Source organism: Bidens hawaiensis, unplaced genomic scaffold (assembly GCF_021521415.1).
Source record: "Bidens hawaiensis isolate Kalapana, Puna unplaced genomic scaffold, B.hawaiensis_p1.1 tig00006990_1, whole genome shotgun sequence".
Lineage (NCBI taxonomy): Eukaryota > Viridiplantae > Streptophyta > Magnoliopsida > Asterales > Asteraceae > Bidens > Bidens hawaiensis.
Genome location: NW_027491479.1, coordinates 1,223,672 through 1,295,760, shown reverse-complemented (window position 1 = coordinate 1,295,760; position 72,089 = coordinate 1,223,672). Strand labels below are relative to the sequence as shown.

Here is a 72,089-nt window from a genome sequence, read left to right as displayed (position 1 = left end):
CACGACTCATCCTCACCCAAATCATCACAATCGACTAAACCATTAGTTCCCACGAGATCCGTACCATAAATGTAATCAAAGCATTTATCCATACTTGCAATAAAAGAGTTAATAAAATAAACCGAATGGCATGGACCACTGAAATCATCTTGATCACCCGGATGCATCATCGACCTCGCGACATCATAAGTAACATTCTCATCACCAACCCGAAGCGTGATCTTCCCATGATACACATCGATAAGTGCCTTTGCAGTACGTAAGAACGGACGACCAAGAATAATGGGCACCTTCTCGTCAGCCTCCATATCAAGCACCACAAAATCAACCGAGAACACAAACTTATCCACCTTTACCAACAAATTCTCGATAATACCTCGCGGTAACTTAACCGAATGATCGGCCAACAATAAAGACATGCGAGTCGGTGTAAGCTTGCCCAACTCCAACTTCTCGTACAAGGAATACGGCATCAAATTTATACTTGCACCCAAACCCGCCAATGCTTGGCTCATCGCATCACTACCAAACAAACACGGAATCAAAAATAGACCTGGGTCCGACAACTTCTCGGGCACGCTGTTCAACACTACCACTGAACAATCTCCCATAAGGGGAATCGATGACACCTCCCCCAACCTATCTTTCCTCTTCAACAGGTCTTTCAAGAACTTCGCGTACTTTGGCATGTGTTGGAGGGCTTCAATGAACGGGAGGTTCATCTTCAACTGTCGGAACATATCAAGAAAATGCCCATACCCCCGCGTGTATTTCTGGGGTTTTGCGCGAACGGGATACGGGATGCGAGAGTGATCAATCAAAGGTGACGGTCGGACTTCAACCGGCTTCTTCTCTACTGGCGGTGCAACTAGTGCGGTGTTCTGCAGTTTACCCGGTACTTCCATCTCGATCTCTTCATCACCACCTCCTCATCTTCCAATTCAAGTTCATTTCTTCGCACCTCGGGACCCAAAACCCTTCCGCTACGAGTAGTAATTGCCTTTATTTGAGCGGCCAGATTCTGTTGAATAGAACCTGAAAACTGTCCCAGGGGTCTTTCATTCAATTGTCGAGCAATATCACCAATGGTTCGTTGCATGTCGAGCATAGCTGATTGTTGATTCTTGAATGGCTTGATCTCTAGTAACAGTTTGCTGCATCATCTCGTCCAACTTCTTACTCAGATCCGGCACATTATTCGAACTTTGACCATTAGAACCTTCATTGTTATATTGGCCTGGATTTCGGTTATAGGATGCTTGGAACCCAGGTGGCCCACCGGTCGGACGCCAATTCGAGTTATTTTGAACTTGATTTTGATTCTGATTCTTGTAGCTGTTCCAGTTCTGATTGTTGTTGTTGTAAGCATTAGGGAACCTGTTTTGACCAGCCACAAATCAACATCTTGAATATTCATCAACGGACACTCCAGCGTGCCATGACCCCCTCTACACATCTCACACTTATCCACCTTATCCTTTAACTCTTTCATCTCTAGGGTGAGATTCTCCAAAGCAGCAGCCATACCAGTATCCAGATTTACCTGGTGTACACCTCGAGTAGATGAGGATGTACTGGTGGCGGGATTGGAATTCCCGCCTCGTGGCTTCTTCGCTTACTCAGACTGCGCGAAACTTTCAAACATCTCGTTACACTCGGTCACATTCTTCTTGTCCATCAGATTACCCCCAGCAGCTGTATCAAACCTCGCTTGAGCCTCATAAGTAAGCCCATTGTAAAACTTCTCAACAAAGGCCCAAGGTGTGAGCCCATGTTGTGAACAACGGAAAAGCCGATTTTGAAAACGCTCCCAAGCTTGGTAGTATGGCTCATCCGGCTCCATGTGAAAGGAGTGGATCTGATCACGGAGGCGAGAAGCCTTAACAGGTGGAAAGTACTTCTTGATGAATGCATTGCGAAGCGCCTCCCATGTGGTGAATGCCCCAGCAGGTTGGGAGTCGAGCTAAGTGGCGGCACGACCCGAAAGTGTAAACGGGAACAAGTGAAGGAATATCTCATCCTCATTAGCACCTTGCAAATTGAATGTTTTGAACACACGAGCCAGACGGTTAATGTGTGCCGGTGCATCTTCATCTTCACGACCATGGAATTGGTGGTGTTGGGTGATGTTGGTCAAGACGTAGGATGGAATCTGCCATGAGTTAGGGTTATCAATCTCGGGGGCAACAATGGGTGAGTGATCTCCATGGAACCCTTTGAAAGCTTGCTGGTACACGGTGCGGTTATTTTCGGCCATTGGAATGGGTCTAGGACTTGGTGGTGGTGAATTTGCGGGTGATGATTTCGGTGAAGTCTCTATGGTGATCGGTTGCTTTTCTGACGAACTTGCCTCGGACTTCAACGGAGTAGGTCCAAAAACAATTTAACGGGGTCCTAGCGAACGAAGATGTGGCATATACCTACAAAACGCACAAGACCGAGTAAGTAGTTTCTAATACAACGAAAATAACGTAAAACAAACTAGACTTAATTAGACTTCTACGACTCAAACAAAATGTAAACAAGTAGCACGTATGTAGCAAGTAGGTCCAATCAAAGCTAATAACGCAATTGCCAAGAGTCCCCGGCAACGGCGCCAAAAACTTGATGTGCTAAAAGTAGTTATAAATTTATTACCTAAAATTACGCTAATCTAGACACTAAGTAATAATTCTAGACTCTTAACTTAACTAAAACTACTAACCGGTAAGTGAACCGATCGATTCTAGTACAGCTAAGTAAGTCCGGATATCGAACCCACGGGACACTCTAAATTACGTTTATTAGCTAATTAGACTCGACTATACACACGACTTATTAATTATATTTGTTTGGGGGGTTTTTATTTAAAATACTAATTTAATACTATAATTAAAACTAAGTAAGAAAACAAGTAAACTAAACGAAAACAAAAGTTTGTTAATTAAAATAATATGATGATAAGAAAACTACCTAGGCTAGAATCCCCTAAATTTCAGTAATGAATTAATCCGGGAAAATATTTAGTCATGGACTGGGATCGTAAAATAAACACTTAAAAGAAAACCCGAACAGGACCCCTGACCCTTCTTAAGAGACACCTATGAATTTCTAACAAGTTTTAACGCACACCAGTATTGAAAATCAAGTTCCCTTACGGTCACCTAATTATTTATAATTTAGTTCATTTATACGAAATCCTACCTTACAGCGCGGAAATCAAAGGCAATTTACTATATTTAATTAATTTGATAAACAATAATAAATAATCAACCCTAGAAGAACTCCTAACGAAGAACTAAATCTAGCAAGATTAAATAGTAAAGACTTATCAATAACCTAGCACTTTACAGATTTAAGTTAGCAGCACACTTAGGTTTATTTGACAATATTATTCCTATGACCTTATCATGACATCAATCATAAAATAATCAAAAACACGAAGTAATTGACCTAATAGCAATCCTATCATATGACAAACAACAATCAAGGAAAACTATGGAATAAAACTCATCAAACAATCCTAAGCATTCATACGCATCAATTTAATATAAGTAAATCTTTTACTAAATCATAAAAACCATAGCGTAAATAATCCCAAAGTCAAATCAAAACATCAAAATAGTTTCATCATAAGCCTAAATAGTTCATACAATTTAGCCTCGCATCTTAGGTTTAAGCAAAACAAACAAGAATTCATGGCGGTAAAATAATGAAAACAAAAGAAATAACAAATAGAACCCGTGTTCTTCGTCTACAACTAATACACGCAACACCAGCTGATTCTTCGACTCCAAAGCTGTTAAAATCTGATCTCGGACGCCTCGGAACTCACCAAATTCGGCTGGAACTTCAGGTTATGTTTAAGGGTGAGTTTAGGGGTCTTTAAATAGGCAACAAGCAGCTCAAAATACGAAAGTTGGTTGGAATATTCTGGAAATAGGCCTATAGTGCTGTGCGGTGGGCTTGGCCCTCCGCACCGCACGGCGCTCCGGCATTTTGAGGGGGGGTGGCCTAGCCGGTCCGGTCCGGTTCGTTTCTTGATCCTTGGGTTCTCCGGTTCGGCTTGTTTTTGCTCTTTTTTCGCGCTCTTTTCACCGAAATTAAAACCCGAAACCTAAAACATAAAACCATGTTAGTAGTATACAAATCATACTTAAAACCGAACAAAACTAATAAAATAATAAATAAAATTTACACGGGATTAATAAATATTAAACGTTATATCATACTCGTTGCGGTCTCCATTTATTCTTTTGAGCTTTCATTGGTTCATTAGAAACCCGTCGCTTCTGTTTTCACTTAACGAGGCTAGCAGCGAGGGTCGGGATTTTTGTTTTCACTTAACGAGGCATTCAGGGACCCATGAATTGATTAAGGATGTGATTCCCTCATTCTAGTCTTTTTTTACCCGTTGTGGTCTCCATTTGTTCGTTTGGGATTTCATTCGTTCGTTTGAAAACCGTCGCTTCTGTTTTCACTGAATGAGGCTAGCAAGAACTCCCGGGCTTTTGTATTAACTGAACGAGGCCATTAGATACTCTAAGGGTGGTTAAGGATGTGATTCACTCGTTCTAGTGTTCTTTTACTCGTAGCGGTTTCCATTTGTTCGTTTGGGTTTTCATTTGTTCATTTGAAAACTATTGCTTCTGTTTTCACTGAACAAGGCTAGCAGGGACTGTTAGGCTTTTGTTTTTTACCGAAAGGGACATTCAGGGACTCAAGGGATGATTAAGGAGGTGATTCCCTCATTCCAGTCTAATTTTACTCGTTGCGGTTTCCATTTGTTGTTTTCGGCTTTCATTGGTTCGTTTGAAAGCTGTCACTTCTGTTTTCACTGAACGAGGCTAGCAGCGACTGTCGGGCTTTTGGTTTTCACTGAACGAGGTATTCAGGTACTCGTGAGATGATTACGGATGTGATTCCCTCATTCTAGTCTTTTTTTATGGGTTATGGTCTCCATTTGTTCGTTTGGGATTTCATTTGTTCGTTTGAAAACCGTCGCTTCTGTTTTCACTGGATGAAGCTAGCAGCGACTGCCGGGCTTTTGTATTAACTGAACGGGGTGATTAGAGATTCATGGGATGATTAAGGATGTGATTCCGTCATTCTTGTCTTTTTTTACTTGTTGTGGTCTCCATTTGTTCGTTTGGGATTTCATTTGTTCGTTTGAAAATGTCGCTTATGTTTTCACTAAACGAGGCTAGCAACGACTGTCGGGCCTTCATATTAACTGAACGTAGTCATTAGAGACTCGTGGGGTGGTTAAGGATGTGTTTCCCTTATTGTAGTCTTATTTTACTCGTTGCGGTCTCCATTTGTTCTTTTGGGTTTTCATTGGTTCGTTTGAAAACTGTCGCTTCTATTCTCACTGAACGAGGCTAGCAGCGACTGTCGGGCATTTGATTTTTACTGAACAGGGCATTCAGGGTCTCGTGGGATTATTAAGGAGGTGAGTCCTTCCTTATAGACTTCTTTTTCTCTTTGTGATTTCTATTTGTTCGTTTGGGGTTCCTTTTGTTCATTTGAAAAATACCACTTTTGTTTTCACTGAACGGGGCTATCATTAACTAATGCGCCAATCATTTAAACCGACGCAGGTCTCCACAATCACAGCTTGTACGAAAGACCGTGAAGATGGAACTAAAGAAACAAGACAATAGTGATAACAAAAACATGATACCTATCAACGCATTGCCTGATCTTCTGAACCAGTTTGAGCCAAGAACTATAAAGAACAACATAAAAAGCTATTCTTCTGTTAGGCAGTCCTAGGGCCACACCTCGTCTTCGCTACGAGATTAGGTGGTGGGGGGTGCTTCATGTAAGTTAGCTACGTGCGAGGTACTTTCTTGTGTTGGGTTTACAGGCCTTGTTTGGTTCTGGTTTATTAATTGAAATCTAATGAAGAGAGTGATGGATGCGGGGTTGTTGAAGAGGAGGCAGAAGCCCCTCATTATGAGAGACAGTAAAATTTGTCGAACTCGATTTTCTTGTAAAATTTACATTGAAATGTGGGTAAAATAATATATCATAAAGACTGTTTTAATTCATAGAGTTAAGTGTCATATTAATACTTGTGGTTTGTCCAATTACACAGCTTTAGTACCGTTTTTGAATTTATTGCAAATGGCTACCCCACTCTTTTAAAACTTGCAATTTTAGTATTTTTTTTTTCTAATCACGTCTACTTTGTCCACTAAGTCATGGGCAAATTAGTAATTTTAATTATTTTATTAATTTTCTCTTTTGAGCTATATGACATTTTCATACCTGTGGTTTGTTCAATTATGCAACTTTAGTACCATTTTTTAATTTATTGCAACTTGATACTTTGATTAGTTTTAGATAGACAGGCAAACCAAGAGAGACATTACATATTATATATTACAATTAAAAAGTAACTAAAATACATGATAGAACAACCATGAAATGTATATCATATTTTTTAGCCTTTTGTTCTTGATTGATAATTTACTTCTAGTAGTTCAAGATCCGAGTTCATCTTAGCCATTTTTCTTGCATTTTCTTTATGTGCATTTTTTTTTTTTTTTTCAAAAGTTCGGGTATGATAATAGTTGCACTTTAACACATCGATTACAATCGCACAACTTCGCACCTCTTAGTATAACATCAATTGAACTTGTAGATGAACGACGGATGACGAATCATATGAGCAAAACACCGTATCGTAATTCATTGAACTTGAAGATGAACAATGGTTATGGTTTGAAGGATCAATGAGCACGAGAGGGGGGGGTCTGTTCATTTAGGATTAAAGATAATCTTTTAATTGTAATATGTAATGTCTCTCTTGGTTTGCCTATCTATCAAAAACTAATCAAAGTATTCAGTTGCAATAAATTCAAAAAAAGATACTAAAGTTGCGTAATTGAACAAACCAAAGGTATGAAACTGGCACTTTGCTCAAAAGAGAAAATAATTAAAATTACTAATTTGCCCCAGATTTGATAGACAAAATAGACGGGGTTAGAAAAAAATACTAAAATTGCAAGTTTTAGAAAAGTGAGGTAACTATTTGCAATAATTTAAAAGCGGTACCAAAGTTGCGTAATTGGACAAACCACAGGTAATAAAATAACACTTAACTCATTATAATTATAAATATAAGTGTTCGTGATTTTTTTGATAAAAACAAGATTAATAAAATCAAGAAAAAAACTTGCTTACTTCCATTTGCTTTCCTTTTATCCATGTGTTTACTAGATATTGATAATTTTTAAATTTAAATTAATTTAAGAAAAGCCGGATTTCAATAATTTTAATTATTGACTGTTGATAATAACAGTCCTAACTAATGAAATGCCTAACATATATGCTCCTAATAATCCACAACTAACAGAATCTTAACACCATTAATCATCGGTCTCTAAAAAATGTTTTTACCTGGTAAACCCAACCTTTTTGCTAGAATATAATTGATTAAGAGAGAAAGTTTTTATTCTTTTATGACACTACTTTAATTATAATTGATTATTGCAATATTTGGTGGAGTTTTCGTCCCTTTTTTTCAAATAGTTTAATCATTTAATGTTCAAAATAAAAGGTAAAACAAGAATGATGTTGTTATTAATTTCATTTAGCTATATTTGTTTCCTAAAAGTAAAGTTGGTTTCAGGGTATAAAGGTTTTTGTAAGGTAGAGGACAAAAGGTCGGACTTTGAGTGATGGCTCCATATCCCACTTATTATTAAATATTAATATAAGTCGCTTTTATGTAATAATATTATATAACTTGTGTATACGCTTTTAATAGAATACAATTTTAATAATATTGTTGTATGCATAGTGCTTGCATTTTAAAAACCATGTTTATCTTGTTTTTGTCTTCAAACATAAGGAAAAACTAAAATTTTAAAATAATACGTTTCTTATTATATATTTAAAAAAAAGTTATTTTCTATTGATTATATTTAGTAATGAGATTGCAAGCAAGTGAAGAGTCTTAAATACATCAAAGTTTGCCCATATATATCCGTGTGTAAAAAGGAAATCATCCATTGCCACACACTAGTACGTAATCGACAAAGTGAAGGTGCACATTCAAACCAATTCGGATATGAAGGTTTCTAATCTCAAACCAATTCGGATATGAAGGTTTCTAATCCGATATGAAATCAATTTTGAAACAGGTCTGAGTGAAATCGGTTTCATTCTGATCCAAATCTTCAGTTAGAAATCGGTTTGAAACCAGTTAAAACTGAATTGATCTGGATTTTTCCCACTTATAAACCGGTTTTAAAACATATATGTTTTTGACTAAACCAATTTTGACTTTGTTTAACTTGATCTGAACAACTAAACTGATTTAAAAAGTGACCTGGTTTGCCCCCAAGTAGAGTGTCTCGTGTTTGTATCTTATTTGCTATAATGTAACTTTAATTTATTTTTCAGTAAATTATATGATTCAATTTATAATTTTGTGAAAATTGTATGTTGTATATTCATCAATTTAATTAAAAAATTACATGCGTAGAAGCCAATATAATATGTTTTGGTGATCATAAACAAATATTCAATGAGGTTTGAAAGTAACCAATGGGGTGAGGTGTTTACCCTTGTTGATTCCTTTTTAGGTTTTCCTAATTTTTTAAACACAACCTTTTTAGACAATGTTATGCTTAAAATAAAAGGATGAACCACAAAATTGAGTAGTTTATTCTTTTTATTTGGCTATAGTTTTGCCATACTTTTTTTAACAATAAATTCGTGTTTTCCTAAACGTCAATATTATGCATATAACATACATTAACATAGATGTTGTGTAATTATTAACATGCGCATAATTTTTTTTATAAATTGCGTAATATTGTTGTGCAACTATTTATATATCGCGTATAATTAGTTCTATGTGTTGCATATTTTTTAACTTTATATGGGATTATGTCGCTACAAACATTATCCATCACTTGTCGTTTTCCGGTGCCTTTTGTATGCTTTATAGATTAACAATCACTTTTATATTAACTCACTCCATATATGTATAGTCTACGTATATAGACGTGTGATTTCATCTCTTTGCTTAACCTTATGTTTTCTTCCTTCAACCTCTATGTTTTCTCTTATAGTCTTATGCACATTATATCTTCCTTGTTGCATCCTATGACATACTCGGCTAATTACTATATCTTTTCTCACAAGATATAAATAAACTTCAATCGTCTTAAGTAAGATGGCATTAGCATAAGAGAGGATTTGAATTAAGGATTATGTATCCTATGTTGCATCCTTTGACATCTTTGCTTGTAACACGTTGTTTTGACAGGTTTTAACTTTAACCCTACAAAACATCAAAACAAAATACAACTAACATAATTCAAGATAACAATGATTCAATATTAAAATGATTAAGGTGATGACTGATGAGGTCTCCGGTAGCCTACCAACTCGTCTCTAAAGAGCACGAAGATTTCATTTACCTTTCGTATTTGATAATCGGTCACCTAGAAATATACATACAGCGTTAGCTAAAAGGATAAGTGAGTACACGGTTTACTACTAAAAGGTTTAAACTTTTGAAAATAACGCTCTAGAAAAGTTTTAGTTTGGAAGAGCATGGTTGACCATGGTCGAAACTTGATGATGCATTGACCATTTCCTTAACCGAAAAGGCATATCATATCTATTTGTGGATGGAACGTGTTTCAAAAATATGACTCTTCAAAACATGTAACATATATCGAGTTTCGATCATTTTGGTATGATACCACCTACATTTATAATAGGTATATCTCGTATTCATAATTTTACCAAACTTATATCCAAATATATTTTTGAAACAATGATGAAATCGGTACCGTACTCATATAAATTAAATAATAAATAGTAATACAATTCAAAATATATCGTATTACATATTTTGAAAATTCAGTGAGTAAACTCGCATTGCCAAACATCACCTAAATTCACTATACCGTCATTTCAACATGGACCTATGTTTAAATGGTTTGATAACATTTCTTACACCATTAATGCTTATTAGAGGTGTTATAACACAATTTCATCCAAATGCTCGAAAAACCAAAGATTCAATCTTCACAATAATTAGATTCTCCTTGCTTGGGCCTTGCTATTCGTCAACTCTCATCAAGAACACCCTCACACTAATTTCACATTTTAGTGGCCAAAGTTATAAATTATATATATATATATAGGCTAGTTATAAAATAAAAACTCACTTAAGTTGTGAAAACTATAGAAACACATTCTCAACCACATGTTTTTAATTAATGTTTAAATCTTGTAGTTCACAATTAAAGTGAATAAAAAATGTAAATATAAATATAACTTTTTATCTCTCCTGAAAACATATATAAAAATTAGTTAAAAAATGTTAAAAAATAGCAAAACATTTTTTTTTGATGTTTCGATGTTTTGTATTAAATGTTACAACATATATTACATGTAACAAAAAAAAACGATGTTACATAGGGTTTTCGCGGGTTTTCACAACTCAAATGGGTTTTCATTTTAACCTTACCCTATATATATATATATATATGATACAAATTAAATTAGCATGCTAACCGTGAGAATCACATAGTGTATTATATATATACAACATAGTGTAATTATGGTGTAGATACAATGTAATTACATAATTACACTACACTTGTATATATAATTACACTATTTGATTTTCATGTTTAGCACAATTTTTTAGTTTGTACGTTAACTTTCCCTTATATATATGTGTGTGTGTGTATTATTTTAATATTTTAAATGGATTTATGGAGATTTGTTATGAAAAAATTAGGTGGAAGTCCGCAACCACAAACCCCGCCCATGGACTTGTCCTACAAACCACATCCATAACAATGGGGTTTGCCACCACTTTGTTCGCTTGATGCCACATGGAACTTGTCCTTGAAATTTGTAGCCTATTATGGATGCTTTAACCTGGATTTAGGCTTCCTATCCTCAAAGTCTATATGGAGATGATTGAATTATATAATTACGTAAAAAAAAATAAGAATTTTAGGACCCCTCTAGAACATGGTCCATTTGAGATCGCCCGCCCCTAGTCCCCTACACACCCTTATGATAAGCAAATAAATGGATTAGATGGGACAATTCCTTAACACACAAAAATCGACAACAGATGACCCGTTTAACTAAACATTTTCAGTTGTTTGACTCAAGATTGATTAGGGCCCGCTTAAAATAAAGCCATACGAATTTATGTTAGGTCTTGTATCATACAAAAATTACAATTTTTGAAACACGTGTGGACCAAATATAAACCCAATATCCCCGAAACGTGTCTACACTTTCTTTCTACTTTTAGTCCTTAATATTCCAACTTTCAACAAACAACCCCAAACTTTCACCCTTCCAACTTCACCCACAAACCACTTATTTATTTTACATTATCTCCAACCCAAGATTGAATACTTCAATACCCTAGTATTAAAAGTTACACATGATTTGTTGGCTTGGATATTTTAGCCTTTGGTAAAGAAATCTGAGTGTGACGGATGTTTATTATTCTTTTAATAATAATAATAATAATAATAATAATAATAATATGACAATAATAATATAGTATATATTTCATCTTCCATCCCTATTCTTTTCACTGGTCCATCAACACACTGCCCATGCGGCTTCTGATTGCAACCAGATAACGAATCAAACTATAATCATAATCCTCGTGTATTCATAGATCCAATAGATCTATCTCTTTCTTGTTCCTTTAGTTATAGCTTCAATTTCACTTCTTATTATCCTCTGTTTTCCATGGGTTGAATTGCAAGATCAGATCTTCCGATCATCTGAAATCCATGAATTGAGGTGATGTTTGCGTGTAAATATGCTTGAATCGAATTGGGTTTTTGGTTTTCAGCTGTGAATTGATTGGAGACTGATCAATTTCAAGGTTAGATTTTTAATTTCAATTTTCTTGATTTCTTTGCTTCTATATAGGGTAATTTGATTTGTGAATCAATATATGTTTAGAATTAATCTGTTCCAAGGGTAAAATTGGGAATCTTGTTGAAATTGAACAATCTTGGATAAAAAAGATTGTTTTTTATGATTTCATGACTAATTTTTTGTTAATTGTTGTGAATTCTTGATCTTGATGAAACTAAAAGTCAATGATTTCAAGTTGACCTTCATGTCATTATCTTTATGTAGAAAAATGGCAACTCCAGTTGAGCCACCAAATGGGATTAAATCAGAAGGAAAACATTACTTTTCAATGTGGAAAGCGTTGTTCGAAATCGACACGAAATACGTGCCCATCAAGCCCATCGGTCGAGGCGCGTATGGGATTGTTTGTTCTTCGGTTAACCGAGAGACAAATGAAAAGGTAGCGATTAAAAAAATACACAACGCGTTTGATAACCGAATTGATGCTTTGAGAACCTTGCGTGAACTTAAGCTTCTTCGGTATTTGCGGCACGATAATGTTATCCGTTTGAAAGATGTCATGGTCCCGATCCATAGAAGAAGTTTTAAAGATGTTTATTTGGTTTATGAGCTTATGGATACTGATCTGCATCAGATTATTAAGTCGTCACAAGCTCTTACAAATGATCACTGCCAGTATTTCCTCTTCCAGGTATAATTGAATTGCATATACAGAATTAGGGGCGTTTGGATGTTTGTTTTACTAAAACATATTATAGAGTTTAGATATTTGAATTTGCTTCTACTGTTTGAAATTTACAGTATGATAATTAATCTGGTGTTTGGCAAATTCTAATTGTATGTTGAATTAGTAGTTGAAATGAGCAAACAGATTTTATCCTTTTGTGAAATGAGATTAAAAATATTCAAAATTGTAAGAAGGGATAAACAGAATTTGTGATCCAAACATCCCCTTAAGTCTTTTAACTTATATGTGTATCACTAGGGGTGCTAACTTCCGACACCACACGAAAAGATGACACGAACCTAACACGAAATTCACAGGTTCCGGTGAAACCCATGAACCCTTTTAGCTAAAAAGGACGTGTTCATGTCAACCCAATGGGTTCATGGTTAAGACTCGTTTAACCCATTTTTGTTTAATATGCATTTGTATTTCTGTTTTAAAAATGTAAATTTGAAGTATTAATATGTGAAAGCAATAAAGATATAATTTTTTTTGGGTCAAACGGGTCGTCTCCGTGAAGATGTGTGTCGTGTTTGGATTCCTGTTCTTTCTGGTTCATGTCGGGCTGGACTTGCCAATCCGCAAAAACGACCTGTTTAGCACCCCTATGTATCAATGTATGCACATTACGGGTCTATTTATACATGATGGTTTTTTTTTGTTAGCTGCTACGAGGCTTGAAGTATTTGCACTCAATAAACATCCTGCATCGTGACTTGAAGCCCGGAAATTTGCTTATCAATGCAAATTGCGACTTAAAAATATGTGATTTTGGGCTGGCCCGCACAAACACGGGTAAAGACCAGTTCATGACCGAGTACGTGGTGACCCGTTGGTACCGGGCCCCAGAACTCCTCTTATGCTGTGACAACTATGACACCTCAATCGACGTGTGGTCTGTCGGGTGCATCTTTGCTGAACTTCTTGGCAGAAAACCGCTCTTTCCAGGAACCGAATGTCTCAACCAACTGAAGCTGATAGTCAACATACTCGGAAGTCAAAGGGAAGAAAATATCGAGTTTATTGATAACCCGAAAGCAAGAAACTTTATAAAGTCGCTTCCTTATTCGCCCGGGACTTCGTTTTCAAGACTGTATCCGCATGCGCATCCGTTAGCGATTGATCTGCTGCAGAAGATGTTGGTTTTTGATCCTTCAAAGAGGATTAGTGTGTTTGATGCGCTTCGGCACCCGTATATGTCTCAACTTCATGACCCGAATATGGACCCACCGGGTCAAGTACCGGTGGATCTCGATATAGATGAAGATTGGGGGGAGGAGATGATAAGAGAGATGATGTGGAAGGAGATGGTTTATTATCATCCTGAAGCTGTTGCTGCTGCTAATGCTAATGCTAATGCTAATGCAGAGGTTCTGTTGTGAGTTGTTATGAATGTAATAACTAATAAGCATGGATGTAGTAATGCATTGTTAGTTTGTGCTGTTAAATGCATTATGAATCTGGACCGCTTTTATGTAAATATGTTATGTGTGTGTGTGGTTTTCTTTACCAAGATTTCTTCTTGGTTTAAAAGTTAAAACCAAATAGGGCCGTCTGGGATGGGGGACATGGACGACCGATTAGGCCCGATCATCCTGGAGGCCCGAAAATTAATTTATATATATATATTTAAAAAAAAAACTATATCAGGTCTAATCAAAAGTTTTGTTTAAACAATACAATAAGTCAGGCCCAAAATCCAAATCATATACAATACTCGATTATTTTTAATATGTGAGTTATCAGATTTATGTTTTGCTTAAGACCTGAATTTATACTTGTCTTCGGCCCGAAAATTTTTAGCGACTCTCGGAGCCAGCTCTGAAACCAAACTTTAATGGGCTTATTTATCAATGTCACTAGGTGGGCTCACTTGTTAGCATTGACCAGTTTCACACTAGCCCATGAACAGGCCCAAAGTGGCCGATGATTAATTAGTTGAATACTTGAGTTGAATCTATAAATGAGTTCCAAAACTAGAGTGATAAATCACAAAACTTGTCGTTTTTATTAAAAGAGTTTATAAAAGTTTTGATATAAATTCTTTTTCATATATACACAATAGTTTTAGCATGTCACTAAATCAATAACATATATAATTAATTATATATAATTGAAAATTTTTACCAACAATATAAAGTAAAATAGTTTTATATTGATAATACTATGAACATTACTAATAACTAGTAATTTACCCGCACGTTGTGCGGGTTTCGGGAGTTAAGGCGTTAACTCGACGTGAATTCGGTCAGTTTCGGTTACATTCATTACACTACCAGAACATAAAACAAAAACCAAAAAAAATATATAAAAATCGAAGATGACCAATGGGGTGATGTCGGTAAGTAAAACTCTGGCGTTGGTAGAACTCAAGCATTATCGGTCCCTTGCGTTGAAGCGGTGAGTCTATGCAAATTTGGTCGGTTTCCGTCATGTGCATTACGCTTTTGGTTACATTTGCTACAGTGACGGAACAAAAGCAAACAAAGAAACACAGACAATATAAATATTGAGGCAGGCCAATAAGGTGGTGTCAGTCAGTAAAATCAGGTGTTGGTAAAACCCGAGCAATGTCGGTCCCGGACGTTGAGACGGGTGAGTCGATTTCCATGATGTTCATTACGATACCATAACTAAAAAAAAGTTTGTTTGGTTACGTTCGTTACGATACCAAAAGTAAAAACAAAAATACATATATATAAATTGAGGTGAGCCAATGAGATGACATCGGTCGATAAAACCTAGACATTGGTCAAAGTCATGAGTTGAGGTAATGAGTCTATGCAAAGTTGGTCAGTTTCCAGCATATTCGTTACGCTTTTGGTTACATTTGTTACGGTGACTACACAAAAACAAACAATATAAATATTGATGCGGGCCTATAAGGTGGTGTCGGTCAGTAAAATCGGATGTTGGTAAAACCCGAGCAAGGCGGGTGAGTGTACGTGAATTTGGTCGATTTCCATGATGTTTGTTACGGTACCATAACTAAAAAAATAGATATAAATTGAGGTGGACCAATTTGGTGACGTTGGTCAAACTCAGGAGTTGAGGCGGTGAGTCTACGCAAATTCGGTCGGTTCCGTCACTCATTACGACACCGAAAGTTAAATAAAATAGTTCGGTCGATTAACGTTACGTTTCGGTCGGTTCCGTCACATTCATTACGGTACCAAAACTAAAACAAAAGAGTTCAGTCAGTTAGCGTTACGTAAAAAACAAAACAAAACAAAATGGCCTACCAAAATTAAAACAAAACAAAAAAAAAAAAAAAAAAAAAGGCTGGCGCCACATTAAAACAGTTTGATCATAACAAATGAAAAGACTAACTAAAGAAAAAGCTTTGTCTTAGCCAAGGGTCAAACCCGGGAGGAAGTCAAGGAAAGACCATTTAACAACCTAACCAAAGCCAATGGACCAAAAGTAGTTAGTTGTTATACTTTTACAAATATCTAATATATATAAAACTTCTGGAACCTACTTTGTGGCACCAAAAGTCTCTTTTACTATATATAGATAATAGTTAGTATCTAACTATACTATTAACGCAAAACAAGTTGTCCACATGTCATTTAACTAAGCACTCCACATAGGATGTCAAGTAGATGACATGTCACAATTTCCTATTATATCAATATCATAGCATATGACCCCTAAGGCTTTATAAAAGCACTCCATATAGGATGTCAAGTAGATACCATGTCACCATTTTCTATTATATCATACATGACCCCTAAGGCTTTATAAAATTTTGAAAAACAAATTATTGTATGATTCAGGTTTCGAGCCCAAGACCTCATGTTTCAAACCAAATGTGCTTACTAACCCTAATAAAGTGGTAATTGTGTTAGAATTTTTGACTTAACATATATAAATGTAACTTCTCTTCAAGTATAAAATCAAAATTATACTTAATTGTTAACATTTCCATAATATTCATAATATCACATTGTATTATCATATCTTTTTAACATAACCATTTAAGATTGTTCATCATTTCTCTTTTTATTTTAAAATATAATATATTTTTATTTATTTTCTTTTACAACCAAACCTTTGTATTTATAAATTTAGTTTTTGTGACAACATTTTGTTATAAATATCATCTTTAAATACACAATATTTAATATTACAATATCGGTATAAATATTTTATTTTTAAAATAAATTTAACACCAACGTTTTGATTTCACTTTAAAATTATATTTTTATCCGTGTGAAACATGGGCTCTAATCTAGTTATAAATGAAGAAAGATGCAGAGAAAGAATAAGGACCGACTTCAATATTTTTTATTTTTGGTCAAATAATGTAAGATTCCTTACTACTATTTTATTAAGAAAGACAGAATTACAAATTTTGTCCTTTAAAATAAGACGAATTACGGTTCGTGTCCTTTTCTAAGTTTCCTTGCAGGCGGTGTACTTTAAACTTTTTTTTCCTACAAGTTTTGTCCTTTACGCTAACTGGGTTAGAAAAAGTCAGTTAAATACCCTCACGTGAGACGCATGTGAGGGCATTTTTGTCATTTCGTATGTACCTGCAACTAAGCCCTCTGTATCACTCTTCCCCCTCCCTCTCAATCGAATCAATTCCCGGCGATTAAAAACCTTAAACCCTCGTGTCCGACGCGACTCAATTAGGGCTTCAATCAATTGCACATCATTCTCAGAACTTAAACACGTAAGATGGATGATCCTCCTCATCCTCGATTCTACATTCGTGAAGCTGATGAACAATCAAATGCTGATGCGTTTTATGGTAAGTTAAAACTTTAGGGTTTATAATTGGGTTTATTTAACTAACAGCTGTTTAATCTTGTTTGTATAGTAAATAATCCACATTTGTTCACGATCAAGATGCACCATGGTGGCAGTTTCACTAAATTTCCTGGACGGGTTTATAACAGAGCCGTTGTCCATTTTGTTGACATGCTAGATATTGACAAGTTTTCAGTTCACGAGCTTGATCGAATCTTGCTTGAATTATCCTATCCTACAGATAAGGTTAGATTCTACCATTATGTAGTACCGGGTTCAGAATTGGATTGGGGGCTTAGAGCTTTGGGAAGTGATGATGATGTTAGGGGATTTGCTAAGTATATTGGAGCTTTTAATCAGTTAATGAATGTGTATGTTGAGCATGAGTTCACCTCTGTACACACATACTTCTGCTCAACCTCAAAGTTTACCATTGAAGAGATAACAAATGAGGAGTTTCTTGCAAGCAAGGTCGTACTAGATAAAGCAAACTCAGTTAAGAAAATGTTGTTGTTGGAATGGCAAGATAGCACAAATGAGGTAGTTGTGGAACAAGACAAACAGGATGCAAATGTGAATGTTCAAGAAGAGAATAATGTTGGTGTTGTTGAACAACAAGACCAGATTGATATATGTCATGAGGATCCAGAATTTGACCCTATGTTTGGAGAGGATGCTTTTGGTGTGCAACCTACAAATGAGGTGGAGATTGATTACAATGGTGATGTAGATGGAGGTGGGGATGGAGGTGGATATGGTGTGCAGCCTACAAATGAGGTGGATATGGATTACAATGGAGGTGGGGATGGAGGTGGGGATGAAGATAGTGAAGATTCTTCAATTTCAGATGAAGAAAGTGGAGATGAGTCTTCAAGTTCAGATGAAAGTGGAACTGATGATAGTAGGGATTCTAACTATGAAAGGTGTCATCTTTGGGTATCATCTTTGGGTATCTAAGATCCCACCAGAAACATGGTCAATGTCACACTTCTCTGGTAAGTTTTTAATTTTGTATCCTTTATTCTCTCATAACTTTCAAGTTTTGTCCTTTATCTGTTGTGTTTTGTTATAATAGGTAGAGCAATGTCTGATGTGTTGACCAACAACATGTGTGAATGTTTCAATTCAAAGCTGGTAGATGGAAGGGACAAGCCTATTATCACATTGCTGGAATACATCAGAGAATATGTGATGAGGAAGATTGTTACTGTGTTGAAGGTAATTGATAGGTCATCAGGGTTACTAACACCATATGCTACACAAATTATGGAGTCAGTGAAGAAGGAAGCAAGCAGGTGAGTTGTATGTGAATATTTACTTGTCTTGTAAATGATGTGAATGGTTTACATATTTGGATGATAGGTACTCTGTGCATTGGAACGGTGAGGATCATTATCAGGTAACAGGTCCATATGGTGATCAGTGTGTAGTGAACATGAGCACAAGTACATGTGCATGTAGGAGATGGGAGATAACTGGGATACCTTGTAGACATGTGGTGGCATGTATTTGGGTGAAGGGTGCACATGACAGATCTGTTGGCAGGCCAGAAACATTTGTCAAACCAATTTACACAATGGATAGGTGGAAGGCAGTGTATAGCTACAAGGTGTATCCCATCAATGGTATGAGTATGTGGCCCACATCACAAGTCCCAATCCAGATCACAGCTCCTAAATTAAAAAAGCAAACTGGAAGGCCAAAGAAATCAAGGAAAAAGTCAGCAGTGGAAAGGGAAGATGGTGGTTCAAGGAAAAAGTCAAAGGTTGATGCAAAGGGTAAGGGAAAGGCTGTGGAGGGTGAAGGCCAGAAAGTGAAGGCAGTGAGAAAGACAAAGCCAAAAGGATCAAACACTTGTGGGACATGTGGTCAAAAGGGTCACAACAAGAGATCATGCATGAAAAATTTTGCAGATTAATGTGCCTACTGTTTGACTGTTTTTGTAGTTTTTATGACTTTATGGTATGGATATTTTTATGACTGTCTTTGCAGATTAAGTTGTTAGACTTTTTTTGAAGTTTTTCATGGTATGGATGTATTAAGTTGTTGTCTGGACTTATTTTAAGTTTTTCAAACACTTGTATGGATGTATTAAGTTGTTATGGATGTATTAAGTTTTTCATGTTTTTGAAGTTTTTCCTGGTATGGTAATGGTTGTGCATAACTGCAGATGGATGGATCAGATGTTACTTATTTTAAGGGTTTGGACATATTTGCCCTTGGATCAGATTTTACTTAATTTAATGGTTTGGCAGTTTTTACTTATTTGCCCTTGGATCAGATCAGATCATATTATGCAGTATTCATCTCTTGGTTTATGGATGTTGTAGATGGATGTGTAGATAGTGCACAATGTGCAGATTGTGCATGATGTGCAGATTCTGCATAATGTGTAGATTGTGCATAATGTGTAGATAGTGCACAATGTGCAGATTGTGCATCATGTGTAGATAGTGCACAATGTGCAGATTGTGTATACAATCCATCCAAAAGTCCAAAATAAACTAACCAAAGATCCAAATTAAATCCAAAATAAACTGATGATACATTGCTTAAAAGGGATCTAAAATTACATCCAAAATAAAGTCAAAATACATAATACTTAAACTGCATAAAGTCCTAAATTAACTAATAAAGTCAAAATACAAATAGTCAACAACTTCAAATTCAGTCAACTAGTTACATTTTCATTGCAATTACAATTGCAATGAAAATGATCCAACTAATGACCAATCTGTTCTTCATCTTCCTTGCTTGTTCTTTATAACTCTCTAAACTTTGTTCAACCATGTTTTTCGATTTCAATAAGCCCGGGATAATCTCCAATGCCCGTTCACACATTGGTGGGTCACGCCATCCAAGAAAGGGGCAATCCGATGTCTGGAAAAGAGGAGAAACATGAAGTATAAACAATTGACTGGAACTTAAATCGAATTACACACTTACCATGTCCGGACAAGAGAAAAACCGACGACCTGGATTTCTATCAGTCCATGAAGTTCGAACAACTGCTACCTTGCCACAAACACAGTAAGCCATCATCAATTGAGCCCTGGTATTTGAATTTCGCATCGAGCCCTAATTGATTGAAGCCCTAATTGAGTCGCGTCGGACACGAGCCCTAATTGAAGCCCTAATTGAGTCGCGTCGCCGGGGAATTGAATCGATTGAAGGTGGGGTTGGGTTAAAAAGAGGGGGAAGAGTGATACAGAGGGCTTAGTTGCAGGTACATACGAAATGACAAAAATGCCCTCACATGCGTCTCACGTGAGGGTATTTAACTGACTTTTTCTAACCCAGTTAGCGTAAAGGACAAAACTTGTAGGAAAAAAAAGTTTAAAGTACATCGCCTGCAAGGAAACTTAGAAAAGGACACGAACCGTAATTCGTCTTATTTTAAAGGACAAAATTTGTAATTCTGTCATTAAGAAATAATAGTTTTCCTTTTAGCGTGTAACTTTTGTAAGCTTAAAAAATAAGTTAGTATTATCCTGACACTAGAGTACGAAACACACTGTGTTAATTTATTTATTAGTAAATGATAAAATATATAACACTACAAGAAAATATGCAATGAACATTGGGACATTGGGAGCATAATATAATGGTAAATTTTTCATAAAGTTTACGTTTGCTCATATAAATTACGTTTTCTGTTTAAGTTTACAAGAACGACTGGTGAACCGAGGTCCGGATCAACACTTGTGAGTCGTCTATGTATGGGTCGACAACCAGTTTGGACTTTGGACTGCCTGCAGTTGAACTCGTAACCTGTTTTAATGTGTCTGTCCAAATATTTTGTTTTTTCTTTATTTTCTTGGTTTTTTGGATTCAGTGTTGGACAAAACGAATAGCTAATTTTTAATATTTTTATGAGAAGTGTGCAATTTGAATGCATGACCAAATAGATAAAGGTTTAAATACATTTTATTTCTATAAAGTTTCTTATTTTTGTTTTTTTTAAGAAAATAAAATATTTTTTTTGGAAGAAAAAAGGCTCACAACTAGTAATGACAAGTAATTGTATTAAAGCATTATGCGATACGGGCTAAATCCATTACGTGTACAAAAAGCTACCATGCATTGCGGCAAGTACACGACGGCAAGCTACCGGTTCGGTTAGATACGTTACGGTAAAATTTTTGTAGAAAAAGTTTGGTACCAAAGTCTAAGGAGCTAAAAAGTAAAGATGTAACTATGTAAGTAGTGATGTCAAAGTTTATTACCAAAGTTGAGGCCAAAAAATAAATGTGAAACAAAAGTTTAGAGACCAAAGATGTATATATGCAAAACTTAGGAAACAAAACTTAAGGGGCACAAAAGGATAAAGTGCCAAAATCATCAATGTGGTTTGTTTATTTTTGCGATTTTAGTCCAAAAAGTTTATATTTTGCAATTGGGCCATTGAGGTTTCTCAATTGTTGCCAATATCGTCCAAATCGTTGACTCCGTTACCTTTTAACGTTAGATGAGGGGAATGTTTGTATTTTTATGTAGTTATTTAAAAAATATAAAAATCAATAAAATACAGTAACAGTGAGTCAATTAGCATCCTCAAAATCCGGTACTGGTAGACGAGATCAAGTATCATGACAACCATTTTGAAACCTCCATTTTCAAAATCCATTCTCTTCCATCTCTACTCAACTATTTGAACCTAGGTCTGATTACCATCGATTTCGATTGGCAACTGTATTAGTGTGTATCGGTGTGGGTGCGGAGTATATTAGGGTTTAGTAGTTGAAGAAGATGAAGTTAGATGCTAGTTAATATCTATCCTTCATAATATTTGAAAGTAGAAATCTACTTGTACATCTTCATCCGTAATTCAATGGGACGTATTGATCCAATTATAATTTAGGTTTGATGGTTATTTGGAACACCTTCATAACTCAATAAGAAATGCATGTTGGTCTTAACTACCAGTTTTAATGGGAAAGAAGTTTCTAAGAAAAATACTGGGAGATGTTTGGGTTGACTTGTTAAATTTCTTGAGCAATCTGAGTACATTGGTCCAACACCAAACGAAATTGATGCCCTCTGTATTAACTGATGATTAGATAAAAAGAAGATCAGGAAAGACACTAGTGGCGAAGGAGCACATGAACCGAAGAACACCCAAATTTAAACAAGCGTTCCACTTTGAGTTCAGATAAAATTATGACTGAATTTCTTTATTTTTTTTTTGCCATTTATTTGGATTTAAGATATTTTTCTATGATCTTTACTTCTCTGCAAATCTAAGCAGGAAACGGTACCAGTTTTTTTGTTTGTCGTCACCAAGGGTTTTTCACAAGGAAAATACGGGCCACTGAATGATGTGCGGCTTGATATGGCCTAAAATATACATACTATAATATAAATATTTTCTATGCTTTTAAGTGCTTTGAACTAAGTTTTTATTGAACATTACTCTTAAGTGGCTCATATGTTTATTTTAAAGGTTTTATGAGACAACGGGCTAATATGGAGTATTTTTACTAAACTTGAGACAACGAGCTAAAACGATGTATTAAACAAATTTTGAGATCGACAAGTAGTATTGTAAACAAACTCTTTATACTCCTATTTTTCGTCAATATTAAATTTATATATTGTAGGGGTATGGTACTAAACCCGGCTTACGACCTTAATTTATTATGTCTGGCTTATTTTATTATATGGACTAATACAATATTATTGGGCTGAGGGGGTTTTGTGGAGGTAACCCTAACTGGGCTAGGCCCATTAGGATACCATGATGGTGGCCATGAGGCTCCCTATATAAGGAGGTCTCCACCTCCTTATTAAGGGTTGTTGTTCTCAATAAGAGCCACCACCATAACCATTTTTGTGTCTGTAAACAAGAGATCCTCGAGATTTCTTAGCAGTCACCTCCACACCCCCAAAAGCCATTGCAGATCTGAGCGGAGGAGAGCGAGATTTGGTTACATCATCCCGTAGAAGACGATCCGAACTATGCTTGGTACGTTTCGTGCTTCTTCATTGGCGCCATCCGTGGGACCGGCAACGAACCACGACTTGATTTTCGTCTCGGTTCTCAGATCTATCCGTGGGACCACATCGAAAACGAGCCGCATCTTCGACTCTCCTTTTTTGACTTCTAGATCTGCTTTTTGGAAGAACGAGATGGTGAAATAAATCTGAAAACCTTTTCAGATCTGATAATTTTTCAGAAAAAGCTACCAGATTCGGACAATAATGCTCCGGATCTGTGACGGTTTTAATTAGATCTGACCGTGACGACCAGATCTACTTTATTTCGGTGGCCAAAAATTCTCACGGTGCAAGATTTGCATTTTTTCCGGCAATACAGCCAAGATCCGGCGCAGAAATCTTCATATACGAGTTCGTAATGCAAAAAATGAGCTTTTAGATCTGCTACCTTACAAAAAAAAAAGGATGGTGCTGGCCAGCTTCAATTGTCTTGTCATCCAGGGATGTCTTGTACAAATCTCATCAGAACAGTGCTGGCCAGATAGACTCCGCCTCCTTCTTCTATTCAGCTCCGTCGGGGCTGTCTCCGCCATCAAGGCGCCATACATGTGCGCCGCCGCGGACCTGCACTGCGCGGCCATCCATGAGCCCTGGCGTGAATCAACACCGCGCGTCATTGCGGACCATATAAGCGCTCTGGCTTTCCAACACCACTAGTGACGTCCATTCCGCGCCCATAAGCAACAGTGCGCCATCATGCATGCGCACAGTCGAACACCCCGGTACAATATATGAGCGCCACCGCAGATTGTAATTTTACTTTAATTTTCTTTCTTAAAACAACTTGATTTTACAAGGGTCTTAAGTGTAAAATATTTAAAATAATATATAATATTTGTTTTTTTACCCAGCCTAAACCCACCCCGTCATCCCCGACCTCGCTTTTCCGGCAACAGCCGGAATCCGGCGACCATAAAAACGCCTTAAAACGTACGTTATAAATCTGTTAAATCTCGTAAAGCATTTAGACTATAACGGAGAAACATTAATCATCGTTCATTACGTGGTATAACAATGTGCGTTTCGATCCCGAACCAGTCGGAATTTTTATAAAATCGCAATAATGATTTTTAAACCTTATACGTTTCAATTAATTTTGTGTCCCTGAAAATTAAGTGCACCGGCCGGTCGTCCGCTTTGCCCTATGCCCCGGTCGGCCATGGACCTAAGTGTGCTGCTAATCTAAATAGCTGTAAGGTGATAAATTATATGATAAGTCTTGGTTGTTTAAGATTGCTAGATTTAGTTATTCGTAAGGAGTCCATCTAGGTTTGATTTTTCAGCCTTGTTTATCTAGTCGAGTGAATATTTTAAACTACCTTTGATTTCCGCGCTGTAAGGTAGGATTTCTTATAGAGGTACTTGTCATAAAATAAATTAGCGACCATAAGCGAGCCTAATTAAACTGGTGTTTTTAAGAACTTAATAGAAATCCATAGGTATCTTCTTGATAAGGGTCAGGGGTCCTGTTCGGGTTTTCTTTAAGTGAATAATTTAAGATCCCAGTTCCATAACGTAGCATTTTCCAACTATTTGATAATTGATACATGAGGGATTCTAGCCTAGGTAGCCTGTCATCATTTGAATTAAATCTAGGTTTAAGTCGTCTTTAAGTCTTAGTGATTAATTTAATATTAGTTTTTAGTTAAAAAAAACCCCCCAATAATAATAAATAAATAGTCATGTCTGTAGTTAAGTCTAAATTTAGCTAGTTAACGTAATTTGAAGAGTCTTGTGGGTTCGATATCCGGACTAACTTAGCTGTACTAGAGTCGACCGGTTCACTTGCCGGTTAATAGTTTAGTTAAGTTTAAGTGTTTAGAATTTATTACTTAGTATCTAGATTAGCGAGATTTTATATAACTACTTTTAGCATATCACGGCTGCTTCCGAAATCAAGAATTTGAGCAAGATGTTTGAATATTTAATATTAGTAGGACCAACCAACCATCCAACTTCATCTTCTTCAACTACTAAACCCTAATATACTCCGCACCCACACCGATACACACTAATACAGTTGCCACCACCAGAGATAAGGTTTTTCCCGGCGATCATTTCGGTCACCATCTCCCTATCAGCTGCAATCATTTCCAGCCACGCAACCATTTCCGGCCACCATCTTCATCTGCCAGCCACAACAACCATCGCGGGCCACCACCGCCACCTTTGTTAACTCTAGAAAATCGGAGATAAAGTAGATCTGAGCAAAGAGTGGCGGATCTGAGCAGGAAGACATAGATGATGACAATGAATAGGTGTTTTATCTCCGCCGCCGTAGGTTGGATATGTCGTCGGAAGGAGGGCTGGTAAGCTCCATTCCGGTGACCTGTTACGCAACCGCCAATCGAAATCGATGGTAATCAGACCTAGGTTCAAATAGTTGAGTAGAGATGGAAGAGAATGGATTTTGAAAATGGAGGTTTCAAAATGGTTGTCATGATACTTGATCTCGTCTACCAGTACCGGCTAATTGACTCACTGTTACTGTATTTTATTGATTTTTATATTTTTTAAATAACTATATAAAAAGACAAACATTCCCCTCATCTAACGTTAAAAGGTAACCGAGTCAACGATTTGGACGATATTGGCAACAATTGATAAACCTCAATGGCCCAATTGCAAAATATAAACTTTTTGGACTAAAATCGTAAAAATAAACAAACCACATTGATGATTTTGACACTTTACTCTTCTTTTTAATATTTGTTTAAAGCAATAAACTATATAAAAGGACAATTTTGCCATTAACTTAACGATTAAATTAAACGGAGTTAGTGATTTGGACGATTTTGACAACAATTGGGAAACCTCAATGGTTCCGTCGCAAAAATTAAACTTTTTGAACAAAATCGCAAAGCTGACCAAACCAAAATGACGATTTTGGCACTTTACTCGCACAAAACATACACATGCAAAACTTCAAGTTGAAGGGCAAAAAAAAAAAAAGAGCATACATGCAAAGCTTAAAAGTAGAGGGCCAAATATTTATATGTTCCAAACTATTGTGGCGAAACTCGTGGAAACCAAACCTCTGATATTGCATGTGTAATTATTTTTGTTTTATAAACTAACTCAACTTGAATTTAAGTGTAGCTGTAACGTTTTTAAAAAATTTAACAAGAGACATAAGGAATACATATGAATTTTGATTATTATTTTCTAATTTGCATTTTCTATTTGAAATTTAGCATTTGTTTAAATATTTACTAAATTTAATTATGACATTATAGGGTTATTTATAGCTACGAATCCAGAAATATTTTTCACAAGGGTCGAAGGTTTTGGGATTCGGTTTTCTGACCGTTTGGGCCAGATCAGGTCAAGTCAAATCAGGTCATAGAAGCAGCTAAATTAAATTATACTATGCACATGACAAAGTGTTTTGCATACATAAAGCACACCTTTTATATATTTATGAATTGGGTTGTATCTATAAAAATATTTAAAATGTGACAAAAAAGATATGTTTTAATATAGTCAATAAGTAAAGTCACGTTAAATAAAAAACTAAAATAAAATTCAATATATCCACTAAATAAAATAAGCATAAAGATAAAACAAAACAAGTATAATGCTAACTCATTTGATAAAAGCATTTTATTTTCGTTTTGGTCTTTTATAACGTGTAAGTGTGTAACAAATACAAATGTAATGCAATAAATTGCCTATCTTGTCCATTAGGCTCATTTTCCAATATAATTAAAAAATAAACAATGAAGAAAAACTCCGCACTTCATCTTCTTCTTTCTAATTTGTTTAATACCAGTCATAAGAACCAGGGGCGGTTCTTTTATTGGGCCAAACCGGGCCACGACCCCATCATCTTTTTCGTTTATTAGTGTATTTTTACCGAAAAATTCTAAAAAAATTATATTTATTAAGTCCGGCCAAACCATGTTATTTGAGTCCGGCCCATCCATGTTATTTGAGTCTGGCCCATCCATATTATTTGAGTTCGGGCCAGCCACGAAAGGTTAAAAAATAAAGGTCAATACAAAAAATAAGCCCAGATTTTGTTGGATGTAATTTCCATCTTAATAGGCCTGCCACGTGTAGATCACCGGATCGTACCTATTGAGCCCGTGAGATTCATTAATATGTAATGGGTTATTTGAGGTTGCAATTAGGGTTTTATTATATTTGGTAATGTCTTTGCAAGCAAGTTAGGTTAGTATATATAAACCGAGTTATTGTTAGACATTAGAAACACACATGAGATACAACCGAGTTAGGGTTCATCTAGAGAAACACGAGTTATGTGTAATAAGGGTTTTTGAGTTTTATTTCCTCTATATAATATTAAGAGTTATCCAATATTAGTTATTGTGTGTTTACGTTTTGGTGAGATATATCAATTCGTCCTTGAAATTTGAGTCCGGCCCATCCATATTATTTGCGTAAGAAATTGAATGATTGAATTTAAATTTAAATTATTGAATTGGTATTTGAGTTATTTGATTGAATATAGTAAGTTTTTATTGTTTGGCCCGACCCGAACCGGATTGCCGACTTGAAACATAGGAGTAGGTGAAAACAATTTTTTTGGCTCTCGTGAATTTCGGCCCATCCATACTACACGTTCAAGATCCGCCACTGATAAGAACCACATTGTGCTCTACAGGAATTATTTTCTGGTAATCCTTTTTCCTTCCTTTCTTTCTTTTTTGCTTTTTTTATGGGGGTCGATGTTCAAATTTCATAGGGGTCGGACGAAATTTTATCGTATATATAACACTGAAAAGAAGAAATTCACAGGGGTCGGCCGACCCCTGTAACCAAGGCATAGATTCGCCTCTGGTTATTAAGTATAACCCCTGAACGGTCAAACCAGTAAACCATATAATAGTTGGTTCGATAGCCACCTATAGTTAACTTGTAAAGAATATATGATCAAAAATAAGATTTTAGTTCCCTTGTAAAGAATTTATGATCACAAATAGTTGGTTCGATAGCCACCTATTGCCAAATTAGTACATGAAACCCCTATTAGAGCACATGAAAGCTTCAATCCAAGTATGAATTACCACATAAGAAAATTTTGTTGACTCTTTTTAATTGTTTAGTTTCGTTTAGTTTCAAACTTTATCTCATCATATCACAACCATGCAAAATAAATCAAATTTCATTGACTTATAATAATTATATGATTATACCGGCCGAAAGTATTAAGAGTTACTGCCTTTGTAGGTATAAATTTATATGAATTGATCCCACTATTGCTTTAATATATTGTGGATAGCTTGCGCCTCAATATATTACTTTGAATACATACATCATACATGACCTCAAGAGTCATGATCTTGATTTTAGGTACTTCTATAATGTATGTAATTTAATTAAAGCATGGCATCATACCATCAATAATTGTTTATTTTAAGAAAATTAATTTGAACCATGCATTGCCATTGATCTTTATGTGAACTCCTAATATTTAATAACAAGCTGCCTTTGCCCTTTAACTATGTCATAACTCCATCAATTTTTTTGACTCATATATGATTCTTAAATACTTCATCTATTTTTTGACTCAGTAAACTATAATTTTTAAATACTTCATATACAAGGTGTGTGCTTCATTTGCTTGGTGGTTGAAACTTGATATTTTTATTCGACTTTATTTTCAAATTTATAATTCGTTAGTATATTAGATATAATTATAAAATCAGAATACTAAATGCAAGAATCTATTTAATTAGGAACATAATTTACTTTAACCAACAATTTACTTTTTTTTTCTATGCTCTCTAAAATCAAGTCTTTGTATTTGAATATATACACATACATAAAAAATACATGCGTTATATATATATATATATATAATAAGATTCATTTCAGAAGTATTTTGCAAGAAGTGTGAAAATAAATCTTCATATTAATTAATCAATGGTTGAAAGAATAGTGATATTTATTGTTTTTTTTGTTTTTTGAACGATCAACAAAGAAACTTTATTAACACTTCAAGCAAGACGTTAGAAGCAAACAAAGAACATCCGTCAAAAGAAAAACAAAACAACACCAAAACCAAATTGACAAGCTAGCTAACACTACCCCCAAGACTCCATTACACTCGAAACGCACACCAATCCTCCTAAGAAAAGCCTCCATTCCGGCCTCTATTTTTTATCCAAAGAAACCCCATCACTTTGTAATCTATATGTATATCTATATCTATATCTACATCTATACTCTCTAATCAAAAGTTACAAGTATTGCTACTTGTCACTCCTACGTTAAATTTCATCATTTTTAAGAAATTTATAATATTAAAATATATTTACCATTCTTAAAATTTATGCTTCAAAATTTGTTAATTTAATATTTACTTCCTACTTTTTTTTCAAATATTTGATATTTATAATAATCTTTTACTTTAAAAATGTTTTAAAACCTATTGTACAACGACAATGTATTAATAGTGTTTAATAGGTTTAGTATATTGATTATTTATTAAATAATGTATTTTTAAAAACTACAAGTATGCAGTGCCGGCCCTTCTTTGTAATCAAGTAAAGCCCTAGCTTAGGGCCACCAAATTTCAAGGGGCCCCAAGTTTTCGTGGCAAGGGTTTGAATGCTCAATATTTTGTACAGAGAACGATGGCAAGGGAAGGGATAAATGAAATAGGGAATCATCAGCCTTCCACTCATTTCAGTATTTAAAATCAAGTCTTTACACGTCTAAAACTGTTTTATATTTAATTGAAGTTTGCAATCTAATGTCTTGGCTATAAATTCCACCTTATGTTGGTATTTGGCAGACTTTAAAATCTTCAAGAAATTTAACTAGACATGATTAAATTATAAGGTTTTTGGATAATAGACAGCATTTGGCTATCATGGATCGACCCATAAAAGTTTTGACATTAATTTGTTCTCATTGTCTTGGAGTTGATTCCGTTTTTCTAATTAATTGTGGTTTCAATGGGTCGTCTTGACCGGTCTGACCCCACCCACTTATTTGCTAGGGTTACGTGATCCTAAAAGGGCCTCAATTTTGAAGGTCGTTTTAGACCTCCAAAAAAGTTGGGCCGGCTTTGCCCGTATGGTAGACGGGTCTCAAACTAGTTAATAATATATCAAGAGTCATTTAAATAATTAAAAGGGTAGTTTAGATAGATTTGTGAGTTACAAATTATTATTTATTGTAATTATGTTGCAAGAGTTACATTTTACCATCTTTTTTCATTGAATATACTTATTTTTAAGTATGAGATTTCTTGATGTTTTCTTAAAGTAAAAAGGTTTTTAAATCTATGATGTTTAAGCCAAAATACAACATCTTTATTATCGATTGCTCAATTAAATAAAAGACAATAATTTTTTTTTTTGCAAAGAAAAAGGTTTTAAATTTATGGCATTTTTTAATATAGTCTTCATCCTCGGATGTTTTTTACAAATAGGTAAATACTTTTTTTTGTTTAGGCGTAGGAAAAATTTGAAGGTGTATAAGACGGAAAAAAATGTGTACGAAGAAATTGAAAATGTCTAGGGGAAAAAAGATTTATATGAGAAAATTAAATATGTGTAGAAAAAAAAATTATGATGTGTATGAGATATTTAAAAAGACAGAATTACAAATTTTGTCCTTTAAAAAAAGCCAAAAACCGGTTCGTGTCCTTTTCTAAGTTTCCTTGCAGGCGGTGTACTTTAAACTTTTTTTTTCTACACGTTATGTCCTTTACGCTAACTGGGTTAGAAAAACTCAGTTAAATGCCCTCACGTGAGACGCATGTGAGGGCATTTTTGTCTTTTCACCTGTACCTGCAACCAGTCACCTACATCACCACCGCCGTCTTCTTCTTCTTCTTCTTCTTTTCCCGCTCCGACCGATACCACCATTAATATAATACATACCTCCCATTTCCTTCAATTTCTCACACAGCTAGTAAAACAATCATGGGGCTTCCTTATATCCCCACCGTAATCATCCTCCCTAGGGTTAAACAACCATCGCCCCCCCCCCCCCACCGCCATCAGCACACCCCTAGGGTTCATATCGTTCTCGTCTCCGATTAAGGCAGTAGAGATGGTTCTGTTATTAACAGTCGCTACCATCTTCATATCTGCTTCAGGCGGCGGAGATGGTGACAACGAGATTAGGAAAGAAAGATGTAGCAGTGAAGCTATTGTGGGCGGGGAACAAGACGATGATGGCGGCCGGCGAATGGTGACGAAGAACAGCCCCGTCGCCGGATCTGAAGATCTGGAACGACCCAGATGGGGTTTGGTGATCTAGGGTTTACGATAGCGACTTGGACATTGGGTATAAAGAATCGGGTCAAGAGAATCGGGTTGTTAATTTACGATAGCGACTTGGACATTGGGTAAATATAATTGTTTCACAAACAATTATATTTTTCAAAAATCAGTAAATTGAAATTGCTTTTATGGTGTGCTTACATTCTGGTCAAGAGAGAGAATCGGGTTCTAGTTGAAGATGGATCTGGGTTTGTGGGTTCTCCGGCGAGTTGGATCTGGAAGATGGATCTGGGTTTGTGTCTTCTCCGGCGAGTTTGACCGGAATCTGGGTTTATGGGTTCTCCGGCGGTGGCTGGTGGCGGAGCTATGGTGGCGGTGGTGATCCCTTGGCGAGTTTGACCGGAATCTGGGTTTATTTAGAGGTGTTCATATCTGAAGAAGAAGAAGTTGCAGGGTAGGCAAAAAGACAAAAATGCCCTCACATGCGTCTCACGTGAGGGCATTTAACTGAGTTTTTCTAACCCAGTTAGCGTAAAGGACATAACGTGTAGAAAAAAAAAGTTTAAAGGACACCGCCTGCAAGGAAAGGACACGAACCGTAATTTGGCTTTTTTTAAAGGACAAAATTTGTAATTGGGTCATTTAAAAATGTCTAGGAAGAAACTAAATATGCGTAGAAAAAATTTGAAGATAAGTAGAACGAAAAAAATGTACAACGAAATTGTAGATTGTAGGAAAAAATTTGATGTGTATATATGAGAAAATTAAATACGTGTAGGAAAAAAATTAAGATGTGTATGAGAAAATTAAAGAAGTGTAGGAAAAAATTGAATATGCGTATGAAACATTTGAAGATGTGTAGGAAAAAAAGTAAGACGTGTATAAAAAAGTTAAAGATATGTAGAAAAAGTTTGAAGAGGTGTAGGAAGAAATTATAGTCGAGTAGTGCATGCGAAATCAAAAGATATGGAAAAGAATTATAAAGATAAATTTATTGTTTTATGGATTTATTGATTTTTTTAATTTTTTAATTATTGTGATTTGATTAATTATATTAGTTAGAGTTGTAACTATTTCCCACTTGTGGCCTAGTGGTAGAGGAGGTTTGGGTTCTTCAGTGGAGACCCAAGTTCGAATCCTACTTATGTTATTTTTTTGTGGATATTGACAATGAAGGATTTGAGCTAGACCTTGTGCAAACATTATCAGTTCGAACACAAAGCCCACCCAGGTTTTCGTCCCACCATATATTACACACTAGAGAGTTATGCTATTATGATGGCACAACAACTGTCAAGTGGCAGTCGACGGTATGGTTTCTTGGGGGAACGCCTAAGCCAAACTCTGAAGCTAGCGTAAGCCCGGTTAAGACAACATAGTCTGGCCAGAGTGGGGCATCAAGGCTCTCAAAATTTGGAGAGTGCACTAGACTAAATACAAGAAAGTCGCCATTCTAAAAAAAAGTTAGAGATGTAACTAGTGTGATCCTATATATATATATATATATATATATATATTAATTTAATTTAATACCTTTTTCATATATATTTAATGATGTAAAATTAAAAATTAAATGAGTGGTCCAGATTAATTTCTCGCACTTTTTGCTGTAACTTAACTTCTCGTATAAATCATCATGCTGCATGTGTGCATGTTTATGAACATATTACGTACACATATAGTAGTAGTATTATATGTATGTAGTATACAATTTTATAGTTTTCTTGGTAAGAAGAGTTTCTCATTATCCATCCGTTATATGTGTGTGTGAGGGTTCATGAGAAAAACACAAAGTTACGAAAAAAACTACTGCTAATCAAATCAATTCGTTTTTTTTATTTTCATTTATTAGATTATAAGATTAGAAACGTAAAAATGAGTAAAAGAATAAAATGAAATACGTAGTTACATATATATATCTCATACAAGGTATATATATGTAATGTACAATTTGCGTATATGTAACTTTGTGAAATACATTTTTTTAAATCTTTGGTTACATTTCTAACCTTATAATAATAATAATAATAATAATAATAATAATAATAATAATAATAAAAAAAAAAAGTTTGTGAGAAATTCAAGTATTGTTTTACGTACGGTATGAAAAAGGCTAAAGAGTCGAAGAAGGATATCTTCTTTTACTAGTATTAGATCTTGAAGTTTGCATGGTCCCTTCATACATGCATGCATGAATGGTTCATCTTTAATAAAGCCAAATATTTTGTGCCCCTTCATACATGCATGCATGGTCCCTTCATATATATATATACACATACCAACATATTTTAGTCGATATTCACTGACAACTTGATTATTAGAACATACATATATATATATATATATATATACATACCAACATATTTTAGTCGATATTCACTGACAACTTGATTATTAGAACTCTTTTTCGTTTAGAATAGCACAACACCCCCACAACAACAACAACAACAAAAAAAAATAAATAATAATAATAATAATAATAATAATAATAATAATAAGTAAATAAATAAACAACCAAATATAAGATGCACACTTTATAGCATCTCTACCACCTGTTACGGACGTGAAACCAATGTGAAGGAGATAGAAATGATAGATGGATGATTGGATGAGCGTAATACATGGCCATGGACGGTCTCTATAAAAAAAGGGAGGAAATATGTGGTGCTTTTAAGCGTTCTTAAGGTCATAATTACATGGATCCATCCGACCCCGCGTTCGTTTTAAGGCTCTAATAACAAAATAGAAAGATAAATGTAGTAAACGTAATTATACATCCAAACATACCCAAAATGACAAAATAAAACTACTGCACCAACTTGATTAATTTCCATGCTCACCTTTTTGGGCAACCTTAGCTTTTTATCTGGTACTTGAATTCCTGAAAGTATATCTCACACATATTTAACCATGCGAATTGAGTATATCGGGAGTCAAAAACCCAAAAACATTTAGAAACCTTGTACAATAATCAAAACATAAAAACAAAATTTTCTTAACATGAAACATAATTAGAATTGTTATATAACACATATGACCATGTAAACTAATATAACACAATACCCACATCGTTAACACTCATTCTACTCACAAACACACATATATAGTTAGCCATCACATTAGATTTTTTTTTTCTTTTTTTCCATTTTTCCCACATTCAGATTTTACCTCCAATGCTGTTAAATCCATTCTTCCCACAACACTCCATTTATAACCACACAAAAAAGAAAGTTTTTTCTTATTAGATGTGCCCACCATAACCCGCATGTGAATGGCCTTCATGACATGCAACTCCAACACGCAGGCGTAGCTCCTAGGCAAGACTTTTACATTTGGCCATTTGCCCCCACCAATGGGGTGCCAGCTAGAAACGGCTGCTATTGGCCACTCCGTGTTGCGGTGAGTCTTAGTATGTGCTAGACTGTTAATTAGTTGACTAGTTGGCATTGAGATTAATGGCAAGCAATTAACTTTATGAAGGAAAGTGGGGTGGGTTCATGCAGAGCTTTGTGGTGAAGGAAGTCATGTACAACAAAAGGTCGATGATCAGGATGGGTTCCCTTTACACGCGATTATTATGTTGGTAAGAGGGGACATATATGATCCATAAAGTTATTTTTCATATATATGTAGATTTCCATAAAGATATATATATATATATGGTTCCATATCAATTTGCACATGCCAAAATAACAACTTGCCCATAACTCTTAATTTTACTGTACTCCTTGTTAAAAGATAGATTTGACTATTTGAGTGCTTAAGTTAAATAATTAAATAATTAGAAAACTTGATTTCTATGAAGTGATTTTTTCTTTATTAATCATATCTTTAATATAAAATTTATTTAGAACAACAAACTCTTTTAATGTAAATAAACATTTTAATCATGTGACACATGTAAAGGCCCAACTCTTATAATAATCGATCTATTAGGCAATCTGAATTCTGATCGACCCACACAATTATAATGCTTTAATCATCAATTTGTAGTTGACTGATAATAAAGAAATAAGAACACTTTAATCATCAAAACACCGACTCGTATGTATATACACATTAATCAACACCATATAAACCTTTTTAAAATAATGTTTGAAACTATCTGAATAAGCCTTTCTGAGATGAGATATCAGCCGTCAATATAGATTTTGACGCTTCATTCATGTTGATTCGGGCCAGGAACACAATCAAGGATTCTAATATAAATTCTTTTATAAGAATTTAAACTTGAAAATTTGTTTTGAAGCACACATTCAGGCATTCTGTGCCCTTTAATGGACCCTTCAATCATCACATAAATAAGATATATATGTGTTTATTAAACTATATATTTGCGCTGTACATCTTGTTTGTTCGAAATGATTTTTTTAAGTACAATTATTAATTTTTTGGTGTCGTTTAGTAGCACCATAAGATAAGTTGATTTACTTCCACTGAAGTTAACATCATCTTTTTTAAAATATCGAATGTGCAAAATATTGATAATAATAGTTTATGAGGCCCTTATTTTTTTTAAAGAATATTATGTGATAGATCTATCATTTTAATTATAACCGAGGGTTTAAAAAATCTCATATAAATGGTTACATGATAAAATCGTGTATTTTAAGGTTTACAATTCACAAGCTAGTTGTGTCCAAATGATGCTAAAAGACGTGAGACCGTACTTCAATAAATAAATAATAAGTTCATTAATATTTTATAGTAGGTAAATTTATGGAATGTTTATTTTATATGCTTATCGAATTTACTATGTACTGTATTTCTCTAAGGGCGTGTTCGTTTTATAGAATTCGTGGGAATTCAAAGGAATTAGAATTAAAATCCAATTACATGGCGTGTTCGTTTCGTTGGAATTGGAATCGTAATTCGTGGGAATCTAAAATCGTGTGTTCGGTTGTCAAATAATTGAAATTGGAACTGGAATTCAATTTCTTTAAATAAAGGGATTCTAAATCCTTCCAAAATGTGGAGGATTTCAAGTGAATTCGTTAAAATCTTTTCTCGAGTTTCTTTTTTTTCTTTTTTTAATGAGAACAACGAATAAAACATTTTAGTTTTTTTACTTTTTTTTCTCGATTTATATTTTGAGTTATGAATTTTTTTATTATTTTTTGAAAGGGTTTTTAAAACCCCTCAAAAAAATATTCAAAAATAATAATAAAAAAATCATAACTCAAGTAAAAAACTAAAATGTTTCAACCGTCATCCTCGTTAAAAAAAAAACCGATTATAATTCTTTTGTCAAACGAACACATCAAGAATGGAATGGGATTTCAAGTCCTTCAAATTCCAATACCTATTGGAATGTTTATATTCCAAATCCAATTCTTTCCAATTCCAAATCCTATGCAAATTCCAATTTCATTCAATTCCATGAAATGAAATGAACGCGTCCTAAATTAATAATTGCATATTTTATATTTAATGAACACTACATAATTACCTATTATAAATAAGCTACTTGAAGTTGTAGCTGCGGGAATTTCGAATTTCGAATTTCGATCTAGAAAAGTGCGTTGCGATATAGAAAAATAATGCTTTATTTTGTTACAAACATGTGTGAAAGCCGTTTATGAAATCAAAAAAGCTTGATTTTGAATACAAATCAGGTTTCAATAAAATTATATCGCAGTGTTGAGAAAGAATTTAAGTATTGCTATGTCTAAGAACTAGAAAGAAAAGAATATTGAAGAAAAAGTTTAAAAAAAAAGTGATAGTGAAATATTATTAAAAATATAGTGTGCTAAAGATGCATATTAAATAATAGTATAATAGGTGAAACTGAAACCTTAAAAAATGTCTCGGGAAGAAATTGCCTCCCCTATTAGAATACGAGCATGGTTTTTAACAATTAGATACATGGGCGCATGGCTGTAAGGCTGAGGGGTGTGGGGGGCGTGAGAGGGGGCGCGAGTGGGGGCTCCAGCCAATAATATTGTGACGTGTGGCAGAGAGAGAAACTTGATAAGATGGGTGTTGGTTGTGGTGCTCGCGCCCCGGGCCATGGTGTGGAGGGGCGCGAGAGGGGGCGCGAGCGGTTTTTTTTTTATTTTTTTATAAATGTATTAAAAAAACGAATTATTATAAAAACGAATTATTATAAAAACTCATAATATGATCTTTAAACTTAACAGAAAAGAAAAAAGGGGAATGCTTTGTCTGTCTGTCCCTCACCTTTTAGTTCACCGGAACAACAATGCTCACAGTTGTTTACCTTCTCCCTCTTCCTTTCCCTTTCACCATCACCTAAATACCACCATTAACCTGCACCTCTGATCATTAACCACCAATCATTAACCATGATCTTCTTCAACTTCTTCTTCCTTTTCTTCTCATTTCTTTTCACTTCTCCAGTCTCGGCTCTCAACTCCGACGGCAGTGCTCATGGACAGGCGTCACTTGCCTGCCTTTATCCGGGTCGGGTTCACCCGAGTCATTCGCAGTCACCAGCTTAATCCTTCCAGACTCCCACCTTCTTGGCTCACTTCCTCAAGATTTAGCAATGCTTCCACATCTCCGTTCACTTGATCTGTCAAACAACTCCTTAAATGGCAGCTTACCACCTTCTATTTTCAACTGTTCGGAGCTCGAATCACTTGTTTTATCCTCCAATGTCATCTCTGGTGAGTTCCCAACATCATAAATTTTTTTTTTTTTAATAAACAAAGAGCCCAACGGCTCTATTTACGCATTCCCATGCCGTTCACGAGCGCTACCCCTCTTGTGCCTGCCTCTTTTTCCGCGCTCGCGCCCCTCTCGCGCCCCTCTCGCGCCTCGGTGGTGTGGTGCTCGCGCCCCGGGGCGCGAGCGGCTGGCCTCACGCCCCCTTTCTCGCGCTCCACACCCCTCAGCCTAATTACCCATACCCGTTCTACCGTCATTCTACCAAGTGTCATCTTATTTAATACAACATTATTAAACAACTATAATGCTAGTTATTTAAAGGAATAAAATCGTGAATGTATTTATAGTTTGAAAAGTAACGTCAGGATTCACATAATAAATCTAATACAAAAATAATTAGATTTTGTGCATCATGTTTAGATTAATCGTTTTCAAATAAATACCTCATGTTCAAATTTACAAGTAGAACTCATTTCACTAAGCATATTATATCATAATAAACAAACAAATAAATAACACACATATGTTTTTAATCTATTTATCCCTCTTAGGATGGACAGAATGATCGGAAGTTGAAGTAGGGCTGGAGGAAGCTGATTTGGCGAGAAACAGGGCGGGGAGGAGTGCACTAGTAGGGTTGCCATCGCAAATCAAAGTAAATTTTCTAACACTATCAAGCATTAGTTAATTATAGATTTACATGTATCGTGTTTAACTTAAAGCATCTGTTGCGGGGCTTCTTCCCCTGGTCATATCCCTCTTTTAAGCCCTCACACAACAATGGGGTGTTGGGATTTTTTATTTTGGTCTCCTTATGACTTATAAAAAAGTCATAGATTATAAAGTTATAACTTATCCTACTTCACTCATATCAAGAACACCTAAACATCCTTTAACTTTTCAAAAAGTTCTACAAGAAGGCCAAAATAAGAAATCCACAATGCCTCCCGATCCAAGAAATGGGCGTTGACCCTGGGGCTTTATGGTGGCAATGACATTTTGTAAAAAAAATAATAAAAAGATAAAAAAGTAAGGCATTGCTGTTATTATTAATATCCAACACTATTAAACATGAGTTGCTTCCAGATGAATTTAGGGCATGTTTGGAATTGAGTTTGAAAAATATTTATTGGCTTATTAGCTTTTTCAAAAAGTCATTATGAAAAATCAGGATTTGGGGTTTTAGGAAAAATGCTTTTCAATCCTTTTAAAAATCTAAAATAAGAAAGTTTTTTGTGATTGCCAAACACATTTTAATTTTTTGGCTTTTTAAAAACACCAATAAACTATTAAGCATTTTTCAAACTCAATCCCAAACATCATAAACGACTCGTTCGTCATCCCTAATTTAATCTCTTATAATTTTGATTGGTTTTTGGTTCCAAAACAAAAGGATTGATTGGTTTTTGCAGCACCACCAGTTGTATCTTGTTTTGTTTTGTTGTGGAAGCCACTCATCACCCTCCCTCCCAATCACTCGCTTTTCCTTTTCCCCCAACTTTTCCCACTATTTTAATTCCATTTCCATCTATTTATTCACCTCTCTTCATTCCCTCTAAAACCTCTTCCATTTCATTCCTTTATTTATTTCATCTTCATTAAATCAGTCGTTCATTTAACTTCAATTTTCGCACTTCGAAACTCGGGTATGTTTCGATATTATTAACACTTTAATGTCTCCTGTTCTCAGCGAAATCCTCCGGTCCGGCTTTACAATTAACTCGTCCCTTCGTCGCCGGACCCACCTCGTTCAATCCTTATCGGTCGTCTTCCTCTACTGGTTCTACGTCTTCTCATGAACTAGTTACCTTTAAACACTTCTTTTCGGTTCGTCTCTTAAGTCCTAAATTCTTTGAATTAACTTTTTTTTCCAAGGTCAGCTATATTATAAAAAAACTATCTAGTAAGAAACTAGACAACGATAATAAAAAAATATTTAAAAAAAAGTTGGTATGGCTACGTCAAGTGGTAATTCGTCTCAGATACAAAACTCGGGATCCGAATCGGATTTGATGGATCAGAAGAAGCGGAAACGGATGCAATCCAACCGCGAATCAGCACGGAAATCAAGGATGAGGAAACAGAAGCATTTGAATGATCTGGCTGATCAGATCAACCAGATGAAGAAACATAACGGGCAGATTCTGGCGGCTATTAACGTCACCACACCGCAGTATTTTAAATTGGAAGCGGAGAACTCGGTTCTTAGCGCCCAGATGGATGAGCTTAGCCAGAGGTTGGATTACCTTAATCAAATTATCAATCTCATGAGTAACAATTGTACAACCACTCATTGCACCAATGATACAGGAACTACTGGGCTCTTTGAGTTTGATAATCCATGGAACTTGATGTATGCTGCTGCTGAGATGTTACAGTATTAGGTTTGGTTTGGTTGTGCTTTGATTTGTTGTACCTTTAGGTTTGGTTAATGTTGGTGGTTTAAGTTAGCTGTGTGTGTATGTTAAAATCAAAGATTGTATGCCTTGATTTTGTTTTTCTTTTTTCTTATTAAGTAATATGTCTTTTTTTAATTAAAATGTTGTAAAGCTATGTGGGTATTATCATATTGGAATAAAACTAATTAATTTTTATTATCTTTGTTGATTGGCTTCTTTAATCTTTTGTTAGTGACATAATATGATGATTTGAATGGCCCATATTAAGTATTGATATGTGTTTGAATGCAATGTATGTTCTAGAAATTTTTATGATTTTTGAAGTTTGTACCAAATATAACCTTAACATAACCATGCGTTCATCGACGATTATGTTGACAATTTGCTCACAATAGACACATATGAATTCATCAATAGAAAGAGCACAGAGCCATTGCAAGAAGAGAAATGTTCCGCTAGAATACTGAATTCTTCGCTTTAATGCACTCTGGTGCGCATGAACCGACCAATCTTATTGACGGTAAACACATGGTTTAGCCTACTGATGGTTACATAACAAGTCGGATCAAATTAAAGATGTTTTAACTTTAACATTGACACTGATTCATGTAAGATGTTAATTAATGATTTTAAATTGAATTCAAGTACTTTAGATTCAACATCAATTAATTATAGGATCTAATAACATATTTGTTTAAAGATTGTAAATCGAAATGGATTCCCACTTTCCAAGTCTAAGATTTTATATATGATTATATAATCAGATACATGTGAAGGAGCATTGGGATGTTTCATGGTTGAAATTTTCTATTGTATTATTTTGCATCTTTGACTACAAATACTTTTTAGAGGAATATGCTCACCTAGCCAGCCCATACATCACAGGCAAACCCTTAATTTCCAATTAAAAGGTACTACTAAGCTTTAAATCAAATCAAATCAAATCAAATGTATAAGTAAAACCTGTTCTTATTTATGTCATTCAGTTGAAGTAAAACAAAAACGGTATGGTTTTTCTCGACATGCTACAGAAATATATGCGTATCACCAAACAAGCTAATTAATAGATAAGACGTTAAACACTCATGTCAGGAACCGCACGTGACCTATATGACCATCGCGCACCACATGGACAGGTTTGAGCGGTGACCCGGACAAGGCAATGCCCAATAGATAAAGGCGATATCAGACACGAAAACGTGGAACCAAAATTATAAACAAATAACTATTTTAACGGTTAAAAATTAAAATGGTAAAATGAAATTTCTTTTAAATATCTCCCCTCCAACTCTCCAAGATTCATGAATAAAACCCATATGGATCCCATCACACGAGTAGTACAAGAAGAAACATGTGCTAAGAGCTTAAGATAGGAGCTAAATGTAATATTTGGGGATAATCTTCGAAATTAAAAAAAAAAACTAACATTTGTTGTTTAATTTTCTAATTAATGTAGGTTGTTTTTAGTTTCTGACTTATGTAATGTTTAATAATGGCTAAATTGTGGATCACATAGTCCATTTCTTCATAGAATTAGAGAGTTTGGTTCTCAATTTAGCACCTCTTGTTAGTTCCTGTTATTTGTTACATATAATCTACACTAATTTTTCGAATACGTTTTTATAAACTTTTATACTTTAGGGAGCTAGATGATTAAAGTTCGATGTGCCACTAATCACACTCATGATTTATTCGAAATGTATGAGTATATCCGACACGTGTTAAGCAGACCATATAACTGTAGCAATTTAATCATTCACTAGAAACCTTACATGCATTAACTTAAGAAAGTGTCTACTCATACTTAATTAACCATTCGACAATTCTTCCTAACTTCACCGTTATAACCAGTAAGGGGATTAATGTTTCCCATTTTAACCATTGATCTAGCAAACTGGTCGAAGAAAAGAGCATCATCCTCGGCAAACGCTTTCACTAGATGCATGGTTTCTTCAACATTTCCAGACAGAAGCACTTGATCAGAAGTTAGAAGCCCTTTTCCCAACATAATAAGCTGGAAATATGTATTATCAAATCTTGCAGGTGATGCAAAATCTAGAGGAGAAATGTTATTATCTCCACCAAATTGTGGACAGACTGTTTTTAACCCATTGTAGTATGTCACCTCTAGAGTTGAATCTGGTTGGTTGTTGCCATCTTGATTGTATAGCCTTTGCTTAAATGAAGTGCATCTTGCCATTCCTATGGTATGAGCTCCTGAAATAAAGTTTATTATTTAATGAGTTAGGATCGGTTTTGCCATTCAAAAGGGGGTAACGGCGCAGCTTGTTGCCCGCTCACCCACCTCTTTATTGTAATTGCATCATTTTGTTCAGTATATGAATGACACTTAGGTATGAAATTTAAAAAATTTTGAAAAGGTAAAAAAAATAATAATAAGTAAATAAAAAATAAATTAGCATATATGTTGTATAGGATGCTAGTTTTTGACTAACCAGAAAGTGAGACCAAGTCAGCTTCATCAAGGCCTTGTTGCCGGAAAAGCTTTATAAGGTTTTCGATGGTGGAGTTAGGTGGCGGAAGGTTGTTGTTTGAGCCGCTGAGGCTAGCTTGTGTGGCATCCCTTCGTCCTAATGGCAGTTCCCAGTTTGGTCCACCGCTCTATGATGGTTTTACATGCAAGTTCTGGTTAGTTTGATATTTTATTAGATTACCTAGAATTATAGAAAGATATGAGGTTTGAATGCATACTAGAATAGTGGAACCGCGAGCAGCAAGGGCAAGAATGTCTGCACAAGAAACGGTCTCGGGGCATGTTTCTTCTAGCTTAGATTTTATCGCGTCAATAACTTCGAATCCTCTAATTGAATTACTATTTGGGCCGGAGTTCTTTTCACTTGAAAATACTTCACCGTCATCCAACAAGACAGAAGCATCGCATCCCTAAGACAAGAGCATGCATAAAAAATATTAAGTTGACAAGGAGCTAATCCAATAATTAGTTGACTCCTATTTTAACCAGCTAGACACTGAAAACACGACAAAAAGGGGCCCAACATAAAATGGACATAACTTGAGCTCCAAGTGGAGTCAAGGGCCCACAAGCAGTGGAAAGTGTGGCAAACTTCATAAACGGTTTAGCCCAGCTGTTAGACCCGAATTTCATCGATCCGATTTTGTCACTAAAGATTTTCCCCTAATTTTAGTGATTTACAATTCTCTCTTTATAAATTCCCTACCCTCATTTAATGTTTTAATCATAGATGTAATATGTCAATTTTTTAAAGAATTTGTTGTTTATCTTTTGTGAGTCTTAATGCATGCATGTATCATGAAACAAGATAATACAATTACCTGAACAAAGCAGTCATGAAAATGAAGCCTTAGTAGCGAAGCAGCCATTCTTGGCTCTTCAGCAATGACACTCTCAAGTACAGACATGACAATGTCATTAGCTTGAGGGCATGTGAAACTATAGAATTCCGATGAAAGACTAAAATACCCTTGGCCGCCACTAAAAGTCCCATCTCCTCCTCCTCCACCGCCACCACCCCATCCAAAGTTAAATCCCGGAAAAGCAAAACATATACCGAAATACGAGAGCAAAACCATTACCATAAAAGTAGTGTAGAGAAAGGAAGCCATTGATAGCGTATTTTTTGAAAAAAATATTGCATGATCATGAAGAGCTTATAAAGAGTGAATCAAGATCACCAAATCCAATTACCACTAGTAGGTTATTGACCATTTCAATATACATAGTTACATACTACATGATACCCTTTAAAAATGAGCATTGAGTAGGTGTTTTTGGTGAAAACATGACCAGTTTTCGGGACCATATATCATACAAGATCTTACCTAAGCTTAAAGTGAAATTGTGTTTGGTTGAATGAAACCGGTAAGAATGTGTTAGTTTTCGGGACCAAGACAAGAGATTGAGACAGGACGAAAGAAAACGTTACGGTTTTATAACTGAATATTGAAATTAGGTGTTGTAAGTTTCTATAGAGTGGTTTGATTTTAGTTTACCTGCTACAAAATAAAAGATGGATCTTAATATGTCATACTTCTTCTTTATAATTGATCAAATTAGGTCCGGTAACAAGTAAAAGTGAATAACATTTAAATAATATAGATGTTTAAAAGTTGTATCCTAAAATGACATATTAAAGTTATTTTCACTACAAAGGAAAGAGTTATATATTTTTAGCAGATGATTTTTGCCTTTTTTGTATTATTATGATTACTTTTTCCTTTAGTTTACAAAAAAATCGTAAAAATATGACGTTTTCATTTTAGAAGTTAAAAGGTAACATGAATGAAACCTAGTGTCAAATATGGAACTCTTAAAATGTTTCGAAGAAAATGCATATTAAATTGAGCAACTGTTTGTTTTTTCATTCTTAACGTAAAATCTATACTGTATAATAAATAAAACTTACTAAGTGTTATATGTCATTACCAAATTAATCCTTACAAAAATTTTCCATCCTCTCTCTTATATTAAATAAGTTTGACATTTCTCTTTCTTATTAATAATTTTATATTTTATTTTTTTTACTTTTTAATCTTTTATTTTCTCTTTTTAATAATTATTTCTTGATTTAACAATTTAATACCAATATAAATATGTTATTTTGTTTTACATAAATATATTATATTAGTTAATATTAGGTTTTTATAAGCAACCATTTTCACATTGATTTTATAATGATTTCAAAAATTAAGGTTTTATAAGAAATGATATTATTGGATGAAAAGTCAAGATTAATTTACATTAAATTTCAATAAACTTTAACTTATTAAATATATATGATAATTTGAAAAGACAAACTCACTATTATACTGCATTCTCGGGTTTAAAATATAAGGAAAATAAATGATAAGATTTGATAGAGGAAGAAAGGAAAAGAAATTATATATTTAAAAGACATTCTCGAGTAAAAATAAAAGAATAGAAATGAAAGTGTTAATTACATTCTTGAGTTAGATAAGAAGAAAAAGATATGAAAATAAATTGTAATTTTACAATCATGTCCTCATTATTGAGTTAAATTGAAAGAAAAAGATAGGGTAAATAGTAATATTGTACATGACTATAGACTTTCCTTCAGAATAAGGCTATATTTGGCTAGAAAGTTTTGGAAGAAAAAAGCTCTAACTTTTCTTTCCATTCTCTTTCTTTTCTTTTAATGAAAAAACTCAAGAATGAAAAAAAAAACTTTATCCTTTTTTTTCCAAACCCTTAAATAAAAAACTCAAGAATGCAGTATTAATGTATTCTAAGTGTTTATGTTAACTTACACGAGCAGCTTCCTTTAACCAGTTAAAATATCAAACATGGTTTAGGTCAAAACAATTTATGATTCGAATGAGTTTCGGTCTACGGGTTGGTTTAAAAAAAATAGACATTTACAACTTCTTTTTTAATTGACTATTTAATCGACCCATTATTTATGTTAAGTTCATCATCTTAAAAATCCACAAAAATATAAATACTAGACTACATGTTTTGGTTTTTCAAGAGGATAAAACAGTTTATCTTTGGAATACAAATGTTAGACATTAGCACACCATTAATCATATGATAAATTGATTTTGTATATTATTCTATTATTGAAGATTTCAAAAATATAGATTTCTTTAATGAGCGAGGTATACTTGCACCGAAAAATGAGATCGTTCAAGAAATTAACAAGCGTTTGCTATCCATGTTTCTGGGAGATAAAAAAATATTACCATTCTTCATATGGTATCTATTAGATATTAAATGATACGTTACAAGAAAGTATTAGTTTCCTGATGTTTTAAATGACCTCAAAATCTAAGGTTGTCACGTTATAGATTAGTCATAAAAGTTGATGTTGAAGTGATGTTGCTTAAAATATTAACTTGAAAATTGGTCTATGCAATGAAACTAAACTATATGTGAACATACAATATGATAACTACGTTATAGAAGTCGAAATCATATCCGAACTCACACTTTTATTCTTAAAAAAAAATCCTATACCGTTAGATAAAATGATTAATTTCAAAGTATGAAATTTTCACTTTTTTTTATTTGCATTGAAGATTAATAAAAGCTAAGGTCAATCATTATAGATGGTTTGTTTGATTTTGAGACAATTTATTTTAACTCATTGTCAGTTATGCATTTTGCATTATCTAGAGTTATAAACAGAAACAATGTGAAACTACTAAGTTTTGATATAGAAAGTAAAAGTACAAATAAAAACACAAATATTGTGTACAAAGAAATATGTAAAGATTTGTGAATGTTCTAACTTTTTATTGCCGTATTCTATAACGTGTAATTTATTCTAACATATAATATATCTTTATATTTTTTAAACATATTTTTTGTATTTTACATTATGTTATTATTTAAATAAATTTATTTATTCTAACATCTGTGCTACACATGTAGCGAACCTAGTATTTAATATATATGGGATAAGGTAGGGTGGGGTGTAGGAAAATTTGTAGTATTAACTATCAAGTAACATACTATGTAAGGCTGTAAGCTATGGTTTTTTACTAAACACTCTTTTCAAATATTACTGTTTAATATTGTTTCGATTTTTAATTGTAAACTTATGGCTTTATTGAATATATGTTTAAGATTCAATACAATAATCTCTTTTCATATATTACGTACGTGATCAAATTACACCTTTGATTTCAGAAACCGTAAATCATAGATGCATTCCCTCACGCCATCTCCACCGCCACTAATCCACCACTTGCCGGCATCAACACTCCTCCGTCACCATCACCGGCATCGACAACGAGTGTCCGGCAGCTTGCCTGAAAAACACAACGCTGCTCCTCTTGTTTCACAGGTTAGTTTTAGCAGTTGATCAATTAAACTTTTGAAATTGATTAATGAAACTTTGAAGTTGATCCAGTTAATCATCAATTCATCCAAACAAACAAATCTGGATCTTCAACCGAATCAATTTTTGACTTGAGCATAATGGGGTTTTAAATCTGAAAGTATTATCTTTTAAGCTTGAACGTTTTAAGGTTTTAACCTTGAAAATAACATGTTTTAACCTTGAATGTTTTAGGTTTTGGAATTTGATTTGAATATATTTATTTTTTTAAACTTGAATGTATTCGTGTACCTGATACACTAAACATTATTGTATGAGCCCACCCCATTAAATATATATCCTTGTCAATTTGACAAAAGCATCCAAAAGTCGTTTCACTCTCTGGTAGACGAACTTAAATATGTTAGAATTAGAGGTGCGCATTTTGGCTAACCGGTTAATTATTTGGTGGGAATCTTCTATTTTTATCGCTTTCTAGTTAGAATTGATTAGTTGTACCTACCCAATAATCTAATATGAATGATTCATTATTCGCTTAACCCGTTAAACCGGTTAATCGGGTTAGGTACTAACCGGTTTTGACACAAGAAACCCCTATCTGGAATAACTGGTTTCGGGTATAACTGAATGGGTTAACCTGTGAATAACCGGACAAAAACGGGTTTTTATAAAATAATTAAAAAAAATCGGTTAACCGGTCTATAACCGGTTTCGGAAAACAATAATATAAATCGGTTTCTAACTGGCGGTTTAAACTGGGTTTAACCCGGTTAGTGGTGGACTGGTTACTAACCGGCTAGGTTTCCAATTTGAAATCGATTAACCGATTAGTATGTGCACCTCTAGTTAGAATAGCCTCGGCTAGAGGTTCACAAATCGGGTTTTTCAAATACCCGGGTTCGGGGTATGGAATCGGATTCGGGTATGACCGGGTATTGGAAAATCGAGTATTGGTAATACTCGGGTCGGGTTCGGGTTCGGGTATTGTCTCTAAAAACCATACCTTATGCATCGGGTTCGGGTCGGGTATAGAGCCAGGTATTCTAAAACCGGCTATTTGAATACCATATTTCCGGGTATTGAAAAAACCCTATTTTTGGGTTTTTCTTTGGGTTTTTTCTGGATTTTTCTCGTGTATAGATTGGATTTTTTTAAGGGGTTACAATTTTTAGAGGTATATTCGGGTATTTTTCAAGTATTTTTTAGGTAATTTCGGGTATAGATCGGGTATTTAATAAACCCGGTTTCGGGTATTGGAAAAACCAGGTTCCGGCTTTCGGGTATTACCGGGTATAAATCGGGTCCGGTTCCGGGTACGGATTTTGGTACTAAAATGCATACCCTATCCGTACCCTACGAGTGGGTTCGGGTATTAAAAACCTGGGTATAAAAAAACCGGTTCCGGGTATTTTTTCCAGGTTTGGATTTTTTTACACCTCTACCCTCAGCCATCAAACTTCAAGCAAATAAAACTTGGGCTAAGAAGGGTGTTATGGACCCGAAAGCAACAAGCAAAAAGGAGTTGAAAAGTTGGATCTAGGGCCGTCCAAACTGCTCGACGCTCGAACTCGTTTACCGTTCGCTCAGAAATTACTTGGAAAATGCTCGCTTGTTTTTTCGCTTGATTGTAAACGTGCCGCTCTGCTCGTTCCGGTTTGTAAACGAGCCAAGCAACGAGCAAAGGTCTGCTCGGTTCAGTTCGGCTCGAATATTTTTTATTTACTTTATATATAATTATATATGAACAAATATATAAATATATAGACAACACATATAAAATATAAGTTTACAATTTTATAATTTTACTAGCTTTTGAACCCGTGTATTACACGGGTTTTGTCAAATGATAAAGATTGATAAGGTCTATTATTTCAGTTATATTCTCAAAATACTTGTGAATTAATTTAATGTAAACTTAATGGAAAAAAACAAAAAGGTTTAACGAAAAGTACTAAAATAGCATGACTTTGGAAACACCAGATGTTGATTTGCAAGAAATTTTTAAAAAAAATACTGAAGTTATGTAGTTGGTCAAACCTTAGGTATGAAAATGACACTTGATTCAATAATGAATATAATCCACACTATGTTATAACCCATTTGACAAAATGATTTTGATCCATGACCCATGGATAGCTAGAATGAATAAGATGAGAGATAAGGAATTATGGGAAATGTGGGTTTGACAGCTAAGCTTTAACATTTTCTTTTATTAGTATTGTAAGATTAGTTCGATTCAAGTTTTCAAAATACTAAAAGTTTGTTAGCATGTTTATTATATCTCACTTCAAACTTCTTTTTCCTAAAAATTTACAATCTATTATACACGTTTGTCTAAAAACTACTAATTTGTTTACAAAATATACGATTTACAGCCTTCAAACTTGTTTCTTATTGAAAATTTTAAAGAGAAAAAGAAATAAAAAATGCTCGGAATCGCTTGATGTTCGATCAAAAAATGCTCGGTTCATTTTTGGCTCGTTTCGTTTTCCACTCGGTTCAAATTTTAGCCGTTCGGTTCAGTTCGGTTGTAAACAAGCAAGCTTCGCTCGATTCGGCTCGGCTCGTGAACAGCCCTAGTTGGATCATGTAGCAAACTGAACATGCAATTTAGCCGTTATCATACCCAAATTTCTTCACTTAAGGCTCTGATTTCGTCACTCAAGATTTTCCAACAATTTGATCAATTTCCAATTCTTTACTTTTCTTTAACCTAAAACACGTAATTATTTCACGGATCTATTTATGAATTTTATCTCGAAAATATTAGTTTGTTTATAATTTTGTCAATTTATTAAACCCATCTAACTTTGGATTCTTCATAAAGAAAACACCTCATGTAATGTTTTTGGCATTCAAAATTTTAGTATAAAGAAATACCTACAACACTAAAAGATAGTTCATTCGTCTTGACCTCTACATAATTTGTTCCAATTACTACATAATTTTACTGCATTGTTTCATTGTATTTTGACAACTAAAATCGGCACGTTAGCCAGATTTTCAACACATGAAAACATGTTTAAACTTAAAACCTTGATTTTTCATACAATTGATCTTTAATATTTTGGGATAATTTTCAGTCTCATGAGGTCAGAATCAATCTCACTATCATACTGATACACTGATTAGAAGAATGTTTTGATCAAACAATGTTTGCCAATATAATATGCAAGTCTTGAAAAACAGTTCAAATTTCAAGAAAGTGATGGATCTTATTAGGCTGAGGGGTGTGGGGCTTCAACGGGGGCGCTAGAGCCCCTCCGCTCGCGCCCCCAGGCGCTAACACCACACCACCGGGGCGCTAACGCGAAAAACAATGCAGGCGTGAGCTGGTTAGCGAGAGAAGAGAGAGAGGAGCACACATTTTGAGGTATTTTGGACCGTTGGGAGCCGAAAAAAACAAAAAAAATATATATTTTCTATATAGGTTTACGGAAAAGAGTCGTTGAGCTCATATTAAATTAAAAAAATATATATTTTCTTAAACTATAAATATACACCTTTATAAAATATACTTCATTTCACAATTATACACCTTTCCTCCTAAAATCCTCTCAAAACTAACACAAAAAAATGTCGTTGTTTGAATATATTTATAAAAAAATAAAAAAAAAAATTTTCGCTGGAGTCCCTGCTGGAGCCCCTCCACACCAGGGGCCAAGGCTCCAACAACCCCCTTATCCAGTTTCTCTCTCTGTCACACGTCATAATATTATTGGTTGGAGCCCCCACTAAAGCCCTCCACACCCCTCAGCCTTAGGGAAAATAAAGAAGCCATCTTTCCAAAGAAAGACAGAAGAGGTCATAAATGCCATTAACTTTTCCATTTCAGACCCCTCATAGCCATTTTCATAAGCTTCCAAACTGAATAAATGTCTACAAGATTTATATGTGTAACTAATCATGCTAAAAAAACAGCTAAATCTAGCAATGTCACATGCACCTACCCTTGTCTAAAATGCAACAACCTATATCAATTCAAATTTACCAAAAAGGGCACAAAGTAGCCTGCTAGCCTATGAAATTGGACTTTTAATGTCACACATGTTCTAAACAAATAACAAGTTTTATTCATCCAATGAAGTCATAATATCTTTACTTAGACACTGATCTTTGATGAAAATATATACTATTTTCTAAACAAAACACCACCTATATTCACATCCCTATATACATACATAACTGCTGCTTCACAAATTCAAACAAAGATCAGCATAAGTGTGCTGTGTACACTTCTTTACTATTACTAAATTGCACCTCTTATATAGTCATACCACAAAATCAGATAACAACTGAGGCTCCTCAAACCTGCTAACTTCCATCTGGTTGTAAAAATCAGGATTTGAGTCACTAGATTGACCCATATGCCCGCCCATTTGACCCAAATCTTTATCTTTATCTTCAGAAGAAGATGAGTTGTTGTTCAATGCATGTTCTTGTGAATTGCCTTCTGCATCACCAAATTCTTCTTTATACATATCTTCAATCATCGGTTTCCATAACCGCACCCTCGCATTGATGAACCAATTTGCAATCTAACAAAAACAAATACAAAATCGAAACGTAAATCAAACTCATAATATGTAAATCAAGAATTCAATATCATCCAAAATAGGGATGAGATGCAGAGACGGTACCAAAAATACCAATACCGAATTTATGAAAAGGTGGGTACCGAATATATAGGTACCTGTTCGGTTCGGTATGAGTACCGATACTGGTACTCGTCACAAATGCTCATCTCTATATGGCGTTTGTACCGTACCGTACCGAGACCGAATTTCTGCAAAAGTGGGTACCGAATCTATTGGTACGGTACTGGTTCGGTACGGGTACTCGGTACCAAATGTTTATTCCCAATAATTCCAAAATACGTAATTACCTGACCACGTGTGAGACCGGTTTGTTTCGCCAGCATGATTTTCTCTGAATCTTTCGGGTAACTGTAAAATATTAACAATTTAACATCAAAATACAATAATACAACGAACCAAACAATAAAACTATAAACCGAGAATTAAATGAACGTACGGGTTAAGAAAATGTTCAAAAAGCCAAGCACGAAGAATGGAAACCGAGCCTTCTGGCAACCCTCGTTGCGGCCTCCAAGAATGGCGGGCCCCACCAAAATGATGAAGGTTTCTTTGTTGTCTGAGCTGTTTTTCAACATTCCTTAAACGTGGTAAAACTCGGTCCGGTGTATCATCTTGTTCTCCTAGACTTTGACGAGTCAACCGAACTTGACTGTTAATCGCGTCCCTTAAGCACCGAAAATGGCGGGAAATCGTTTGATGTGCGAGTGCTGTGTATGGCCTTGCAGACCCGCGCCCCGAAACCACATCTAATACTGATTCAACAATTTGCAGTTGTTGACAATATTCTCTATATTTTCTGTCTACCTATATGTAAAATATTGTCATATTTTCATATAAGATTTAGCAATCGTAGGTCAATAACTCATAATGTAATATAAAAGAGATACAATATTTACCTCGTCTAACAACGAAAATAACTTTGCGACCTTGTTCTGTAGATCTTGTTTCTCAGAAGCTGAAAGTTCACGAGGGGTAAATTTGGAATCTTTTTCATCAACATGAAGGTTATGCAGATTATTAATATTATGCCTATTCATCTTTAGCTGAGTCAGCGCGTCACGAAGATTAGCAACTTCCTCGAGTAATTCTTGTGACGGTTTAAGATATTTTGATTCCAAGATTCTACCGATAATCCCATATGAACCATCATAAGTATCTGAAACCGAGCATTGACCATTGGTCAAAGCTCCATTTTTTGGAGTATTAACCAGATTGAATGATATGTATTGAGTGTTTTCCACTTTGTTGGTTTGGGAATTCAAGTAATCGTATTGGAAAGCATGTAAATCCATGGAAGATGAAGGTAATTGCATTCCTAAACTAAGTGACAATTCTTGATAATTCAAGTTATGTTCTTCGTCTAAGTTGTCACGGTCTTCAACCCGTGAAAGAATTTGAGGGTTTGGTTGCATATTACTGGATAAAAGCTCCAAGAACGAGGTGTCGGTTGACGATTGGTTTTGATACATCATATCAACCGGATGACCTGATTCTTGATACGAATCACTTGAAATATAAGAATTTGGAAATACATCCCTTTGATGATTACTCGAAGTGGAATAATAAGTAGCCATCTTAATTCCTGAATAAACAGTAACTATCAAAGGGATTTAGATAGGCCGGCTGATGATATATTGATGATCCTCTTGAAAGCAAATATGATACCTAATTCAACAAGAAACATAACAAAGTTTGTTCATTTAGGTTTTAACTATTCTAAACGTCATAACTGGAAACACATGGCTTGAAATACACAAATTAATAACAATCTGTAGCTTTTAAAACACAAAAATCTTGAAAATTTTAACACAGACATATCATCGAACACTTGCCGTGCATAAAAACCAAAAAACAAAAAAGCAGAATAAAGCTTCTTAATTTTTTAGGTTTTAACTATTCTAATGTCATAACTGGAAAACACATGGCATGAAATACACAAACTAACAACAATCTGTTACAAAAATCTTGAAAATTTCATTCAGGCATATCATCGAACACTTACCGTGCATAAAACCCAAAAAAGAAAACAGCAGAACAAAGTTTGTTAATTTAGGTTTTAACTACTCTAAATGTCATAACTGGAAACACATGGCATAAAATAAACAAAATAACAACAATCAGTAACTTTCAAACCATAAAAATCTTGAAAATTTCATTCAGGCAAATCGTCGAACACTTACTGTGCATAAATTAAACCTCAGAGATTAAGTCCACCGTGTGTGTATGTGAAAGAAGGTGCGTAATTTAGATAAAAGGTGAAGACAGAAACGAAGCAGGTGCGAGGAAATCTTCCTAAAAGTGGGACAAAATTTGGATATGAACAAGAACAAAACACGACGACTTGACACAGTAAACAAATGGATTAAAAAAAGAAATCCACACAACCAAACCTCATTATGATTGACAATGGCCAACACCCACAATTAAAGAAAGATTAAACACACAATTATTGGATGACAAGCAAACAAAAATAATATCATAAATAAACACCCACCCAATTCTCACGTGTGGACAAAACCCAAGATATTCAATGATTTGAGTAAGAAAATAAAGCCTGGGAATTGAAATAAATGGGTGTTTGGTAAATTAAAGTTAAATAAAGAAAGAAGATTGCTTGAAATTTGGAGATTGTGAAGGGTAACAACCAGTTGGTATTATTAATATTATTGTTATTGTGTTGATGAAGAAAATGAAGTTACTTCAATGAACACACGTTGGGTTTCATATTGCCGGCAACAAACATCACTTTTGCTTCAGATTCATTTTCCACCCTTGGATTACTTTTCTTTTTGAAAACATTTTATGCACATTTTAGGAATTAACAAATGGAATCGGGCCCAATAATAAACCGGGTGTTTTGGGTACCAATTCGGTGCATATTTTGAGGTTTAGGGATCGGAATGGTTTGGTTCAGTACTAGTATTTTGCTGATTTTTTGCGTTTGGTGTTGGTATCTATTTTGGCAATACTTGGTATCGGTATTTTAGATACATAATTCATCCCCATGACATTTGCTTGATGGAAATGTTGATTAAATATCTAAATTGCGTATTGTTAAAGGTTAAAACCAAAAGTTTTAAATTTTTAATAGGCAATATTTGAAATTGCAAATTTATTAAAGTTTTAATAACATGAGTAAATTGAACAAAAGATTGGTAATAACATTTTTAGGGTACAAATATGCGTAGTGGGCACGGTTTTAGGAGAGTTTTGGCTCCCAAAATGCCGCAACATCCTCCCCCCCCCCCCCCCCCCCCCACTTCGAAGTTTAGGGCTAAGTTTTGACACTAACATTTCCACACAACACCTCACTCCTTTATAAATCTAACCAAACATTTATCTCCCCACCAATTCCAAACACCAATTTATATTATTTATATTTATATGAATTGTAAATTTTATAACATTTATTTTATTTGATTAATTGTGTTATTATTATAACCATATTGTGTGGGTTATGCTAGTTACCGCTTTAAAATTTTGATGGGATTGATGTTATTAAACTGCTCATACTAAAAAGATTGGTCCGAGTTTCATTAAAAATCAATTAAGAGAAAGAACATTATATCTTCTTATCCTTATCCAACGTATTCGTTGCTTGGAATTCAATCAATAATATCCACTGCAGCGAATTCAAATTTCCACTGAATCAAATTTGAATTCGCTGCAGTGGATATTATTGATTGAATTCCAAGCAATAGATATTTGGATAAGAATAAGAAAATACAACGTTCATTCTCTTAATTGAATTTCAACAAAATTCGGCCCAATGTGATCATGTTAAGTGTGTCGTTCTATTCATGTTACTATCTACGTACATTTAATCGTGTTAAACCAAGTGGTTGAAAAACCGTAATGGAACGAAAAAAAAACTCTTTTTATCCACAAACTCAATCGGGCAGTTGATTACCATAATATTCGCTTTACCGGGATTTGACATTAACCTTTCGACTAAGGGCATCGGCCACGACATTCGCTTTACCGGGATTGTAGCGAATCTCGCAATCGTAGTCACTAAGTAACTCAGCCCATCGTCGTTGTCTTATGTTGAGATCTTTTTGGTCAAAAATGTGTTGAAGGCTTTTGTGATCGGTAAAAACCACGCATTTCGTTCCGTAAAGGTAATGTCTCCAAATTTTGAGTGCGAAAACGACGGCACCAAGTTCAAGATCATGAGTCGTGTAGTTCTTCTCGTTGACCTTGAGTTGCCTTGAAGCATACGCGATAACTTGACCTCGTTGCATGAGAACGTAACCGAGACCTTGATGAGAAGCATCGCAAAATATAACAAAGTCGTCGTTTCCATCGGGAAGGGTTAAAACGGGAGCATTGCAAAGCATGTGTTTAAGAGTATTAAAGGATTCTTCTTGTTTGGATCCCCATTCATAAGGCTTTCCTTTGTAAGTGAGGGGTAAAGAGATCTTGGAAAAATTTTGGATGAAACACCGATAATATCCGGCCAAACCGAGGAAAGATCGAATTTTCGTGGGTGTAGTCGGAGTCTTCCAATCTTTGACGGCTTCGATTTTTGCGGGATCAATATGAATACCCTTGTCGTTGACGATGTGTCCCAAAAATTGAACTTCCTCTAGCCAAAATTCACATTTTGAGAATTTGGCGTAAAGTCGTTCGTTTCTTAAGACTTCGAAAATGGAACGCAAGTGATACTCATGTTCGGCCTTGGTTTTGGAAAAGATGAGGATATCATCAATAAAGACAATGACGAATTTATCTAGAAACGGTTTGCAAACGCGGTTCATAAGATCCATAAATACCGCGGGTGCGTTGGTTTAACCGAAAGGCATGACTAGAAATTCGAAATGCCCATATCGAGTACGGAATGCAGTTTTTGGGATGTCTTCTTCACGAATACGCAATTGGTGATATCCTGATCAAAGATCGATTTTTGAGAAACACGTTGTGCCTTGAAATTGATCGAAGAGGTCGTCGATTCGTGGCAAAGGATAACGATTTTTAATAGTAAGTTTGTTAAGCTCACGATAATCGATGCACATACGAAACAAACCATCTTTCTTTTTCACGAAGAGGACGGGAGCGCCCCAAGGAGAAGAGCTTGGACAAACAAAGCCTTTGTCGGAAAGTTCTTCGAATTGGTTTGATAACTCTTGCATTTCCGACGGTGCTAAACGGTAAGGAGCTTTGGCTACGGGCATTGCTCCAGGCACCAGATCGATTCGGAATTCTACCGGGCGAATGGGTGGAAGACCGGTGACGTCTTCGGGAAAGACATCGAGGAAGTCACAGACGATGGATATGTCTTAGATTTTTCTTTCCTTAAGGTCTTTAACCACCACTTGAGCTAGGAACGGAACATACGTTTGGCGCAAATATTTTTGAGATTGAGAGTATGACATAAGGTTGAGCCTTTTAGGAGTAGTCTTGCCGTGTACCTTGAGTGTTTTACCGTTTACAAGCAGGATTCGAATGATTTTATCGTAACAAACGACTTCGGCACGATGCAAAGATAACCAATCCATGCCTACTATGACATCGAAACTTCCCATTTGCATAGGGATAAGATCAATCGAAAATTTTCGCTTACAAAGAGTGAGAATACAATCACGAATGACCGGGTTGATTGTGATGGAATTTCCGTTGGCGACTTCGACGGAAAAAGGTCTAGAGAGTTTAGTGCGAGGTACGGCAAGTATAGACTAAAATTTTAATGAAATAAAACTCCTATCTGCACCAGTGTCAAATAAAATTGAAGCCAAATGTTTGTTCACTATAAACATACCGTTCACAATGTCGTTTGCGACTTGAGCTTGATTGGCGTTTATCATGAAAGCACGACCTTGGTTACCGGGATTTCCTTGTGGTGCTTGGGGCGGAGGAGGAGGTGCTTGGATGGCTTGAATTGGTTGGATGAGTGGTGCATTTAGTTGTGGGATTTGAGGTTGGTAGGTCTGGACTTGGTAAGCTTAGGTTTGGTAATAAGGCACGGTTACGGCTTGGGCTTGGTTTGCGTAAACGAGTCGGGGACAATTGTTACGGAAATGGTTAGGGTCTCCACAATTATAACAAGCTCGGGGTTGTTGTGGCTTTTGCGGGATTTGCGGGTTGTTTCTTGGTGGAGCGGGATGTCCACGAGGTGTGTTTCAACATGTGGTATTTAAGTGACATAACAGTTGCAAATGGTGCAATGGCGACAAGTCATGTTTGAGGAATGGTGAAATTGACATTTGTTGCATAATGGATGAGGACTAGTGTAGGGTTTTCGGTTTGGAGGAGCTTGAGATTGTTGTTGGGTTTGTTGTGGGTGGGTGACGGCATAGTTTCGGTGATTGGGCTTGAATTTCTTCTTGGCTTGGCGGGATGAGTTGGAGTAATTTATGGCTTGAGGAGATGGATCAACTTTGATTTGAGGGGTTGGTTCGGGTTTACTCTTGTCACACTTTTTCTTGATCGAAAGTGTACCCGCTTTGACATGGTTTTCTAAGAGGGCTCCGGCTAGCGTAATAGCGTCTTCAAGGTTCGCCAGTTTACTACTTATTACCGAGTCACGGATTAGCATGGGCAAACCCCCGATGTATTTGTCAATTTTGCGTTCAAGCGGGGTGACCAAGTGAGGAACAAAAGTGCTCAACTCGTGAAAACGGAGTGAGTAGGCGGCGTTATCACCACTTTCTTGCTTAAGTTCCCAAAACTCGGCTTTGAGCTTTTGGAGCTCGTGTTTTAGGAAGAACTTCTTCATCATAAGTTCTTTAAGCTCGGTCCATGGGAGAGCCATGGCGATTTCCGCCCCTTGGAGATGTATAACACTACCCCACCACGTAAGAGCGGTTTCCTCAGACATGCTCGAAGCGAAATTAGTTTTCTTCACTTCGGGGCACTCGCTGTGTCAGAACACACTTTCCATCTTTTCAAACCATTGCAACAAGGTAGTCGCACAGTTCGTACCAAGGAATTTGGTTGGGTTAGCACCGGTAAATTGTTTGTACAAGTAGGGAATAAACAGGTGCAACAACGGGTGCTACAACGGGTGGAGGTTGGTTTGCTTGCAAGTGCATTAGGAGTTCGGGAATCACAACGGCGACTTGTTCGGCTACTAAAGCGGCCATCTTGCGTTTGGAGTCCTTGCGGTAGTGGCGTCGTAGCGGAGGCATTCTAAAAATTATAAAGAATTGTAGTGAGTTTGAGCACATTGAGTTTAAAATAGAAGATGTATGTAACCATTTTTTTACGTGAATCCTAGTGTCATGTGGATGAGAATGTTAGTAGAAATAAAGTTTATACATGAACCAAATGATAAAAACGTATATATAAGTATATGTTTCAAAGTTTCGAGAATTTAAAATTTGGACGTTTTGAAGTATTGAAATTTGTATACGGTCGGAAAAATCATACATGAACCACCATGATTTGATATTCCGAAAAAAAATAACAAAATTTCTTGTAAACATATATATAGTCTGGAAAATCGTACATGAACCACCATGATTTGATATCCCGGCAATAAAAACTTATGTAAAAGTAATATATATGGAGTCGAACATGTGCACGTATCACCGCGTCTTTCATGTTGTTGACTCAAATCATGATAATAACATACAATAAAACGGAGATACAACGAGATGTTAAAAACATTTGTCCACGTATCACCGTGGCTTTTATGTTTTCAACACCAAAAATAAGAAGGCGACCGAAACGCTCGCATTCGACAACTTAAAGTGTCGGCTCATATAACTCGAGTTGCTTGACCTAGAAACCAACACTAAACCCAATCATCCCAGGTAAGTAAATCACCTTCGATTCTTGGAATCTTTTTGTCAAATGATCGAATCAAGTGTTTCGTTCCCTACAGTCATCACAAAACAAATTATAGAACCTAGCTTTAAGGAGATTGTAAACAACAAGATCCAAGTCAAGCTTGTGATCCATAAAACACAATATAAAAACTAATGTTTTGTTTTAAGGTAAAAAGACCTTAGAATACTATTGAAAGTGTGTGTATGTGTACATTTATGATGAGATAGATTTTTAAACAAGTTTATAAATAATTAAATAAATGCAATAAACAATCAAGTAGGGTAAACATGTTTGAGCACACGTATAGGGACCCTAGAGCATAAACTATACTAGGCTGTTACGTCTAACCACCTATCCTATAGTCGATGGCTCTGATACCAATCTGTCACACCCCGACCAATGAAGGCAGAAACGTCGAGGCGCGACATGATTGCTCATTGCACAACGACACTATAAAGTTACAATATTTAAACAACTCATTTAAATCTATATCATCATAAATAACACAACAATTGTTTATACAAAATGCCAAATAGATAGATAAACAAATAACTTGTTCTTTCATTTTCTAATATCCTAAAGCCAAGATGATAAGTTTCTTCAAGTAATCCAATCAAGCTAATATCAAACCTGTAACATTACATAAAATAGAGTTTGTCAACACAAAGGTTGGTAAGCAATTTTCATAGTTTTGGACAATAAGTATATAGTATGAAATCCACAACTAGTATATGAAAACAATAAATAATAGCAACAATTTAGATAATAAAACCGTCAATAAGAATACAATGACGAACCGTCAATAAGAATACATTGACGACAATAATGAAATCATCAATAAGAATACATTGACGACACCTTTCTATATGGGGATACCATATATACTCGGAATTAACGTATGATCATACTTTGATGAGGCTACCCGCCTTAGCATTCAAGAGGCTACCCGCCTTAGCATTCAAGAATTTGCACATAATCATGTAAAGCAAATAACACCAAACCGAGCATTTATTTAAGTAAACATATACAATAAGTGTTGTGGTTTAATACTCAAGTATAAATCATTTGAATTTGAATAAGTATGCAATGCCACCCCCAAAATGAAAGATGAAAAAACGGGGGATGAAAAAGTACTCACATTAACAAGTAACTTGAAAGATAGTGTCGTGAATAATCGGAGAGATCGGTTTAACAAGCAAGACCTATATTAAACGGGTCTTGTGTTAGTAGGTAGTCTTAGAAGTGTTTAAAATAAAATACATGACAAATAAAGTAAATAAATAAAGTTTAGGATTTAAAATGTAAATATTTGAAAAATTAAAGAAACGAGTTTTGTAAAATAAGTTAACTCGAAACCGGGTCTCGGTATTCTATTCATTAGTTTTTTTTTCTTTTTTTTTACTCAACCTATGTTAAGTAATAATGTGGGTTAAAATACAATATTGCAAAATCCTTGGTTATAAGAATACCCAAACGAGGTTTAAATGAGTGTTCGGGTTTGTCGGTTCGAGACTTGATAATTGACTAAGCTCAAAGTTAACTTTCCAAAATAATAAATGTTATGAGATAACTCAATAAAATCAAAATAGACTTAACCAAGTATGTAGTTCTTTTGTGAAGAACCTTAACTTTCGTTAAGCGAGTATACGACTTTATCGGTCCGAACTTGTTATAAGATCAAGTTGGTTACCGACATGCCGAGTATGTTTAGAAATTAACTAAAATTGATTTAAAATATAATCTTGAAGAAAAATATGAGTTTTGGTGGCTAAAAACACACTTGTGTGTCTTAAGCGGGTGAACTCGGCTTAGTTCGGTTTTTGGTTCGGTCCTTGACTCGGAATAAGACCGAGGATAGTTACCACATACCCAATTACCATGGAACTTGTAAAATAACTTATAAATAATAATACTCAAATTTTACATTCAAAAAGTTAACAATAAAGCTTTTAAACGAAAGTTTGGTTTTTGGTTCGGTTCTCAACTCGGGATGAAACCGAGGCTAGTCACCACATACCCAATATTATGGAACTTGACAAATATAAACAATAAACTAAAATATGCAGAAGTTAAGCAAGTATAACAAGTTATATGGTTAGATTTGTTAAATATATAAACAAGGACTACAAAGTTCTCCATGTAACCTTGCCTTGCTAGCCCGACATTTCAACCGGCCGAGACCAGAGAAATGAAAGACTGAAGGTAAACAAGGAGTGTATATTATATATATGTTGTAACATCAAGCTTTAAGTATCGAGAAGTTAGTTAAAATGAAAGATTAGCTTAGTTTGACCTTGAGAGTCAAACTATAAAAAACAACCTTAGAATTCAAGAATTTGAGAGAGAAATGAGGAAATGAGCAAGTACAAATGAAGAAGATGGGTGTGTATATATAGGGTAAGTTGAATGAGTCTTTCATAAAGGGTTTTCATGAAAATGGGTTGGTTATAGACCCAAGAAAGCACAAACTACAAATGGGTCTTTCAAGTCCTTCATTTGGTAGCTTTAGTCCCTGGAGTTCGTTTCGAGCATTTTCGGGGCATTTTAAAAACCGAAAAGGGTGTTTTTTTTTAGATCCGACAACTATAAAACAAACATATAACATAAAATTCATCATTTTAATAACATCAAAAGGTTCGGGATACAAAACGGGTTGGGTTTACATTAAGAATACAAATATAAAATAACTCGAAATTGACAAATGTCACATCTTACTAAACAATATAAGTTTATAAAAGAAAATACACGTGTTAATAAAAGAAAATCTAAAAATTCTTTATAAGGTTATATATTAGGAGAGAAGTTAGTATTGTGGTTCTTAATCTATTTGTTGGGTAAGTATTGTGGCTAACTTTTTGTCATCACCTTTGTATTATGATGCATGGTTTTAGTATGCTCTACGTCTTACGTCATCTTCCACTTCGCATCGATCCAAATGCAACCAATGTTGTAAAAGTGGCGGAGTTCGCTTCTGTGTGTTTGTCACATTAGATCGTTTATTTGTAACAAAGACTAATAATAATAATAATTGCCTTGAAAAGGGGGAGAAAATAGGCGAGCATGGTAGACGCAAATTGCTTGAATCAACTGTAGAATTTAAAAATGTTACCTTTGAAATTTTGATTTAAACTTTGAAGGATTGATAACAAGATTTGGGGATGTCATAGCCTTATTAGACCAATGTTCAACATAAAATATAATTATAGACCACGTTTATAATTATAAACTATAATATTTAGAAACACTTTAAATTAATTATTCGTATATTTCAATAACTAATTTTAAGTATTTTTCGCTGAAAACTTAAAATATGCATTGTTTTAAAAAATGTGTTCAATGTTTCACTAAATATATTAACCAGGCGACACAATAACCTGACAGACTTTTACAAACCAATGAAAAGGAAGATGCATACCTACACTTTTAACTTTAGATTTCCCACGCAATTGTTGGTTTTATTATGATACAGTTTGAACAATTTAAGATGTGTCAAAACAATAAATGCAAGCGCCATGTATGCCAAATTTGATGTAAACCTAAGTAGCACAAAATGAAAACGATATTTGTAATCATTCAAAAATAGCACCACTGGCCCGCTGCAACGCGCGGGTAACAATGCTAGATTATATTATTTATATTTAATATAAATTATAGAAATAAATTAATCATTGTATAAGAATTTTCTTACTACATAACTTTTTGTAAAACTCTCCATTACTGACCGGGACGCCACGTGTTATATAGCGCCCCTATGTTGAGAATTTTGACTACACATGGTCTAAGATACCTAAAACTCTAAGCTCCGACCAAGACTGTATTGCCACCTCATTTTTACCCTGAACTATCCTAAGGACTGGCGGCATATCCCAAAACTACGCTAAAGAATTTTAACTTTTAATTAATAATAACTAATAAATTATATATAAATAAAAACTTTCATTATAAATAAAAATAATATTACAAATTACAAACTAAAAAGATAAAATTTTAAAAGATAAATAAGAAAATAACGGTTGAAGTGCATTCTATAAAGCAGTAAAACTCTTTTTCATCTTTGCGTTTGTACCCTACTTAAACCAATTGATTTTTTCTTCTATATCAGCCACTATTTTTAAAAATAAACGTTTAGAATTACGGAACCAATCTTGGAACATTTTTTCAATGTATATCGGTCTGTCGACGAAGTAATCTTCTATTAAAACTTGGTGACCTTTTTCGTAATCACATGGCATGTATCTTCTTTTAGGTATGCCGGTGTCTTCTACATCGGCTTGTCAGGCAAGATCATAAAGAAACGGGAGACTACTATTGTTGGAGCATTCTTCATCGTAATTGTTGGATGGAATATATACGGAAAGAAAGTTCGAGTTCATTTTCAAGAGCCTATTTAGAAAATAGTATAGGAATTGTTGAGATAGAGTGGATATAAAACTGATTATGTGTGCTTGGTTATTTATTAAAGAGGAAAAATAAATTCTAAACCGTTAAACGGCTAGTCAAAGGACAATGATCACATTCTCTATTGGTGAATACTACTTGGTGGCACTATTTTCCAGGGACTTCCTGAATGTTGGCGGTGGTGTTTCCTATGATACCCGCCGCCACCACCCGTGTTCCACCCCTTGCAAGCTTATACATGCAAAAATAACTTTATTTAATAGTGATAGTATTATAATAATCAAATATAAAACATATTCTTGTGTAAATCAAAAAAGCATTTCCTTCAAGGAAAAGGAAAAAGAAAGTGCCTTAATTCCTAAATGCATGCCAGAAATTCAAAATGTTGTTTTGAATTCATTGTTTTTAGGTTGTTTACGGTCCGATTTGTCATGTTAGACTGGTAGCCACATATTCCAGAAATTACTAGGTATTAAATATTTGTATATTATAAAAATGTTTGTGGATATAATACATTAAATATAATTTCAAACTAAAAAATATATAAAGGTAAACTGTGGTACAGTTTACTTGATCAATTTTAGTTTCCAACCATTGGTTGAACCTATAAACCGGCAAGTTGTTACTACCAAACCACATGCATCTCAAATTGATCAATTTGCTTAAAAATTAACGGTTTAATTGGTTTCAATGAGTTTTAAACGCATCTTGTGCGTTCATAGATTAATCTTCAATAAAATGTGTTAAATATATCTTAGGCTTTCATAAAAAAAGAACTAGCAATATAAAGTCATATGCAAACAATATAAAGTCATATGCAAACTTCCTTTTGATAGAGAAGTAAATAAGTTGCTATTTAATGATGTTGACGCAGGCTTAGTTAATTGGAACCGTATATGTTAAATACGTTAATCTCCTTTCTACTTTTATTTTTCTTCCTATGTTGTCATTTCACTTTTAGAATATAGCCTGTATGGTTTATATACATATCATAAATATGACAGGAAATCTTTTTAAAAGATGTGTGATCATATTTTCCGCAATATATATAAATGACTATGCACTTCTTGCAACTCTAAATTTAAACTTGGTTCTTCAATATAAATCACTTTGTTAGAGCATTACATCTCATTCCTCATGCCACAACCTAGTATATATAATCTTTTAAGAAAATGTTAAAAACATAACGTGATATATCTATTTTTTTTTTTTGAAAATTAACGTGATATATCTATTTAGGGTAACAAAGTAATTTAACTTCAATTTTAAGACACTTAAGAACAATGTTTTTGCATTTGGTACAAGTGTTGATGCATCATCAACTAGTCATTTACCATTTTGTCCATAGAAATGACTATAAATGACCCCTTGGATTATCTAAAGAATTCATTCATTCAATTGTTTGTTTTAGGCTTGTAAACGAACCGAACGTTCGGTGAACAATTCGTGAACCGTTCTATGTTCGTTTATTTAATAAATGAATGAACTTGAATAAAAAATTTGTGTTCGTTTTATTAAACGAACGAACATGAACACGTGTTCTGCTCATTCATTTATGTTCATGAACGTTCCTTTATGCTTGTTCATTTATGTTCATGAAACGAAACTGGAGGGACCACCTACTTCACAAAGTGGATCCCTAACCAAAACCACAACTAAAATATTCAATAACATGTCTTTAAAAACCAACTAGCTTCAGTTAGAAGCGTTATGGCTATTCGGTTTGGAAACTTAGGTCAACTCAGTTTTTGGTTTATAACTGAAAATTAAGCAAAGAACGACTTGGGTTGGAGTTTTAAAATTTTATTTTAGTTGGATAAATCCTGTGGTGTTTTGTTAATTTGATCACATATACGTTATATTTTTAAAAATTCCGAATATATCGTTATGAGGTATTTATTTAAACCTGCATCCCCAGGTTGCCGTTTTATCTTTAGGTTATACGAGCACACGAGGTGCTTACATATACATACGTTTCCAAGTTGTCGTTTTATTTTTTTGGTTCTGCGAATGCCTTTACTATGATTGTACTTCAACAACAATATACAACCACATTTTGTTACTATTTTGAAAAAAACTAGGCCCGTTTGGCTCGCACATCACTCCTAATTTTCTAAAATGAAGATCAAATTTAGTGACGGTCGCCTCATTCTATATATATACAAATGACCATTAACATATATTGTATGTATAATTATACTACTTGATTCTCACAGTTAGCACGCTAATTTAATTTGTATTTGATCCAAACTGTTGTAGTATTAATCAGCTTCTTTTAAAAATTCATATCAATACTCGATATTCAGTATTGAGTATTTTTATATTATATTATTAATATAATGCATTAAATATAATACTAAAATATATATAAAGGTAAACTGTCTGTTCCGTTTACTTGATCAATTTTAAGTTCCAACCGTTGGTTGGAGTGTCAGACCTATAAACCAGCAAGTTGTTACTATTAAACCATACATCTCAAATTGATCAATTTGCTTAAACATTGAACGGTTAGATTGGTTTCAACAAGTTTTAAACGCATCTAGTGCATTCATAAATTGTTTTATATTCGATAAAATATGTTAAATTTATCTTAGGTTTTCATAAAAAAGAACTAGAAATATAAAGTCATTTACAAACTTCCTTTTGAAAAAGAAGAAGTAGGTTGTTCAAAAAAAGAAAAGAAAAAAAAGGGTAGTGGCTATAAGAGCATTCTTATCCCACTCACTATCTCCAAACCAAAAATTACACTAAAACTCATTTTATTTTCTCTCTCCATTTCAATTATATAATACTTTTTATACATTTTATCATTACCTTTTCTCTTTCCTTAACTCAAAACCACTCTCAAAATATATTAAAAAATTATAGGGGATGAACCGTAACTTTTCAAATATACAGAAAAATCACTATTTTTTCTAAAATATAAAAACTCTTCACTCACAACACCCTGAATCACTCTCTAAATTATAAAAACACCACTCACATATTTGAAACCAATAATTTTTTAATATATTTTGAGAGTGGTTTTGATATATTTTCATTTCTGTATATTTGAAAAGTTACGGTTCATCCCCTATAATTTTTTAATATATTTTGAGAGTGGTTTTGAGTTAAGGAAAGAGAAAAGGTAATGATAAAAGGTATAAAAAGTATTATTTAATTGAAATGAAAAGAGAAAATGTAGTGAGTTTTAGTGTAATTTTTGATTTAGAGAAAGAGCATTCTCATCCAACCCCTTATTTTGTGTGAGGGGTGTTTTTATAATTTAAAGAGTGATTCAGGGTGTTGTGAGTGAAGAGTTTTTATATTTTAGAAAAAGTAGTGATTTTTCTGTATATTTGAAAAGTTACTGTTCATTCCCTATAAGTTTTAATATATTTTGAGAGTGATTGTGAGTAAAGAAAAGAGAAAAGGTAATAATAAAAGGTATAAAAAGTATTATTTAATTATAATTAAGAGAGAAAATATAGTGAGTTTTAGTGTAATTTTTGAATTTTAGATAAGGGATATGATGAGAATGCTCTAAAGGCTATTATCAATGATGTTGGAACCATATACGTTGTTATTTACGTTAATTTCCTTTCTACTTTTATTTTTCTTCCCGTATAGTCATCTCCCTTTTAGAATATAGCCTACATGGTTTATATACTACTAGATTTTATCCCCCGTATTACAGGGGTTATTTTACATTATTCGTTTTTAATATTTATATATGTACATTTAGATTTTAATTTTATTTATTGTAAGAAAGTTAATAATTAATATACTTGAGATTTGATGACAAAATGGTTTCACAAATAAATGATATGTTATAATCCGGTTTAAAAGCTATCTAGGTTTGGTGATACCCATTACCCGTTTATTTTCTTTATTATAAAATTATTTCTTAATTATAAATAATATCTTTTTTTTAAAATAAAATAGGATATTAATTTTTAGTATATCCTTATTTTATAGGATTTTCATATCAAATATTTGATGAGATTAATTTTTAATATAGTGAGATGTTATAACCCGTTTGAGAGCTATCTGGGTTTGGTGAGACCTTTACCCGTGAATTCGGGTCAAATGCGTGAAAAATCTTCATTTGCAAATAAAGCAATCTGATGGCTTGAGAGAATGGATGTTTTACATTTTTTGTTTTTTAATATTTATTTTTTGAATTTTAATTTTCTTTATTGTAATAAAGTTAATAATATACTAAGGGTTTAATGATAAAAGGGTTTCATAAATAAATGATATGATATGACTCATTTAAAAGCTATCTGGAGTTTGTGACCCGTGACCCGTGACCCGCTTATGTTTTTTACTATAAAATTGTTTATTAATTATAAATAGTATATTTTTTTAAATTGGATATTAAATTTTATGTAAGGCCCCGTTACCGGTAGCCCTACTTTCGTGTTGGATTTACTCATAAACACAGTTCTAAATATCAGAGTTAAGTAAAACATTTACGCGGAAAATAAAACTTTCATAAAACTTTACATAATTCATAACTTGTCTCAAAACATCATTTGTCTTTCAACATTAAAGCATTAAATTAAAACATCATAAGTCTTCAGATGCCAGATTCTTGTTCAGTGCCATGTGTCTCCTCAAGCGAGCTACCTCATCCTACTCATCTGCGTGCATACTAAAAGTCAGCTACGCTGAGTGAGTTCTAGATAATCACATAATCATACCATTCACATAACATTATATTCTTTCATTCATACTTTTATACTTTCATACTTTCATACTTTCTTACTTTCATACTTTCTTACTTTCTTTTATATTATCTTACTTTCATATCTTATGTTATAAAGAGCATTAAGCCCTACATTCCTCGATTATTATTAGGGCTCGGTACCCTCTTTCCTCGAGTATTATTAGGGCTCGGTACCCTCTTTCCTCGAGTATTATTAGGGCTCGGTACCCTCTTTCCTCGAGTATTATTAGGGCTCGGTACCCTTCTTCCTCGAATATTAGTAGGGTTCGGTTCCCTAGTTCTCGAATATTAGTAGGGTTCGATTCCCTCTTCGTTACCATACAACCATACATCATACCTCGAGTATTATTAGGGCTCGGTACCCTTTTCGTAACCATACAACCATACATTATCATTTCTTCCTTCTATTATCTCTATCATGTTCATACACATAAACATACATAACATACTTACCTTATACATAGCGTTACAACCTGACAGTACGTGCAATATCCGAAGATCGTTCACGTACCATCAAGCAATCATTCATACATTTCACATTATCCACATAAGGCATACACTTATCTCTTAGGATAAGTGTATTAACAAACATATTGAGTATGCACACAGCCCCGAAAACGTAACACATAAATGGGGCTAGAAACTCACCTGAACACGGTTACGTTCTCCGTTGATCGTAATCCCTTTCTTCAGTTGTGCACGGCTGACTGTATAACAAGTATACATATCAATTTAACTATCACTACTTATAACATCTTTCTAGTCTTAATTACTACCCACAACGAACGGGGTCCGGGGGCAGCGCCCCTGGCAGCGGGGTCTAGGGGCGGCAGCCCCTAGCAGGGTCCAAGGGGCAGAGCCCCTGGCTGGGGTCGAGCTGCCAGGTCAGCTTGGAAAAATTTTATTTCCATTAACTGTCTTAACACATTTTTCATTAGGTTTTTAATTTATTTTCTAAACGAACTTCACTTTAGGCGAAGTTAAACCTCAGGCGAACTTGGCTTCAGGCGAAGTTAAACCTTAGGCGAACTTGGCTTCAGGCGAAGTTATCCTTAGGCGAACTTGGCTTCAGGCGAAGTTATCCTTAGGCGAACTTGGCTTCAGGCGAAGTTATCCTTAGGCGAACTTGGCCGTAGGCGAAGTTATCCTTAGGCGAAGTTACGCTTGAAGGCGAAGTTACGCTTGAAGGCGAAGTTCATCAGGCGAACTTAATCTTGCAGGCGAAGTTATCGCGCTGCAGATCTGTTTGCCCATAAATCCTTCGTTTCTTAGCCAAATAACTCGATTTTGGTACCCACGGAATCGTATGATCGGCGCCTACAAATCCCAACCATCAAATCGGCCTAAAATCTACGTTTTAGGGGTCCGATTTGGGCAGTTTGGGTTTCGGGTCCGGTTAACCCATCCAATCCTAACCGTTTTCAGTAATATTAGCTTTGTTGGATTTGTTCTTACCTTACCAACTCAGATTTATCAACAAAATCTCGGGTCTCGGCTTCGAATCTTGATCGGTTAGAATGTGTGTGTTTTGAGTGTATGAAGAAATAGATGTAAATGAAGATATTTTTGGGATTTTGGGGGTATTTATATCCCTGAAATCCCATTCTTATTTAACCCATCTCAGTTAATCCACGTCCAAGACCCGCTCCCTACCCGATACTAATTAATTACGCGAAATCACTAAACATAACTTTCTTTATTCATCATTAAAATTTTTAGGATGTTACAAGTCTTCCCCCCTTAAAAAGGTTTCGTCCCCGAAACCTAACTATTACATAAACAAACTAGGGTAAAACTTGCGCATCTCATCCTCCGCTTCCCAAGTAGCATCCGATCCTTTGCGGTGTTTCCATATCACTTTTACCAAAGGTATAATCTTGTGACGAAGCTGCTTTTCCTTGCGATCAGCGATCTCTATCGGTTGCTCGATGTAGTTCAATTGTTCATCAACCTCAATACCCATCAATGGCACGTGAGACGTGTCATCAGCTAGACACTTCCTCAGATGAGAAACATGGAAGGTTGAATGAATTCCTTCTAACTCATCGGGTAAATCCAGTTTATAAGCTACTTCACCCACACGTTTTACAATCTTGAACGGTCCAATGTACCTCGGACTCAACTTTCCTCTTTTCCTAAAACGGATAATCCCCTTCCAAGGCGAGACTTTGAGCATCACATAGTCACCCACGTTAAACTCAATTGGTCGTCGCCGCTTATCTGCATAAGACTTTTGTCTGTCTTGAGCGGCTTTCATTCTTGCTTTGATCTGATCGAACTTTGAAGACGTTTCTTGAACCACTTTTATGCTTCCCATTTCCTTCTGACCAATCTCACCCCAACACACCGGGGTTCTACATCGTCTAACGTACAGCATCTCAAACGGTGGCATACCAATACTTGAATGGTAACTGTTGTTATAAGAGAACTCTGCCAGATGCAGATGATCATCCCAACTTCCACCAAAATCTAAAACACAAGCACGTAGCATATCCTCAAGGGTTTGGATCGTCCGTTCGGACTGTCCATCGGTTCGAGGATGATACGCCGTACCGATGTTCAACCTCGTCCCCATAGCTTCATGAAATTTCTTCCAGAACCTCGAAGTAAACCGTGTATCCCTATCAGACACGATCGATAACGGTACTCCATGCTTGGTTACCACTTCCTTGATGAACAAGCTTGCTAACGTTTCTGACGAGATGGCCTCTCGTATGGGCAGAAAGTGAGCACTCTTGGTTAAACGGTCCACAATCACCCAGATGGTATCATGTTGCTTAGCTGTACGAGGTAGCTTAGTTATGAAATCCATGGTGATGTGTTCCCATTTCCACTCAGGTATCTCTAGCGGTTGCATCTTCCCATAAGGCTTTTGGTGCTCGGCCTTGACTTGTAAGCAAGTTAAGCACTTACTAACATAATCCACTACATCATTCTTCATTCCTGGCCACCAGTAATCTCTTTTCAAGTCTTGGTACATCTTTGTAGCTCCAGGATGGATTGAGTACCTTGACTTATGAGCTTCATCTAAGATTCGACTTCTAAGATCACCATGGCGTGGAATCCACATACGGTCAAATCTAGTTTTAACTCCATGAGTGTTTTCCATCAACTCATCTTGCTGACCATAAATCCTTTCTTTCTTTACTAACCCTTCGTCTACTAACACTTCTGACTGCACTTTGATGATTTCTTCAAAAAGACTTGAGTTCATGATCAA

General features: G+C 34.8%; 3 protein-coding genes and 1 pseudogene across 3 annotated transcripts; 2 read left to right on the top strand and 2 right to left on the bottom strand.

Annotated features, from left to right (window-relative positions):
- Positions 1 to 11,870: 11,870 nt before the first annotated feature.
- On the top strand, positions 11,871 to 14,061 carry LOC143634108 (mitogen-activated protein kinase homolog NTF3-like). Its single transcript, XM_077102274.1, has 3 exons — positions 11,871 to 11,878; positions 12,139 to 12,565; positions 13,267 to 14,061. Exons 2-3 carry the CDS (start codon positions 12,143 to 12,145, stop codon positions 13,981 to 13,983), a joined length of 1,140 nt encoding a protein of 379 aa, XP_076958389.1. The 5' UTR covers positions 11,871 to 11,878; positions 12,139 to 12,142; the 3' UTR covers positions 13,984 to 14,061.
- Positions 14,062 to 40,142: 26,081 nt separating this feature from the next.
- LOC143634077 (bZIP transcription factor 44 pseudogene) lies at positions 40,143 to 40,574 on the top strand (annotated as a pseudogene).
- Positions 40,575 to 42,370: 1,796 nt separating this feature from the next.
- Positions 42,371 to 44,195, bottom strand: LOC143634107 (peroxidase 9-like). The gene is made up of 4 exons (XM_077102273.1): positions 43,905 to 44,195; positions 43,302 to 43,493; positions 43,046 to 43,211; positions 42,371 to 42,806 (listed from the first exon to the last, which is right to left on the bottom strand). The coding sequence occupies exons 1-4, from the start codon at positions 44,193 to 44,195 to the stop codon at positions 42,394 to 42,396; spliced, it is 1,062 nt and encodes a 353-aa protein (XP_076958388.1). The 3' UTR covers positions 42,371 to 42,393.
- A 7,370-nt stretch (positions 44,196 to 51,565) lies between these two features.
- On the bottom strand, positions 51,566 to 53,679 carry LOC143634119 (BEL1-like homeodomain protein 11). Its single transcript, XM_077102284.1, has 4 exons — positions 52,887 to 53,679; positions 52,427 to 52,794; positions 52,278 to 52,338; positions 51,566 to 51,930 (listed from the first exon to the last, which is right to left on the bottom strand). The coding sequence occupies exons 1-4, from the start codon at positions 53,562 to 53,564 to the stop codon at positions 51,664 to 51,666; spliced, it is 1,374 nt and encodes a 457-aa protein (XP_076958399.1). The 5' UTR covers positions 53,565 to 53,679; the 3' UTR covers positions 51,566 to 51,663.
- Between the last annotated feature and the right edge of the window lie 18,410 nt (positions 53,680 to 72,089).

Coding starts and splice junctions, on each gene's coding strand:
- LOC143634108 (XM_077102274.1), top strand. CDS start 12,143: ATGGCAACTCCAGTTGAGCCACCAAATGGGATTAAATCAGAAGGAAAA. Junction 12,566..13,266: donor GCCAGTATTTCCTCTTCCAG/GTATAATTGAAT, acceptor TTTTTTTGTTAG/CTGCTACGAGGCTTGAAGTA.
- LOC143634107 (XM_077102273.1), bottom strand. CDS start 44,195: ATGGCTTCCTTTCTCTACACTACTTTTATGGTAATGGTTTTGCTCTCG. Junction 43,494..43,904: donor TTCATGACTGCTTTGTTCAG/GTAATTGTATTA, acceptor CTCTTGTCTTAG/GGATGCGATGCTTCTGTCTT. Junction 42,807..43,045: donor TGACTTGGTCTCACTTTCTG/GTTAGTCAAAAA, acceptor ACTTTATTTCAG/GAGCTCATACCATAGGAATG.
- LOC143634119 (XM_077102284.1), bottom strand. CDS start 53,564: ATGGCTACTTATTATTCCACTTCGAGTAATCATCAAAGGGATGTATTT. Junction 52,795..52,886: donor TATTTTCGTTGTTAGACGAG/GTAAATATTGTA, acceptor TTTTACATATAG/GTAGACAGAAAATATAGAGA. Junction 51,931..52,277: donor CCGGTCTCACACGTGGTCAG/GTAATTACGTAT, acceptor TGTTTTTGTTAG/ATTGCAAATTGGTTCATCAA.